The sequence below is a fragment of the Oryza glaberrima genome, chromosome 10 (assembly GCF_000147395.1).
Source record: "Oryza glaberrima chromosome 10, OglaRS2, whole genome shotgun sequence".
NCBI classification, from domain to species: domain Eukaryota; kingdom Viridiplantae; phylum Streptophyta; class Magnoliopsida; order Poales; family Poaceae; genus Oryza; species Oryza glaberrima.
Genome location: NC_068335.1, coordinates 13,213,969 through 13,274,916, shown reverse-complemented (window position 1 = coordinate 13,274,916; position 60,948 = coordinate 13,213,969). Strand labels below are relative to the sequence as shown.

Sequence of the window (60,948 nt, the reverse complement as noted above, 5' to 3'; positions counted from 1 at the left end):
AATTCGTACTTTTTTCCTTTTTAATATCATATATATACTCTCTAGAGCAACACATGACTTCATATGGTCACTATAGGCTAATTTGGAGATTGGGCAAGTTCTTTTTTCTTGTTATTAGTCCCCCTTATGCATGGCTACACACAGCAAAGAACATGTTGCTATTTTCCAGATACGAATTCTTCTTGAATAGTAAAAGAACAAGTACGATTTACCCCCTGAAATATCACGGTCGATCGAATTACCCCCCCCCCCCCAAAACCACAAAACCAGATATTTTACACCCTCAAGTATTTATACCGGATAAATAACCCCCCTGAGCAATGTTCTTAGAGGTTTACACTTGAACTTGTACACATGGCGCCAACGTGGCAATCCAGTCAGCAAAGAAAATAAAAAATTTCTCTAGGCCCACATGTCATACATATCCCTCCTAGTCCCCCTTGCGTGCGCGCTCTCTCTCTCTCTCTCTCTCTCTCTCTCAGGTGGTCGACGACAGAGGTGGACCTCGCTCGGGCAGGCGGCAAGGCAGAGCGAGCTCGAGTGGCCAGCGGTGGAGGTGGAGGCGGAGGCAGAACTCGCTCGGGAAGCCACCGGCGGTAGTGAAGCAAGCTCAGGTGGTCGCGGTGGGGGCGACAAGCTCGAGCGATCGACGGTGGAGGCGGAGGCGGATCGCGTCGTCCGCGCGGCCTCCGCTCCCACCCGCCGCCGTCCTCGGCTCGCCACCGCCAGTGAGTGATGGAGTTGAGGTCGAGGTTGGAGCTTGCAACGGTGAAGCAAAGTTCTTGATCCCTCTCCCCCTTTCTCTCATGCTCACCAGATCCACCGGTGTCCTCTGCATGTTCGCCGCCCTCACTCCCAATCTCCACCGCACAATCCCCACCCCCAATCTCCCATGTGCCATCCTCGTCCTCAGCCTCCTTCTCACTGTTGCCGCCCTCAACCACCATGGCACTGCTTGACTAGTAGCTCGAGTGACCGACGATGGAGGTGGATGCGGAGCGAACTCGACAAGCTGACAGCGGAGACGGTATGAGCTCGGGTGGCCGGCGGTGGAGGCAGAGGTGGAGTGAGCTCGGGAGGCCGCCGCCAGCGGCAGAGCGAGCTCGAGTGGTCACGATGGAGGCAACGAGCTCGAGCGACCAATAGTGGAGGCAGAGGCGGTGACCGGCGGTGGAGGCAGAGGCGGAGCGCGTCGTCCTCGCGGCGTTCGCCCCCGCCCGCCGCCGTCCTTGGCTCCCCTCCGCTGCACCTAGCCGGCTCTGTCCTCGGCTGTTGCCGTCCTCGGCCCCTCTTCGTCGCCACCACCAGTGAGCGATGGAGCTGAGGGGAGGGAGAAGAGAGGGGGGATTTGGGAAAGAGATAGGATAAAGAGAGGTAGAGAGGGTGAAATGACATGTTTGGCCCATTGATTTTTTTTTTAAAAAAAGAAATTGCTGACTGGATTGCCACGTAGGACTAAAACCACTACGGATTGAGCCAGGGGGTTATTTGTTCGATTTACATAGTTCAGGGGTAAAGGATGTCCGGTTTTGCGGTTCTGAGAGATAATTCGATCGACCGTGATAGTTTTTTTTGGGGGTGGGGGGTGGGGTGGGTTAATTCGTACTTTTTCCAATAGTAAAATAATATCTTCTCCAGTTTCTACTTAGCTGCCCTGAGGTGCCACCATCACTACACTCCACAAAATTCAGGTTACCCTAACAATAGCAACTATTTCAGTTCATATTTCCGCACTATTTATTGATCCATGGAACTATTGGTATGCTACAACACATAGAGCCATCGATCACGCAAATGCAGAACCACTGAATTTGTGATCACAAAATGTCGTCCTGAAGAGTAATTGTCAGAACAAGCCCAAAATGTTTGCTGGGTAGGACAGGCAGTTCCAACTTATGAAACTCCTTACGAACTATCTTCTCCTTGTAGTACACGACACCCGGAATCGCCTCTTTTCCGATCATCTCAATGTCGTCGATCTTGAAATCCGACAACTTGCACACGAACCGGTCTGGCCTCTTCTGCTGCTTGAAGTTGGCTGACAGCATGGCATTGGCTTTCGTATCATAGGTCCAACCATTGTCACCTGGCTTCAGCTCCACCCAAGCATCAATCCAGCCGTCAGGTAGAGGGAATGGACCATCTACTTTGTCTTCCCAGTTCATGTCACCGCAGAAGATTGCATTGCGCAATTGTCCAAGAATCTCCAGAGACTGCTTTGCCTGAGCTACTCGCTTCTCGCTGTACTTCAGATCCCACAGAGGAGGTAGAGGGCAGGGGCTCTCTAGGTGACTTGTGCCCACAGCCAAATGGATCTCTCCCGTTTTGACGACCGCTACGCATAGCTCCCTCTTCATTATTGATTTCGAAAATGGGATGGGGTTCGATTCGCTCATCGGTAACTTGCTCATCTGCATTTGTTTGCAATTGAATCAGATTAGTGAAAGAAGTCTAGAAGAAAAAAACTGTTGCAACCGAAATTAGGGACAGTCAGTAATGCTTTTGAACAGAAAAGGTTGAGGCTCTAAGCAGAAAAAGATAATAAATTCATGGTCCCAGATATATAAAACTCCTCTGTTCATAAAAGCCAGGTTGATAACTTGCTCGTGGTTCTTTCTTAGTTTCTTTTGATGAAATGTGTTAGTGTTAGCAATGTGAAAAGTACTTCATTGTTGTGCGCCTTAACAGTAGTAAGCCATGTAACACCAGGTCTAGATGATCATATGGCAGAATAACTCACGTTTTTTCTAAAATGGCAGGATAGTGGTTTCGGTCGCTTGAGATACAACTTCCCCTGCGCCGAGTTCCTATGTGGTAGCACTGGTCCAGTGAAGTGCAAGCTTTTCCTCTGGCTTGCGCTTCGGCGGTACTGTTAGACGGCCGATCAAATGTGCAGCCGTGGGATGGACAGTCACACCATTTGCCCTATGTGTGCGTAGGAACTGGAAACGGCTCACCGTATCTCGGTGGAGTACATCTTCGCGCGACAAGTTTGGCACAAGCTGCTGTCCAAGATTGGCCTGGCCTCATTCTCACCCTGCCAGCAAGCTTCGCTTCAAGATTTGGTGGGAGTCCTCTCGCAGGAGGGTGTAGGACCACAACAGGAAGGGGTTCGATTTTCTCGTTCTCCTTGTTACCTGGCACCTGTGGTTGGAAAGGAACGCTCATGTCTTTGAGGGGGTACTTTCCATGGTGGACACAGTGGTCGATCACATCGTACAGGAAGGGCAACTTTGGATTGCAGCAAAGCCTAGTCCCCAAGGAGCTCTCCTTGGCATATAGACAAAGGCTCTCTCCCTTATTCCCTTGTTGTTTTCCGGACCATGGTTTGAAATTTCAGTAATTTTGGCCCCCACCGGCAAGCACAAATCTCCCCAAAATTTTTGGTTTTTTGTCAAATGTTTATAACTTTGGTCAAATTTTGTTCAAACTCAGTAAAAAAATATGTTAAAAATTCAAACAATTTTGGTCAAAAGAACCTGAAAATCACGAAATTTTCAAATTTTAGGCAACCACCAAAATTGCAAACCCTGTTCCAGAGCCCAGTTGTCTTTCTTAGTTAGCCTAGTGTGCTCTCCCCCGTCTCACCTCTAACCCCCCCCATGACCAGCTTCAGCGGGCTGTAGTTGTAAAAACTCTTTTTTTTCCTTGCTAATATATCAATGCGTAAGGCTTTTTCGCGTTCAGGAAAAAAGAAAGAAAGAAAGAAAGATAAATTGAGGTGGCACTTAGATAACTAATGCACTTTATCTAAAAAGAAGTAAACTAATGCAAAACTTGCAATTGAACTCCTGACAATTCAACTGCGACTATCATATTAACGCTGACCTTGTGAGACGTTTAGACCTGACAATATGGGAAACGATACAAGTGTGAAAGAGCTTGCATGATCATCCATAATTTCTGCTGCCATTGCATATATTATATTCATGATAAAAAATGGATATTGCTGGCTGCTGAAAGTAGAGAGAGAGAGAGAGAGAGAGAGAGAGAGAGAGAGAGAGAGAGAGAGAGAGACCAAAGAGTTCTGTAACTTCCAGAAGCTTCAACACATATGGTACTTGAAGTTTAAGAGAAGCGTTACCTGCATGCAGAAATGTGACTTCCGCATAGCCATCTCATGTGACAACAGGCATTTATATTCTTGCCACCAGTCCGATTTTTCCATAAGCTGATATATGTAAGGTGTAACCTCCTACAGTTCAACATTGATACAAGGCCCATTAAGAAAGAGGAAAGGGATAATGCACAGTTTGAATTCTGTACCTGGAAGCATATGAAGTCTGGGTTGTGAAGTTGAATAAGATCTCCAAGAGCGCCCAGCCTTCTGTGCAGTTCAATATCCTCTCTGATCCAGACATTGTATGTCATGATTTTGAAGGTCTTCTTGTCTAAATTATTCTCAAATTTTTCTGCATGACAAGATTTGTATTTTAGTGTGGCCATAGCGAAGAAGAAGAATAAAAGTACAGCTTTGAAGGAAAAATAAACTTCTAATTATCTAGATAGATAACATAATCACACACATATGTAAAATTAACTACCAGATTTGGTCATATGAGAACTGCTGCAACTCCAAGATATAGATGCAAAATACCCGAGCAATTTGCATATCAACTAGATCTTACACAATTGCTCAAACAATTAATAGGAAGAAGCACCGAAAGAAAAATATTGCATGCTTATGGCAATTTAGTAGAAAACAAATGACAGAATGAACCAGGTGAATAGTATTCTGTATCAAGAGAATATTGAATTCAGATCACATAGAGCAAACAAAGTATTTGTCTCATCATACATCCATCAATACTGCACCCTCCATTAACAAGTAGATGTCGTTTTAGGATGCGTACAGTCAAAGGAAGTCTTAAATCACTAATATATGCAAAAGTATTAAGATTTGGCATGTAAAAATGATATCAATAGATTTGTCACAAAGAAGAATTTAAAAAACAATTGACTTAACATTCGTGTTGAAGACTCTGATGATCTAAAAGACAAGTAAATAACGACTGGAAGGATTGATATAAAACAGAGAAAATGTACTTTCTCTAAGTGTATACACCAAAAAAATTGTGCAGAACACTCCAATCGGTTGGATAGACTGTAAAATGGCCTCCAAAGCATTAAGTAGCCATCTCTCCTTTATTTATATATCTTGTACCCTATAAGTTACAGTTAATTCAACTACTAATATATACCAAAACCAAAATTAAATCATTCCATGTATTCCCGTCCCCTCCACTCCTTCCATGCTGCCTCCTATCCATCTCAATTGTGAGGTGCATTGCACGTGCAAGATCACAAACTTGTAATTAAATTAGCTCATCATATGTACCGCAATTATGCAGCGTGGCCATGCAGAAGAGGTAAAGAATTAATAGCAATTTTGCAGTCGCCATTAACATTACTACCCGTTTCAGATCACATTTATTCTGCTGTTGCAAAGAGGAAATCAGTAGATTCAGAAAGAGTTAGAATCTCTCGTACTCGGGTGTATCGTATCCTCCAATTAAATCTATACAAATTAATCGACCCCAAATCGAAAGCAACAGCAGGGGTAATCGATTCTGGACACAGCGAAGAGGGAAAAAAAAGGCTGCGAATCTTGTGATTCCGGAGATCGATTCGTAGCAACACAAAGCCCTCAAATCAAATGTACCTTTCTTGGCGGCGGCGGCGTCGGAGGGACGCGGCGAACCCGCCCCATCTGCCCCCTCGCCCTCCTCCTCCTCCTCCTCGTCGGCGCACGCCTCGCGCACCCGCTTCTTCCTCGCCCTCGGAGGAGGGGGCGAGGAAGCGGGATCGTCGCCGTCGTTTTCGGCGTCGACCTCCACGGGGCGCGCGGCCTCGCAGGCGGAGCAGACGCCGGAGCCGCTTGGGTTGAGGAGCGTGCACCGGGAGCAGGCCCACGGCGGCGGCGCGCCGCAGGAACCGCAGGGGGACCCCGCGGTGGCGGCGCAGGCGCAGGGATCGCACTCCCACGAGGCCTCCGCCGCTGCCGCTGCCGGCGGCGGCGGCGGCGGCGCCGCCGGGGAGAGGGAGAGCATGGTGGTTGGGGAAAGGAGTGGGGTTTTTTTGGGGGTTTGAGTTGTGGAGAGAGAAGGAAGACGATTGGCTTTCCGAATTTGAATTGGAGCTATTCTGGGCCGTCCGATGAGCCCATCGGATGGCTCCTGATTCTTAGCATCTTTGCGGGTGATTTTGCCATTTTTGGTATAGGGTTGGTAATGGGCCGGGCCGGGCTGGGCTTGGGCAGAGCTGGGCCATGTCTGATCCAAGCACTAGAAATTCCTTGCTCGACGCATGCCGACCTTCTTGAACAGTGGAGGATATTTTAGATGTCTATCATGTTATTAATATTTATTTGTGCTAATTTAGACGATACATGGTTTATAAAAGTATATATGAAAGTATAAATCTTAAGATCATGTCATGAAGAATGTCTAGAACCTCTAAAATATAGGGCCAGCCGTGCAACCAGATTCTATAGAAAAGAAAATGGAGTAAGTTGTTCAGGATGTGAGCGTTTCGCTCCTTCCATGGATTCTAGGCAAGCAAGATCGTCTAAGAATTGAAGCCTCTCTCGGCAAGACACCAATCAATCAATTTCGATTGGCAAGCATTGCCGGTACCAAAGTATTTATAAGTGATATGAGAAATTTTATGGTTTTCAAAATAATATCTCGAGGTACTAAAACTTTACGATACAAATTTTGTTACATATCAAATTTTATATAGAAAGCGTGATGCCTTCCGATCCCTTCCTCAAGAATGAAAAAATTACTCAAATGGTATAGTACTCTTGCTGCTAATAGCTGCTAATAGAGTAATACCTCATTTCCACTGTGCATTGCAGAAGCATCCAATGAGCCATGTCCACTGAATTATGGGGGGAAATAATTGAGATGGAGACAAGGGGCAGAGCATATATCCTTTTGGGTGAAAGCTACATTTCACTTATCTTTTTCCATGGCACTATCGATCGATCGATAGAGAATAGCTAGCAGTGTGTTTCCAGAACTCTACAACATCATCACACGCTATTTTCTTCTGTGCTGATGAAAACGAGTGACTCAAGTATATATGGTTTCAAACAAAAAGAAAGAAAGAAAACGAGTGACTCAAGTCACTGTTACGTTCCCTCCATTAATTTGTCCAGCCAGTTCAATTTTTTTTCCCCCACAAGTTCAGGACAGGAAAAATGACTACAAATTTAGGGATGTGATTCATTTTCCTTATTAAAAATCAATTTTTAAGAAAGAAAAAAAAAACGGCTCCAATCATAGAAGAGGTTACTGTGTCCAATCTACCACCTCGTAAGAACATGGAGAACCCAACTTTTCGGTTCTTATATATTTTTCTTCGATTCTATGACTACAATTTTTTAATATATATATATATATAATAAATTGTTTAGGTGGCCTAAAAATTTTATGACTTGTTACCGCTATCAGAAAATCCCCCGAACATAACCTAAATGTCACTATATATGAAGCTAAAACTCAAGGCTGACGAAACTCACGTGTTTTGATTATTGACTCAGCTTGCGTGGCTCCCTTAACTATAACAAAGCTGAATCTTCCGCGAAACTGGACTACTAGTCTTTGCGTCTAAAAAATAATGTACCCCAAACTTTAGTCCACTCGTTGGTCTTGTCACTAATTAATAATTAATCTCCGAAGGATGAGCATGAATCATATACTATATGTATATCACATTAACAAATTCCTAACCCTTGGGCACCCAGAAAGATGATAAAATTAAGGATAAGACTTTTTGGCCTGCATTAGTCGTCATTTCTTAACTGCTCATGCAACGACTTTGCATAATTTCCCCATAAATGTTGCAGACTAAGGCCCTATTTGATTCAGCTTGGATTATTATAATCTAGATTATTAGAAGTAAACTGAAACAAACAAGTAGATTATTATAATCTATAAGCCAGATTATTATAATCTAATAATCTCTTTTGGAGGAGCTTTTTCTAGATTATTGAGTGGCTAAAGACTCACTACCCTTACATGCCTCTAATAATCTAGAGAAACAAATAACTTACAGCTTATTTTATGTCAGTTTATTACAATCCAGCTTAAACTAATCTGATTTAATAATCTAGATTATAATAATTTTAAACTAAAACAAACAGAGCCTAACACACTACACCGCTAATGCTAATACAGTATGGGCATGTATAATTGTATATGCTTACTCACCGATGAGTCAGATTGAAGTAGCAAGCATATATATGCACATGGTGAGACGTCCTCAAATAATAATAATAATAATAATAATAATAATAATAATAATAATAATAATAAAACCGTTGGTGTGACCTACTACAGGACTTAAAACAACAAATTAAATTTAATTTAACCAGTAACTTTCGGAAATCTTCTATACTCAAGTCTTGTCATCAACTTGTTAATCTTAAGTTGAAATGACCAGTATGCTCCTTCAACTTAGACAATGCATGTGGCTCGAACTAATACAAGTAGGTGATGGTAGTTTGCCCTTACTTTGGCTACGTTTTATGACCACACGGAAAACGTGGTGGTTTATTAATATATAATTAATTATGTATTAACTAAAGATAACTTGAAAAATATGTTAATATGATTTTTTAAAGCAACTTCCGTATAGAAAATTTTTGAAAAAAAATACACCGTGTAGTAGTTTAAAAGCATGCGCGTGAAAAATGAGATGGTGAGTTGGGAAAATGAAGAAAATAACTCAATCTTGTACTTTTTGATTATGTAAAAAAACTATTAGATTTCTTGTCAAAGAATTAACCTCTTAGATCGATCTATTTCCTTGTGTTTAAAATGTAGAGTAAGTTTTAGATGTTTATGATAAAATCTACTAGAAATGTTTTCTATCTAGTCACACAATCACAAGCGTATGTTAGCATTCTAAAATGCCATTTTGAAGCTCAATAACTCATATATAAATAACTTTGTTATTTTTCATTTATACTCTATATCAAAAAAATATAAATGTTATTTGTGGGGGAAGAATAAAATAAATTTTAAAAGCATGTTAGGTTCGATTTTATGGATTTTCAATGGTTTTCATCCGGATCCTCAAACAAACAAGTATATGTGTCTGCAATGCTCCCTCTATTTAAAAATTTAAGAAATATTTCTTTTGTTACCAAGACAAAAATTTTTTAACTCATTTATCATGTGATAAAACTAAGGAAATAGTATATGCGTGTATGCAACCAATAAATATTAATACGACTCCTTACCTTCTGATGAACAATTTAATTTAACACATAAAAACTACAAATATAACCTTAGATTTTGAGAAAAAAATAAAAATAAAAAATTCGAAAAAGGATATTTTTTTTAAAGCCTGATCAATGCTTAACCGTCAGTCCACAGAGCTCCGGACACGTGTCCCAAACAGCGCAGCCACGTCACCACCGACCCAAATATCCCAACACCCAGTTATCGCACCAGTATTGAGCCCTCTCAACATTACTTCCCTCGCTGACATGTGGGCCCTCTATCCAATGAGCCCACCTGTCAGTGACTCAAAGTCAGATGGAAGCAGGTGAGAGGATGCTCTTCCAGCAGATACCACTCACTGTTCGAACGGACGATACTACGGCGAGCATCAGCAGCAGAGCACACAGCAAACAACCCGGAAAGAGAACCCAATTCCAATCCAAGCGTGTCAGACTTATCCAAAAGGGACCCCCAGCTCGCGATCCATCCATCCGCCACCGTATTTAAGCGAGCCATTTCGATCATTCGAGACCCCACCGAAGCAAGAGAGAATTTTGAAGACACGGTGAAAGTTTGAAAGGGGAGGAGCAGCAATGGCGGACATCGCGCTGCTGGTGGTGGAGGAGTTCGAGAAGATGACCAAGAAGTTGAAGCAGCAGAGGCAGCAGCAGGGCCGGATCAGCGAGGAGGTGCCCGCCGGGGATGCGGCGGCGGCTTCGCGGGCGGGGGAGTGGGGTTCTTGGGCGGCGGCGGCGGTGAGGACGAGGGTGGCGGCGCTGAAGGAGCCCGCCGCCGCGCAGGGGCTCGCCGCCGTCGATGGCTTCTTCTCCGCTTGATCTTTCTTTGTTTCTTCTTCTTCTTCTTTTTTTCCTTTGTTGGGAAGTGATTTGGTGAAGCAGGCCATATCCAATTTGGAGGATTTGATTTTGTTTTTTCTTTTCCTCTTTACCAGTATGTGATGTGTACATATATCGACTTTGTGAAGAAATCGCAACTTTTTCTCCAGTAGTTTGTTCACTCTGTTCATCACCATGGCGACTTTTTTATCACTCAGTTCATCAGTCATCAACGTGGTTGATGAGAGAGAGGAGAAAGGAATCTTAGAATTTTATCGAAATTTCACTGAAAAACATCCAAAGTTTTGGCTGTGAACGCGATAAAATTTTCACGTTTATAAACACTACAGACCCTTCAGTTTCATCCCAAATAGTCCCCATCGTCTAGCAAGATGATTTCACACTTTTTTTTTTGAGGGAAAACTAAGTTTCCATTAACCCATCGATGCGGTCAAGTCACCCGCAACCAAGCTTTGTCCAAAGGATTTGCATCTGAGCACCATTGTTCCATTCAATCAATCTATGAGTACATATTTTTATTGCAAGAATTCTAATCCCAGGGAAGAACGACGCCGATGCCAAGAAACTTTTGTTTCGTTTCAGATACGACATGCTAAATCATACAGGAGGACGAGTAGGAAAAGGTGCTCAGAGACATTTCATATGTAATTCTTTATAGCAGAATCTAGAATTTTTTGATTATCGGTTACCCTAATAAACCAAATCCGAAACTAAGATTAAATTTTCAAACTTAGAAGTTGTTTTAAAAAATATTTATTCCTTTTATGGCTTTTAAGTCGTTAAGAATATAAAAGTGTTAACTACAAACTATTTTTTTTCTAATAAACCGTTTTATCTTATTAGTAAATATAGGCGATAAATGAGAGTCTTTATAAAAAGAAAAAAAACCCTGCAAAAAAAGAAAAAAAAAAACACCTAAATTAAACATTCCCCACTCCTCACCCCATCCGACAGTGACCTCTTCTGCATACTTGGCTTGGACCTACATGCCAGGGACACTTGATCTCATACCCCATCCAAGTGAGGAATTTCACATGAAGAGTTTTCAGAATTTCCACAATAAATACGATAAGCTTTCAGAAAAAAGACCCACCACATTGCAAGTCATGGATTTCCCAGCAGTTCTGTTCGGTCGTAGTGTCGAAAGGCTCGCAGAAACTCGAATTCGTTCAACACAATCCTCACTGTCTCACTGAGTAACCTCGTTCCATTTGTTCAATTATACTTAAATCGTCTGAACTTTACACCATTCCTCGTATCAAGTTTCTTCTGTACGGGATTTGCATAAAACGTGCCAAATCGTTTCAGGCAGTTCACCCTGTCTACTGAAATTTGTTCAGATCATCTCAGACAAGATATGCCGGTATCTGCCGTAGTCCGACGTCGTCTTGAAGGTCGGCGTGAACTCGGAGAAGAAGCTCAGCATGGCGGCGAGGTTCTGCGCGCTGTTTATGGCCACAGCTTTCTCCAAGAACAGGACAGGCTGCACAGTTATTACCTGGAACAGTCACCATGTCTAGTTAGTTAAAGAATGGGATGTGACAACGTTTCTTATGCAATGCAAGCTTTCCATGCCTTTGTGTATTGCCATTACAGTAGTTGTGTGCCTATAATATCGGCAGAGATAGTCGATTTTGTAAGTCATTTCCATTATCCTAAAAAAATGTATCACCAGTGCAACCACTTTACTAGTATGAAGTGAGCAACGGAAATTCAGAGAGTAAATAACTTCACTTTTTACGAGTTGCAAACTTGCAATGCATAGGAAATACGAACATGATGATATAGTGATTTTATAAATTTGGAGCAAGATGGGAGAAACGTGTGCGCCAGTTGGCAAAAGAGTACCTTGTATTTTCTAGCGTAGCGAAGAGCCTCCAGGTGGTATCCGTCTTGCAGTAACGCAGTGACGTAGTCATGGTGCAAGCCCCGCTCTCTCAGCATGTCCACGCCCAGCTTCCTTGTCGGAGAGTGTTGTCGACCTAATTCCATGAGTTGCATCGCAAGTTCCTTGGAGGGTTCTAGGATCTGAAGGAATTGGTAAATGAACAAAAATATAAGCATTAATAGCTGGAGTGTAGCTTGTAACATCGGAGTGTGAAATGTTGTTATCTAGAACTGTCTTGCATGGTATATGTTGTGGTCACAACTAATTTTGGGAATAGATGCAAAAAGATTTTGGTGGGAAAGCTTTTGGTAAGCCATCGGTGGCATCAAAACTCAAAAACCTTAGTAATCGAGGTTAGCGGAAATCCGGTGCCCACGCTGAATTTAATCTGTCGCAGGGACCAAAAGGGGGTGTCAGTTAGACAACCATGATTAGTTAGTTCAGGCTTATACTACAAAGTCAGATCTAAGAGTTCTTCCATCAGACAAAGTTCAGGTGTGAACAGATTGAACAAAAGTAAGTAGCAGAAAGAAAGTACATAAGATTGCAATGCAAAGAGCCAAAGACTATCTCTTGAAGACGTACACAAATTTTTAAATGAAATTGCGAACAATAACACCACCTCTTTTCTTTTTGTGTATCTTGCAACGCAAATTGCTAAGAATATTTCCACCACATTTTCAACTTTGTGCATCAGTCATTTGTTAAGTATGTTGACCCTCAGCTTATAGCATTGTTCACAAACAATTTTATGAACGTTATCCTGAACATTTACAATGAGGTGAGAACACCATAGTAACATACTGACCTTGTTGGATACAAACAAGGCTATTTCAGGATAACGGTTGCTGCGGGCCAGCAGTGTTGTCATCATCACAAAAAGGTTAGGAGGAGCCTTCAACCCAGCTCTTGAGACACTGCAAAATGCAAATTAAGCTTTTGTTATTTGTCTTGTATTATCCTTGTGGAAAGAAAGGAAGTGTTGCATAAAAATCTTAAGAGCACCCGCCATAAATGATGCACTAATGTGAATAAAATAAAAGAGGAAGGTCGCTCGTGGCTACAGTTGCCCAATACATGTCTACTGTCATTAAAACAGTCTACTGATCGAATCCTATAAGATGCTAGTGATGACACTGATGTGGTCATTCTTTATAGTGGTGTACTTTTCATGCTATAAAGTATAAACAATGGATCAAGTTACCACGAATAGAAATTTAACTACAGCAAATATTCCACAAAGTTTAATGGTTACTAGCTAGTTATATACGACACTAAATCAACAAGAAATACCTTCGTAGAAACTCCATGATGATAGAAATAAGATACGCAGGATCAGCCATCATTTCGTCTTCAACAAGTACAAACACAGACTCAAACATTTCACTTGGTGAAACTGCCACACTAGCAACATGTGATCCATGCTGCGTTGATGTACCAGAAGCCAATGGTCTGCTATCCTGCCCCAAAACTTGTGGTTTTCTGTCAGGAGCATCAGATGCTCCTGATGCATCGATAATATCATCAGAATCAGATGATGTATTTAACAGTGTCCTATCTACATGTTCTGCCAGGTTAGCAATTCCATGCTCAACTTCTGAATTTGACTGCACAGGTCTATTTCCATCCCCACTTGCTGAATCTGGGTTCACACCGGGCTGAACACCGGGCTGTTGGTTTTGCACAGATGTTCTCCTAACTGCAGGAAGACCACCTCCCATTTTCATCAGACGAGAATAGGAATCAAGAACAACATCCATTGCCTTTGCAACCATAGTAATTGGTCTCCTCTCCAGGATGATAGTCCGGACTATAGCAAGGCTTAGAGTCTTAACCTGAATCATAATAAGAGTTGGTACGGATTCTACAGAAGTAAAGTACCAAAAGATTTGTATAGTAACTGTAATTGGCAAAAACTAAACTATTGTATCATATATGAAAAGCAATAAAAATTACCATGCTAGGGTCAGACTTTCGTCTCTGAAGGAATTCCAGAATCGAAGGAGCATCAGATGTACTAGCGGCAATAGCCTAAAATTCCAGTTATGCATGTCAGGGCAAAAAATTATAAACTAAGAAGGCATCAAGGAATTGTCCATTAGCAATCTCTTACCTCTAGGTCTAAATGAAGTTTCCATAAGAGCCCGTTCTCAACATCACAGACGAGGTCAGGAATGAGAAAGCTCCAACCTTCTCCATAGAGAGTCCCACCATATGCACTAGATTGGCTATCTGGAGGTTGAGCTGATTGCTTATTATTGCTAGGCAGCCCCCTCACAAGCAGCGGGAGTGGTGCAGAAATTGGTGCATAAGAGTCCATAAAAACATCATATAGTATGACAACCTTTGCATCTATTTGGTGAACCATGATTATGTTGTCAACCGCACTAACTGCAATTCTACTTGAATAAGTTGGCAGAGTACCCTGAGATGACAAGTCATGAGTTAGGGGATTAGGATTACTTTGTTGCAGAAAAAGAAGGATGCTAGATGGCCAAAATAGATTAGTTCCTGTTTGATGGCTAGTGCCACTGGAAAATTGGGTGTAAGTTTTGGAAATTCTTGGGACGCTGTTTTCTTATGACTAAGTGACAGGGACTCAGTAAAACTTAATGCAGGCATCAGTTTCAGCAAAACATGGTGTGCTTAAGCATTAACCTCTTCTATCAACTTTTGTGAGAAAAGCATAAACCCAGTTAGAATCCATGTTATTGTATATAACAGTAGCACTACGTTTATTCCCTAAATTTCCTGGAAACTAGGCAGGTCCAATATGTCGAATTGCCAGCAATTCTCCAATTTTCAAGGAAGAGAAGAAAAAAAGACTAAAAACAGCATGGGATGTATAGCATGCAAATTTGATACTTCTATTGCAGGCAGCTTCACAAAAATAGCCTAGAATAATGGTAGTACCGGCAAAATTTGCAGCATTGAATTTCTTTTTTTTTTCAATTCTACATGCATAGCCATCATAATATATCACAAAGAAGATGGGTGCATAGGGAACTTGGCTTATAGTCCAGAGTTCAGACCTGTTGTACAACAGCATCACGGTAGAAACGATACAAGTTCAATGTCATACTAACTCTGTCAAGCTGCAAGCAATAAATCCTACCATAGCTGCAATATTTGAGAAAACATTATAGGATGTTTCAGTGAAAATTTGTCTGAAAAGAAGATAAGGAAGAAAAGGGCATACACTGTTACGGTATGAACATCATCAGCAGCTAGAACAGGTTTGTTGTTTGCTTCACTTTTAGTCATTGTCATCTCAAACTTAGGCAATTTGACAATCCCACCAGCAGAAAACTGACAGAAAAAGAGTAAAATTTAGCAGGCAACTAAATACAAAAACATTTTCTTTGTTTGAATGTTAAATAAATATTGATTAGAACAGATAGTCTTGTTTTTACTCTATATACAAATGTTCAACCCTAGTAAATTATCTATATGTAGAGTAGATGTTTCTGCCAAGATCAAGGAAAATTCTTCAAGAATTGTTGTTAACACACGCACAAAAATCTTTCCTGCAGAAAAATTCAGCCAAGATTCACAATAAGAAAACCCATTTCATGGATAAAATAATATCCCATATATTTATTGGCATATGTACTTTTGCTTTTCTCCAATACTTTATCCAAAATATTTTCAGATATACAGTAGTTAGTAAATAATTAGCATAAATTGCATGAAGAAAGTAAGTTAGATAGAAAGATGGGAAAGAAGTTCAAAAGCAGAAGCTTGCTTTAAAGAAAAGCAGTAGTTCTTCAGTTTGATTATTTGTTTGTATGTTCAATGAGAATATGGAGCTAGGGCTTTCTGCTCTGGTTATAAAAAATAAAAATTTATTCCTTTATAGGGGCAGGTTGTCTAGAATGGGTGCCATTACCTGATATCCAGTAAATAGTGTGCATTGCATTCCTGAAGCAAGAAGAATCAACCTACTTTCATGAGTGTAAAAATACCAGCTCACATTGATCTTCTTTGAGTCTACCAAGTGAAGGGCATTTGATTGAGGTTCATAAGCAAACAGATCCAGGCCACTGCAATAGAAACCCACATTGTAAATGAACTGAAGAACATGACTGCGATCTTTTACACAGAAGTACAGAACTAAAGCAGCAAATACAGTTCAATTTCCTAAAGTTATCAGTCTATTAATAGCCAGCACATAGTACAAGTGACCCTATATGACAAGTTAGTGCTATTGATAATGCAGCAGCAACACATTCCATATCTCTCCATTCCAAAATAGATGACGTTTTAGAATGTGCGTAGTCAAACCTCAAAATATTAAATCATTAATATGTACAAAAATGTTAAGATTTGGTATGTGAAAATGGCATTAATAGATTTATTATGTGAAACACTTTCATGTGGTTATATTTTTTACAAGATATATGATTAGAAAAGGTAAGGATCAAACATGTACAACTGGAGACTGTGTCGATGCCCTAAGCACCAAGTAAAAAATAACAGAGGTAGTACCTTGTTTTTATTATTATGACATCACAAGTGGGGCAGTCTGTCCAAAAAAAGCCAAGTATAGTTTCAGAATCAGCTCTGCACTTTTTATTACAGGTTTGTCCTGTTTCCCTATTTATAAATTCAACCTCATGATTGGATCGTTGTATCCCTATGGCTTTCAGATCCAGGGAATATCGAACTGATAAAACAGGTCCATCATTTACAGGATCAGAGTTCGGAGGTCCAGCTGGAGTAGATGGAACTATCTTCCAGTATAATATCTGTAATGATGGGACATACCTCTTAAGTTAATAATTATATAAAAAGAGAAAAAAAAAAGTCTACTAATTGGATGTTCATATACCCGATCAGCAGTTGGAGCGATAAGGAACTTATTAGCATCATCATAAAACAGCCCACGTATGTCTGGTATGTCACATCGTAGAGGATGTTGTACATAAGCATGAGACAGAGCACCAGGGCTACCCAAACCTCCTTGCATCTGATTGCCTAGCATTATTCATTTACTCAAAACAGATCAGATAGGTTGTTTATTTGATATAGAGCTTCCATTACATGATGGCAGAAAGGGCACTGCTTTCAGCATGCTGTGCACTCGTGCTGTTCTTTTTATAGGGTAGAGTCCAATTTTTGCCATACTCTTGTTGGAGTCCAATTTTCACCCTAAACTCAAAAAACAGTTATTTCCCACCCTCAATTTTCAAAACCAAGCAATTAACACTCCCAAACTTCCCCCACAATGCTTTTCATTGACATGGCTTTCACTAATATAAATTCCTATTAGGTAGACCCAACTGGGTGGCGTCATGTCACCAAAACAGGCATAATACAAGTCTATACTACTGGAAGCCGCTGCCATAGCAATGAATACCACTATAGAATGTGGCCCAGGGTGCTATTTGCCTGGTTTTGAAAGGTGAGAGTTTACAACATCTGGTTTTCGAATTCAGTGTGAAAAATGGACTTCAAGAAAGAGTTCAAGGGCTAAAAGCAGACTTGACCCTTTTTCCAACTATACGATAGTAAAGCACCGCTTATGAAGTTGTGATTACAAAATAAAGATCCATATTCTAACCTGAGAACAGCAATGAAGACACTGAAAGCAACAAATATCAAATTCCGAAAGCTTTAACTCCAGAACTTCAAGCCTTGCGCTTGACCTTTCAGGATACATGAGAGAGAGAGAGAGAGGGTATAAATCACAACATCATTAAAGTTAGGCTAAAATTAATTCGGTTTTGAGACATGAAATAACATATAAAAATTAAAGATGGCAAAGAGTCGTTAAGTTACAAAACAATGCAGATTTATCCATTATGTATGTTTCATAGTATTATGGCCTCCATGTCCACAATGCAGCAACTGCATTGCCAGGACCACAACAGCTGCAACAATTCAGGAGGTGTTTATAGACGCTATCATTTTATTAGGTCTTAGGTGCAATGCATGATAATCTGTCTGTTGAAAGCATAACTCTATTAGATCAATCATTTTCATTAAGTTGTTAGGGACTAGACTCTAAAAGGAAGACAAATTGCATGCGGTTGATGCAAAGGATGAAATGAATATATATCCCATCTAAAGTCGTATTTTCCCTAGTCTCTATCTATCATTCTCCCAGTTCCCTGATCCTTTAATCCATGCATTCAAGCCTCTTTCTCCATCATATTTACTCTGTCATAATCCATTGGATAGAAACAGAATCGAGGAAAACAGGGTCAATTTCTAGATGGGAGGAAGATGCAACTTTGGGGGGCAGACACGGACCTTAGTTTGTTTGGGTAGAAAACTAGAAATAGAATAGAGAGTAGGGACAGATCTCCAGAGGGGAGAGAAAAGATGAGTCTGGAGAAGTGTATTTTATTTCGTTCTTTTGATGGAAAAGTAGCAACCTATCATGAAGCCTAACAACTTCAGTATTGACGCCAATAATTACCAAATAACTGCCCATAGTATATTTTACCAACTAGAGCCCCTATTGCACTACCTCCTGCTGCAACAAAAGCTACAATATATACCGAACTGGACATCTGCGCCGTATACGGATGTAATAGCAACACAAACTCCAGTTACCAACATAAGGACAGTTATTTGGTCCTTTGCATTTAATTAAATTGGTTAAGTATATGGATGTAATAGCATGATTTTATGGGATCACCCTGTTTGCTTAATGACAAAAAAATTACCACAGTCTGCATGCATGATCTGAGTGCTAGAAACTCCTTAGCACACATATTTTGTTCAATCTCAGGGACCTTTTCTGCTATGCACCTTCCATAATCTTTTGCCTGCATTACATAGCAAGAAAAAAAATAGAAACAGAACACTCACGTCATAGAAAAACAAGAGCGGCTCGTAAGAATATAATCATTGATTATCCTATCAGCTTCACCAGGCTAGATGGAGCTAGCATTTTGAAATGTTTTCACAATTAATGCAATTGAATTTTTTTTTAAAAAAAAATAGTGCTGTGGATTGCAAATGATGTTCTGACTTCGTTCACAAAGGTGCAAAATCCTTCGGAATTCTTCCCGCTTTTTAGGTAGGCATTGGGCTACTTGCTGTCACACGCAGGTCTCCAAACAACTACAACCATGACTAAACTGCTCCCTTACACGCAGGTCTTCTAATGAGCAAGAACAAAAGTTCACGACACACTAGTGGCATCAAATTACATATGAAGTGAACTACTCCTAGCTTGCAACTAGGGATGAACTCATGAACGGACACCAATTACAATGAATTGGCATCTGCTACCCCCGTTCCCAATCCAGGTCAAACCAAACCCCCGCATCCACCGCGGGGAAACCGCACAGCTCCACCGGAATCCACCAGCGCAGCAACTAACATCCATGGATTCGATGGGGAAGAGAGAGAGAGAGAGAGAGAGAGAGAGAGAGAGAGAGAGGATGTAATCGCCCTAATCACGGCACAGAGACCGAGAGGCGAGCGAGAGGAGCGGCACCTGGGACGCGCAGGCGGCGAGGATCCGGGTCAGCGGGGAGGATGCAACCGCCGGGTTCCTCTCCTTCATCCAGGCTCCTCCGGCCGGATCACCACGCCACCATACCAGAGGACGCCGCCGGGGACGCTTGCCCTCCTCCGCTCCCGGGCTCGAGCCGCGCCGGCAAGGGGGACGTGGAGGCTCTCGGATCGGCGGCGGTGGGGAGGGGAGCTCGTCGGCGTCGCCACCGGCAGGTCCACGACGAGGAGGAGAGGTTTGGGGAATCGGATGGTTTGGCTGCGGCGAGCCGGCGAGCCGTCTAGTTTAGGGCTCCAATGGGCCGGGCTCGGCGTAAGGTCATCGGCCCAGTACACGGCCCACACAGATATTGGGCCGAATGGACGGATGAGCGGTTGAGAGGCCCAAATAGTTGGGCCAGCCCAAGGTCGGATTTTAAGGGTGTTGGGCGGACTGTGTGGCTGCCGGGCGATTCCACGTTGGATAGAAATAGTGCACGTATAAGACTATTAGCCAGCTATAAACATATTTTTAAAGAGATAAATGATAAGAGAGAAAAGCAGCAGGCCAGCTACAGGACGGACTTCAAAATGTAATGTGTGTATGATAGATAGGACCATATTATATTAATAGTATAATAAGCAACTATTTGTATGAATTGGTTATAGATGATTTGGAGGTAGGATTTGGCTATACTATTAAACCTGCTCTATGGCCTGTTTGTTTCCATTTAAAATTATTGTAATATACATTATTAAGTCATATTACTATAAGCAAGATTATGATAAGCTGACATAGAATAAATTGTTAGCTGTTTGTTTCTCTAGATTATTACTCCCTCCATGCTATAATATAAGGCACAACCAATTTTTTTAGATATTCCATAATATAAGACATGTATGTATGTAGGCAATTAACTATAACCACTTCTCCAATAAATTATTACTTTTTTAAATCATACACTCTCAAGCTCTTTAATTATATTGGATGCATGCATTGTATTTATTAGGGTGATCCACCTACAACATGATAATAATTATTTCTTGATCTATGGGTTAGGGATGGTTATGTCTTATATTTTGGAATTGAGGGAGCAGCTGTTTGTTAGTTGTTAGCTACTCAATAATTAAAAATAATGTCTTAGAGTGGATTTACTAGTAAATCTAACTTATAAATTATAATAATATATTGTAGTAAGTGTTTTACCTTATTAAAATAATCCGAAGTTGAATCAAACGGGTCTAAGGACTGCGCTGCAAAATGTGAAAGACGAGGGGCTTTTTCGCAAAACAACGTCAACTAACCCACACACACCACCCTCAAACCCTAGCCGCCGCCGCCGACTCCCCCTCGCGCCGTCCCCGTCGCCGAGCGCCGCCGCCTCCGTCAAGCCCAAGCCCAGTAGTCCACTCCCAGGCAGCTCTCCCCTCTCGCCGCCATGGCGGATGTGGAGGCCTGCCTCCTCGCCCACCTCAACTCCGGCGGCGAGGTGCCGGACTCCCGCTCCTACGCCTCCTCCCTCCGCGTCACCCACGACGAGCTCGAGGCCGTCATCAAGAGCCTCTCGGCTTTCCGCATTGTCGACACCACGGTACTCCTCCTCCCCTCCCCTCCCCTCGCATCTCCATCTCCGAATTTATCCCCGGGCCTCCCGAACCCTAACGAGCTCTCTGCCCCGCAGGACATCACCAAGGAGACGTGGGTGCTGACCGATGAAGCTAAGGGGTACGTCGCGGGTGGCTCCCCCGAAGCGCAGCTCGTCGCTGCAATCCCACCGGAGGGTGCCTCCAAGGACGTGCTCAGGGTGAGATATATTCTGTTTTTTTTACCTAGGATTTTTTTTTATGTTTAGCTGGATTGACTAGCTTTGGTACAATGCTGACGCTTGTATTCGTGCCCATTTTAGGAGAAATTGGGATCTGTCTTTGACATCGGCATGAAGACGGCTGCGAAGAACAAGTGGATTGGTTTTGAGAAAGGGAATAAGGACTTGGTGTTGAGAAAGGTAATTTAAGCTGAGCTCAATGTGCAGCTCGATTGGGAGATTTGTCCTTCTTCTTATTGTTATTGTTCTTTGGGTGAAATGCGTTCCAATTTTGCCAATTTGTCAGTTCTTTGCCACAGAGGTAGAAATCGGCTGAACCTAACTATTTTGATATGCAGTTGTAGATCCGTGTTTACTCTAGGTCTGTTGGGAATGCATTTTAAGTGTGCTCCTGTTCTTTTATATATCTGTGGGCATGATAACTGACGTTTTGCTCCATATTAAGGTTGACACCATCAAGGATGACTTGCAAGAGCAACTGAAAAGTCTAGAGAGTGGAGAGGTTTGTGTTGCTCGTCACTCTTATGTTTCATCTCACAATTTGCATTTTCATTGGAAACATTCACTGAATTGTGTATTGGCATAATATGAATGGTTTCGATGTTGCTTGTTGCTCATTATCCATCACACAGTTTTCATTATAAATATCACAAACAATTCTTAGGTGCCTAAGATCGTTGACTGGTTTTTATCGGTGCATAGGAGCCCATTTACCTCCACTGTTCCACAAAATATTTTGTGTTAATCTGATACGCATTTTAGTGTGCATCCTTTTAAGAATAAAACTTTTTTATGTAGGTTCTTTCTGACAAGGTGATTGATGATTTGAAAAGAAGAAAGCTTATCACAAAAGAGTAAGTGCCTCTTATTTGAACAAGCACAATCATTTTTTTTTTGTGCTGTATATTGCAATTATTTAACTAATGTTTACATCTCCTTTAATGTCCTACAGGAAATCAATTTGGTATGCCCTAAAGAAAGGACCCCAGTTTGTCGCGAAGAGGAAAAAACTGGCAACTGATGTGACACAAGAGCATCTCAGAAGGTATTTGTGCCACTTCTCAAGATGGTTCCTTAAATTGTGCAGGACATGTTGCTGGTTGATTATATGATCTAACTCTGACATATCATGAACACCCATCTAAATAGAAACCAACCGCTCCAGATTGCCTTTTGGATTACCTGATCATTAGCTGTTAGTCTGTTACTTCATCCTATCAAAGTTTTCTTGCATCAGTATTGAACTATTTCATGTATGATATTGCTGTGAATTGTTTGTCTTTGAATATTCATATGCATATGGAATGTTTTGTATGCTTCGTCTTCACAACTTTTGGAAATTTCATTTCGAATTGTATTTTCTGTCTTGAAGTGGTGATTGGAAGGATCTTGAATTCAAAGACTATAACTTTGGAGCCCAGGGACAACCTATTGCCATTGGTTATGTGCAACCTTTGTTGGAGGTGGTTTTTGTAGCTCCAGCTCTTTGTATAGCATTTCTGATAGCTAAATATAACTTGAAACTAATGGTGTTTGATTCAGGTGCGAGAGGAAATCCAGAACATCTTTCTTCAGATGGGGTACAGTAAAATAGTTTTTCGTTACTTTCACTTAGTATGGGAAAATTAATTAATTCATTGTATCTATGAAACAGGTTCACTGAGATGCCAACTAACAATTACGTTGAGAGCAGGTGTGTTATAATGTTTATGCTCCACAAAATGGGCATAGTACACTCTCTGTACTCTGAAGTGGTCTGGTTGTTCCAGTTGATAATGATGTGTAAATAAAATAATATTAAAAGCGATTGCTATTTCTTTGTTAGCTTCTGGAACTTCGATGCACTGTTCCAGCCCCAACAGCATCCTGCTCGGGATTCACACGATACATTTTTTCTTGAAGGTAAAGGTCCTGTCAGTCTTAAGATCAAAGCTGTATGTACACTATATTAATTGTTCAAGTTCTGCAGCCCCTGCCGCTACAAAACAATTGCCTGAAGATTATCTTGAGAAAGTAAAGGAAGTTCATCAACGTGGTGGTTATGGCTCCAAGGGGTATGCTCTGGTGTATATTGTGCAGCCTAACGAAAAAATTTATAATACAATATAGCCTTTTGCAGATATGGCTATGACTGGAAACAGGATGAAGCAGAGAAAAACCTGCTTCGTACCCACACTACAGCAGTTTCAACAAGGATGCTATACAAGCTAGCACAAGAGGTAAAGTAACTGACTGATGGTCCTTTTTCAGTTTATAGTTCTACATTAAGTTTTATAATCTTAGTTTAATTATACCAGTGATTGTGATATCAATTTGTTTTTATGTTCTCTTGAATGATTCATGAGGTTTATTTTCTTCAATAATTACCATGAACTTTCAGAAACCTTTTGCCCCTAAGAGGTACTACTCCATTGATCGTGTTTTCCGCAATGAAGCTGTGGACCGGACTCATCTTGCGGAATTCCACCAGATTGAAGGTATGTTCTTGTTTCTTGCCTATGTTTTGTTCTGTTGATTGAAATCTGGTCCATATCTTGGATATCATGTGGACACAGTGAGGAAGCTACTTACAGTTCCTTCTTTCAGGTCTCATTTGTGATTATGGTTTGACGCTGGGTGATCTGATTGGTGTATTGGAGGATTTCTTCTCGAGTCTAGGTGCTCAAACTTCAACTGTCATAATAATGATGTATCTTGGTTAAGTTTTTTAAATAATATACAAGAACTTCCTATTCAACAAATTAACCCACGGGTGCACATTCAGTAAGATGACTAAATTAGGCCGTGTCTAAACACTACTAAGAGGGCGGAGCCATATAGTGCATTTGTACACAAGTCTTCGAAAATTTGCTGTTGATTTGCCACCATGGTGATAACTGTTGCTTGAGTGATGCCTTGTTCATGGGTGCTTGTATTGATCTGAATAATGCTACATTTCTGGTGTAAAACCACGCACTAATGCAGACTCTGCTGGTTAATGATAAATGATGCTGTGCTTTATACATGGGAACACAAGAGAACCATTATATTTTTTTGCCTATTGCATCATCTCTATTTAGATTGTGTATTGCCAAGATAAATACTGTATTTCATTATGTATGTTGCCTACTTTTACACAACTCTAGGCATTCAGTCATTCACATGCTATACAATTGAACTTCCTTTATATGCCTATATTCTCTCTTGTCATTTCTAAATTCAGCAGTCCTTTTTAAATTGGAAATTTTGTCTGCCTTTTAGGCATGTCAAAGCTGCGTTTCAAGCCTGCCTACAATCCATACACCGAGCCGAGCATGGAAATTTTCAGGTGACAGCTTTGATTGCTGGCTTCATGATTCTTCTAGTTCATGAATGAACTTTTTTTCACAATGTGTTTATAAACCATTCTTGTGTTTCTTTTTTCAGTTACCATGAAGGTTTGAAGAAATGGGTGGAAGTTGGTAACTCTGGCATGTTCAGACCTGAAATGTTACTTCCCATGGGACTGCCAGAGGGTGTTAATGTTATTGCATGGGGTCTTTCACTAGAAAGGTATAATTGAGATAAGCTCGAAGTGAGGTTTTTCTTATTTACATTTACCTGTTAATTTTGGCCTATTGTCAAAATCCTCTCTTTGGAATTCTTGTTTTTGTCATAAACAGTAGCAATAAAACAAATCTTATACTAATTGAAGTGTATGCAATCCTTATTTTTGGCTGGACTAACAATTTTAAGAAATTTGTTCTGACTATACTGTTTTGACTAGGCCAACAATGATTCTTTACGGCATCGACAACATTCGAGACCTCTTTGGACCAAAGGTATTGTGCTACTAATATGCAGAGCTTTCTCCCGTTAACATGATCTTTTGTTCTCATTTTCTGATTTGTTTTTTTCCAGGTTGATTTCAACCTCATCAAGAGCAACCCTCTCTGCCGCTTGGGACTGCAGTAAAACCTTGCAAAAGTTGGTTGGAAGTGATTAAGTAACAAGATTTGTTTAGTTGATCAGTGGTTGAACGTGAAGAGATCATTTCTGGCTTACCTTGAAACACCAATACATGTGCATTTAGCAGAGGTTTTTGTATTACAGTTTTGAGTGATATGAGACTACCAGCCAATTTTTGTGTGTGTCCATATTCGAATACTTTGATCCATTTTAATTGAGCACATCCAATGTATGAAGTGGTCATCTGCCGCTGCGGTTGCTTGAATCAAAATATGGACCATTGTTTTCTTTTCTTTGACAAACTTGGCGCTCCAAAAACTGTTGTTGAGAAGTGTCATCAAACAGGATGTAATAGTTATGATACTGATCTAAGATTAATAATATCTGCTGAAGCTGATGCCTTTCACACCTCACCTCCTTCATCAGTAGCATATAATTAATACTGCAAAACAGATTATTATATGTCGCCGCCGATCGATCGAGGAGATCTCTTTGTCGTACGTAGTACGCGTATATAACTCGGAATAGTCATACTTAGAGGTTGCTGTCGAGGCGATGACCATGAGCTACGCGAGCTTTTATGTCATCCGTGCAATGCATTATTGGTGTGAGGGCGACCTCGATCGATGGCACTTTCAACTATTTTTTTTCTTTCTAAAACCTCTTTTTATTCATTATCTAGAAAAACCTTTTTTTATTAAAATAGAAACTGATGAAACTTTATCTCAAACTGTAGCGTATGAAACCATAACGCTATTACTTGGGCTCTATTTGTACATGTACTATATAAACATATGCTGATGCTACCTAGGTACTTCATCCGTACTCGTAAAAGAAGTTGTTTAGGACAATATTTAAGTGAAACCTTAGAAATATAAATTATAAATAACTCTCAAGTTGTTGAGTTTGAAAATATAAAAAATATATGAATAGCTTTGTCTTGAAAAATACTTTCATAAAAGTATACATATATCACTTTTCAATAAATATTTTTTATAGCAACAAAAAGTTAAAGTTGTGTTTCAGAGACCGCGTCGCTGTCCAAAACGACTTTCTTTAAGAGTACGGAGGGAGTATATGAGATCAATTCAATGCTATATATTACTTTCTCTGTATTTTAATGTAGGATGCCGTTGATTTTTTGACCATTCGTCTTTCAAAAAACTTTATGTTATTTTCACTTATTTTACTGTGATTTGATTTATCAACAAATGTTCTTTAAGCATAACATAAATATTTTTATATTTGCACAAAAGAATAAATAAAACGAATGGTCAAACGTTGGTCGAAAAGTTAATAATGTCATACATTAAAATACGGAGGGAGAGTATATGCTAACAGGGATAATTTTGTGAAAATCTTATTTGTCCAATATATCATGCCACCATTTGGGATATATGTATATGATACGATCTATTTCTATGTGTAGTATGAAAACAGTGGATCCATCGGTCTCAAGAGAGTCATGGCCACAAGCTCATGCACACATTGCACATGTTTATAACACGTGGACACCGTACACTGTATAATATTAGCCAGTAGCTAGCTTAGCAACCGCCAAATATGCATCGGACCCACTCTAGCTAGACAATGTCATTGATCATAAGAGGTCTCAGGTTAAAGCACCATACATCACTCGTTCAATTGGATCATCACCTCCATGCATGTTCTCTGGATATCATGAGATACTTCCTCTCAGCCGGCCCCTCAATTGGTTTGTGAGGCATATATCTTCCTCGGCTTCGGCGATCATAGATGAAACCATATATGGCGTCAAGATCACCTTTTTCGTGTTGCCTTTCATTTTCGGGCAGAGAGGGACATGTTGGCACAATATACACCCCACTGTTTTCATTTCCCGGCATGATCGAGTCACGCTCGCCGTCATCTTCGTCTCCTCATTGTGCACCTCACCGTCATCATTGATTAGGGCATGAGCAACGGGGAACACACCGTCATGCCAAAAAGGTGCGCCATACAAAATGAATTTGGTGCTTGAAATTTGTATTGTGTGCCGTCTCATCGTTATCAGGGCATGAGCAATGGGGAACACACCGTCATGCCAAACATGTGCGCCATATAGGATGAGATATTCTAAAGATTTTGTTCCTACAAATTGCAAACCACTCAATATTGTTTTTCTTATTTTAGCCCCTACTTATTATCATAACAACAAAAAAAACTTACACGTGTACACTTAACTATTACCCAGGCCAACCTGTCAGCCTCTCCCTTCCCCTCTTTGTTTTCCTCTTCATCCCCCCACTCTCTCTCTCTCTCTCTCTACAGCGAGGCGTCGAGCTCTCCAGTGCTGAACGACAATCCCCTTCAACTATCGTCGGACTTGTCATTCCACCACAGTATAGATTGTCTCGGAGCGGCGTAGATTAGGTGAGCTCAGAGGCAGGACGTGTGGATGGGACTTGAAGCTCGGCAGGAGTACGGATTGGGCGCAGATAGGGCTAGCAGCGGCGTGGATCGGTCACGGATCCAGCCGATGATGGTGACAAGCACGACGGGAAGCACCTCGAGGCGATGACAACCACAATGGCCGACGAGTTCCTGGTTCATCCTTTCTAGCAGTCAAGTGTCATTCCTCTATGGAGGTTCGAGGGTCATCGTTGGGTGAAGGGGGGGGGGGGGGGGGCACATGTGAAGACATGGAGGAGAATCTCCTAACTAGCAGTTGGGACTGAATTCCACCTAGTTGGACAGATGTGTAATTATATTGTTATATTTTGTGTTGTAACAATGTACTCCATCCGCTCAAAAATATATACCGTATTTTGTTTCATTAGACAAAGTTTTGACAAAATATTTTGTATATGCATGCACATATATAGCAAGAAATATTTTGAAAATATATCAGAGGAACAGAATTAATCAAACACTACTACATAATCGATTTTCACAAGCGGTCAAAATCGGTTTTCACAGGCGGCTAGGCAGTTTGGCTGCACCGAGGTGTTGTTGATGCGAAATTCGTTGTTCACACGAAGGCCTAGGATATTTGCTTAGCTCTAGTGTAGATCCTATCAATCGGGTTCAGAGCGTGCCAGTTAGTTTGATCCTGCAACTAACAAGATAGATAGATCTTATATAAGATCAAGGAGCCGATCGGCCAATAGGCCGATGTAATGTAGCGAGGCCAGCTGATGTCCATATGGTCTTGATCAATCGGCTATAGATCCAATGTATATTGAAATAATCAGATGAACAATTAGATTTATGCTATCATTAGTTAGAACTAAACTATGCATAATCATCAACAAACCGTTCTTTACTAAAGACAATCTTGATAGATCGGACCGAACTGAGATAATATACGATTAAAGATGATAAAAATAGATTTAACTAAAGATTATAAAATTTTTAATATGAGCTAATGTTACTTAGAAGATGCAATGAGATAATATAATGTGAACCAACCAGCCAAACCTGATATAATGTGATAAATGTAAGTCCGATTGTTGAAGCATATATCGGTTGGAGATACGATGTAAGTAAATTAGAATGTATATCAGCTAACCAACCGATATATATGATAACTGAAGCTCACAATAATGATAACTCATCAGCTATAACTCCGATGAACGTTGCATAAAAACCTATCGGCTTACTAGAGTTAAAATTTTTAGCAACAATATAATAGATCGGACCTAACCGAGATATTATAAGATCGAAGATAATAAGAAAAAACAAATTAGCTGATAGATCTAAACAAATGTGATGGATATTATAAATCTATCTAAAACATCAATATGATTAAGTCCTAACTAAGCCGATTCGACTCTAAACAGTGATGCAATTAAAGATAGAACCAATATATATATATATATATATATATATATATATATATATATATATGATAAGAAACACTTGCATCAACTTGAATAGAATATCGAACCAAACCGAGAAAGTTATAGCCACGCCGATACAAGCGAAGTTGACGAGACTTAATTTCTTGCCGGAGATCGAAACCAATACAACCCTACTCAAAACTAAGAACTCACCGGAATAAAAGGTAGCGATGCGTCGAAAGTAATTGTATTGGTATACATATTTATATACTCGGGTTTACACAAGTCTATATCAAACACATGATTAAATTTCTTAACAAGGAAAGGAAAATAACTAATCATGTCTATTTAAGAGATATACTAACAAAATGAAACTGTCTTACCATGGTCTCCATGATTCCTCTTTGAATTCAGCCTTATCCATATGAATTTCCATCTACCAATAGGTTTCTTTCCTTAACCAAATTCACTAAACAACCATACCAAATTTTGGCGTTAATAGGTGTCTATAAAAATAAACATACGAATAGCGCAACTGCTTGCGACAAGTGGGTGCTTAAGCCATTCGTCTGCAAAAATATTTTTGGTTAAAAAAAAAACTCCAAAACCCAAAAATCTAGAAACCCTAGATCCAAAAATCCAAAAACCCTAGAATCTGCCACCACCATCATGCTCGGATTCACTGCTGACATCATCAAGCCGAAGACGCCACCGTAGTCGCGTCAGATCTACCGTCGTCGTCGTCGCTCGAAGCTGTTAGGCCGCCGTCATCATCGTCATCGCTCGAAGTCGCCGGATCCATGTGCAAGGGAGGCAAAAAGGCGGGATCCACGCAGGAGGGGAAGCAGCTACCGGATCCGCCCCTCCAGTCATTGCCATCACTGCTCCTGCTGGTGCCTGAGACCGCCGCTGCTCCTGTCGTCACACGAGACTGCCGCCAACCACCGTCACCAGTTGTGGAAGGTAGGAGAGGGAGTGGGTGGGAGAGAGAGGCATGACAGGAGTGGAGGGGAGAAGTGGAAGAGAGAGAGAGGATGTGGAGGAAAAAAGAGTGGGAGAGGGGGGGGGGCATTTTCGTAGACGCACTTCGCGGTAGAAAGAAACTTCTGACTACGAAAACTCATTTTCGTATGCGTGTCTCCTATAAGGTCCACTTGCGAAAACATACTATTTTCGTATGCGAGCCTCTTAAAACGCCCGCATGCGAAAATAAGTTTTCGCAAGTAGGCCTTGACCCATCATAGGAAATTGATTATTTTCCCTAAAAAATGATTATTGTATGCGGGCGTCGTTACGGTCTGCTTGGAGCTTCTAGGGGTCTCGTTCGCAAGAATCAATTCCGTAGTAGTGAAACAAATGTTGTGAGAGAATTAAATGGTTTATATATCTTTAGTTGCATGATGAAGAAAATGTGTAAGTTTAGTGGAGTAAAGTGGACTTTTTATATAAATTTCTGATAAATGGCTTAGCCTTGGGCCACACGATCGCTACGAGTCGTACGTACGTATGAAAGATGTAGCTAGGTTGAAGGGGAAATGTTTTGGTTTTTACGAAAGATGTTTATATTTCACATTTTCCACGTGTAGGATAGATATATGGAACAACTTGTACCATTCGAAGTTTAAATTCTATATGTCGTGGTCGCTCGCTATAATTAAGCACTAAACCATGATCTCGGGTGTTATTAAGTTAATTAACTATTATCATGGTATCAGTAGGAGGATCACCTTAATTGCTACTCCTAATAAGTATGATTAGTTGGTGGCTATATTACATATATAGAATTGTTGGTACCATATGACTTATTAGGTATTCTCCCTCCGTTTCGAAATAAATTTATGTTTTTACTTCTCCCGTTTATCCCCAAAATAAGTTTATTTTTAAGGAATTAATCATTGTATTGGAATTTGTGATAGTAAGGAATATATGAAAGTAAATAAAGTGAATAATAATTGTATTGATATTTGATAAAGCGGGGAGTAGTTTTCTTTTATTGGTATGTGTAGAATAGGCTTATTTTAGGACGGAGAGAATATATTCTTACTATTTAAGTAACTAGGAAGGTAGCCCGCGCATACGCACGGGCATGCTTTTTTTTCATTTTGAAAACATGTCTCACAAAATAAGTATAAATTAAAATAATTGAATGTTCATTGTTTATTTGTTTTTCTTTAAAAATCTTGAGAAACTTTAATTGCTCATAAATATATAGTTTTTTACCATCATGCTATTTTTTTAATTGATCAAATATGCATATCTTAGATAGTGCTTCTTGTACGTAAATTACGTAGTCAATACGAGTCTTAAAATAAAAATTAAGTAGGAAATTTCTAATCATACTGTTATAAGAAATGCTATTGATTTTCCATCGACACCTTAGAAGCATTTACATGCAAGTCGTGTGTTTGCCAACAATCAATAGAACTTGATAGTTGCTTTTGGTGTTCCTTTTGGTATACAGCAAATTGGCTACATATTTTACAACTTATTATATCCTTTACTGAGATACGCCTGTTTTTATTTCTCTATATGCTGGATAGTCTCATTGTTTATTAATGGATGTCTTGGGTGCATATGACACTATATGTATTTCAAATGAAAAAAACCTTCTCAGGTCTAAATTGATTTCGCAATGCGGGAGATAGCTTATTGTTTCGTGCAGAGTATGTGAGACTCCACGTAGCTTAGCAGGAACATAATTTCATGGCCAAAAATAACTCCGCATGTGTGATTATTATGTAGTGTGGTATGATTGTTGTCATGATTTAAATATTAGGATTTTACATTATGTAAACAATACTTTGTGATTTTATTTTAGCTAACATGCTTGGGATTTTAGTGATTATATTTATATTGCATAATCCTATATATGAAGCCTACAATGCTTACCCTATTTTATCTTTTTTGTTTGAAAGAATTAGCCATTTATACAATCATGGTACTTTAAATACTAAATAGTTTTTAACTTTTAAGTTTCTAAAATAATTGGTAGATAAAGTTTTTAAGCTCGTCCATCTGTCATACACACTATACTCCCAAGCTAATTTGCCCTATCACATTGACGTTCTCCCGATTAATGTCGATGGGGGCAAAATTGTGACTGATCAGGAGTCTTAATTTTTTTTCAGTTCTAGAAAGAAAAATGAATCTCGATTTTTCAGATTATGATCCATTGTCTTCTACTCTGTGTACGAAGGAAGCTATAACCGATCTCATTTCCTTTATGTTGCATGGCCTACACCATTAATTTATATATATTTAATGGATAAAATTAATAGGTCCACCGATTTGAATAGAACTGATGATAAGAAATTTTTTTAGATATATAGGGTTTTTTCTATTTTTTTAGATATCACGTGACGATTTAGAAGCGTTTGTAGAATGTCAATGTGACAGCTTGATACCGTTTCTATGAAATTTAATTGAATTATAGTATTTCTTTTTTAGTTTCAGAGAGAAAAAAGAATCTCAACTTTTTTAGACTACTATCCAATGTTTTCTTCCATACGTGTATGAACGTAGCTATAAAACCGATCTCTTTTCGATCGATGTACATGGCCCACACCATTATTTCTATAGATCTAATGGTTAAAATTAATTTGTCCACCTATTTAAATAAAAATTAGTAATAAAATATTTTTCTTTTTTTTAGAATTTGTAGGATTTTCTCTAACTTATTAGAGCGTCACGTGACGATTTATTAGCGTTTGTAGGATGTTCATGTGACGGCTTGAGAACGTGCTCATCTCTTGTGCTTTCTAACTAATATTGCATAAAAATATGAATAAGAAATAAGAAAGAGAACAGAGAAAAGAGAAAGAGAAAGAGAGGAGGCGTAGGGGCTGTCCACACAGATAAGTACGTACGTACCAACGATTCGACGTACAGACCTGGTAGGGATTGGAGGATTATATATATATATATATATATATATATATATATATATATATATATATATATATATATATATATATATATATATATATATATATATATATTGATCTAGGCCGTATTTAGTTGGTGTGTCAAAATTTATTTAACTATACAGACATATATTTGACGTATTAAACGTAGACTAACAATATAACAAATTACAGATTCTGCCTGTAAACTGCGAGACGAATTTATTAAGCTTAATTAATTCGTCATTAGCAAATGTTTACTATAGCATCACATTGTCAAATCATGGTGTAATTAGGCTCAAAAGATTCGTCTCGCAATTTACATACAAATTGTGCAATTGGTTTTTTTCGTCCACATTTAATACTTCATGCATGTATTCAAACATTCGATGTGATGGAATTATTGAAAGTTTGAAGAGAACTAAACACTGCCCTAATGGTTAAAAATATTGGGTCCACCAGATTGAATGAAAATCAATGGTTAGATGTTTTTTTCTCAGAATTTTTAATAATTTCTTTAATTTATCATAGTGCCACGTGGCATCTTCGGAGCGTTTACAGGGTACACGTGGCATTATCATGGTGGTATGTTTGTTTAGCTATATTTTTTTAAAATAATGTCAAATAATTAACCTCACTCATTTTCAAAAGAGAGTATTATATCTATATCATAAAAATTTAAGTAGTAATGATCAACACCATAACAAACTATGTCTAAAAAACTATTTTGATCACTTTCATTTTCTCTTTATCCTTCCCTAAAGGGCATCAAACATGGAGCATATGGCTAAGTTAAGTTGACCCCAGTGGAGGCCATCATCGCTAATAGTTATGTCATCATATGAATTAACATGTTGGATCTGTTCTATTCTATTTGGACCATACGGGGATTATTTAGACCAAATAGGGCTAACATAATTAAAGTATCACTCCTATTTACCACCATATATAAGTTCTATGTTAAAAATAGTGGAAGTACGCTTATTGTTCTTCCTCTTTGAGATTATAAATATTTTAAAATACCGCTTCTACCAATTAATATGATAAAACAATTAAACTTGTATATGAATACTCCTCTAACGATCGGGTGAAGCTGACTATAGCCGCTAAAGAGTTTTCTCTAATGCCTTATTTATAGGTCCCGTGATATAGTCGTGCTTCTTAAGATGAGCGTGAACCATAGTTTTATCGGTAAGTAGTCCAGTTAAACTTTATTGTCAATGGTGTATTAAAAATTTGTGGTATTTTTCTAACTAATAAAGTATGATAATAGGAGAATAAATGTGTGCAAAAATATGAAGAAATTGAGGGAAGAAGGGGTGGAAGTACGTACGTACTATCCTCAAAAGAAAATGTACAGGCCCATGCGGACCCGGTTTGGGGGTTAGACAATTCTTTTAGATAAATCTAATGGTGGTAAATGATGGGTCCACCTAATTTAATAAAATCAATGGCTAGAGATTTATTCTAAATTTCTCTAAATTGTAGCGCCACTTGGCGATTTAGGAGCGTTTGTAGAATGCCACGTGGCGGCTTAGGAGCGTTTGTAGGAAGTTTAATGGACTTTTAGTATATAATCGATAGATAGTTAAATGAATCAGGTTCGGTTGGTGAGTTCCAATTAATTGTTAAATAAGAAAAGATAATTTCTTCTTCGTACATTTTATTTTCATTCTCGTCGGTTTTTAGACGTCTTCAGACCAAGCAATTCTTTAGCTAGGTTTGGTTCGACTCCTACAATGTTGTGTTCGAACGAACCTACGTCCTCATTCTGTTTTCTTATCATTTTTTTGTTTGATTTGTTCATCCAACTGGAGATCATATGGCCTTAATATGATCTCCTTCAGGCCTTCAGTTGTTCATACAACACAATACCAAATGACAAACCAAATTAAATCATATTAATTAATCTCCTTCAGACACATGACTGGTTTCTCAGAATATTGTCCCATGTACCCAACACGTGATGTTCTCTCAGACTGAATCATGTATTTTGTCGATCGGTTTCAAATTATTTTAGGCTTATTTTAAATCAAATGTATCTACTTTTAGTCATTAAATTTTAAAAATCGGTATATAGTTTAATAACATGTGAATTATATGTTATAGAAGTATTTCTAAAAGTGAATCAAAATATAAATTTTATGATACTACACTATATAAGTTAGTAGAATTAATAGTCAAATATTAAAGTGTTTGAGACTTAGGACAAACTTAGGAAAATTAAAGTAATGTAAACGCTGGACACGTACGTCTCAACTGTCTGTCATTTTCTCGTGGGCTGGTCGGTCGGCGGGATCGTGATCTACTTAATTGGTTCTTTCTTGGTAAGAAGTAATTCACTTTTGCTAATCAGTTCTCGTTAATTAAATCGTGCCCTCTTTTCAGCCACGGAACCACGAAAGTTTAGACATCGACACGATCTTTAAATGGCAACTTTGGCCCAACGATATGTATTGTGGTAGTTGTAGGATCGAATCACAACAACTAAGCCAATCAGAGAGGGGGTGAATTGTTAGTATACCCAAAAACCGAAAACTTTTAGCGGAAATAAAAGTTACCCTTAAATTCGACGGATTGCGGTTTGACCAAAGTTGTATTGTCGGTCTGACCGTCTGAAGAACGTCGGTCTGACCGAGATCAAACTCTGGTTGAACCGCTGATATCACCTGCTGCCGCCTGCCTGTCACCGCCGTGTCCCCACCGATCTGACCACCGCGATGCCGCCAGTCTGACCGCCGGTGCGCCGCCGGTCTGACCGCCGGTGCGCCGCCGGTTAGACCGCCGAAACCCGGTGAAATACAAATCGAAGAACTCTTAAAGTGGATGACAACTTTATTGATTATCTCTGTGTTTACAAAGTGCACCAACAACACTTCTTACAAAAATTTCGACTAAACTCGAAACCCTAACTCAACTATCAACTCAATTGCTCTCAAAAGTGATACCGGAAAGCTTCACGCTCCCCCTCTATTTATACCCAAGGTAGACAGCCTAAAGCCACGAACCAAACTCATACTAGAAGCCCTAAACACCTTAGGAAACCCTCTAGTACAAGAAACAAACTTTACATAACCAATCATACCAAATTTGGACTCCTTCCAAATTCGACTCCGCATCCCATACGCACATAATACCTACATCGTATGCCATATGGAATCTTCACCAACCACGTGTATTGAACTCTAGCCTTAGTATCCTGCATGATCTCTGACTACCACGGACGTCGTCTCTTATCCCCAAGCCAACTCCCGGTCCATCACCGCAAATACTCTCCCGAGGCATCAAGTTACCTACACATGAAATAAACAAAGAAACCATATTCCGAGACCAAGCTATCTCCAACTTGAATCATTGTTAGCAAACAATAGTATTACATACGCATAGTATCCATCTAGAAGCCATAATCATGAAACAATCACGGATATCCAAACAAACAACCCGAAACCGAAACCGACACAGAGTCGGCCGGTTAGACCGCGGGCTGCGCCGGTCTGACCGCGCGATACACGCCGGTCTGACCGGCAACCCATGCCCGGTCTGACCGGTCACATAAAATAACAACACCTCTTACTCACCTGTAAATCCAATCATCTCCAAAACCACTTCGTAAATAAATTCCAAATATCAAAACCAATAATCTCCGATGCCAATTGTTCATCACAAAATAATAATTAAAAACACCTTTGATTTTACAGTAGTACCACGGACCATTGTCTGATCCATCATCTTCAGTTTTGTATATGGTGCTGCTGTATAAAGGTCGATCCAATTGTCTGATCTAGGTTTTATATGTTTCTATGGTACTACCGTATTCCACGAACCCATGAATTTTGTATAGGGTACCGTCGTGTTTGGGTCGGTCCAATTGTCTAATCCATGTTTTATACGTGTCTAACTCGGATGATGGACAAAAATAAAGGTGAGTACGGAATCATCTTCAATTTTATATATGGTATTGCCGTATCTGGGTCAGTCCAATTGTGTGATCCATCATCTTCAATTTTGTATATGGTACTGCTGTATCTAGGTCAGTCCAATTGTCTGATCTGGGTTTTATACGTGTCTATGGTACTGCCGTATTCCACGAACCCATGAATTTTGTATATGATACTGTCGTGTCTAGGTCAGTCCAATTGTCTGATCCGAGTTTTATATGTGTCTAACTCGGATGACGGACAAAAATAAAGGTGAGTATGGAATCATTATCAGATTCGATATCTTGCACCCCTCCCAGGGGGTCCCTTTTATACCGTGGACCACCTTGGTTTCCGAGTAAGACTCGAAGACATCGGATCTCGTATGATATAATAGAAACTCTATCCACACCAAGTAGGACTTAGTTAATCATCCGAACCGTAGGGATATTTTCCGTAATTATTCATGAAGAATTCCTACAACGCATACGGAAACAAACCGTGCACGTGAAGGTATACCATACCAGTATATTCCATAAGTCGTGCGATAGGATGTATGCTTTATCCGTAATAATGACAATATTTTAGATGTTAATTTTATTTATAAATTTGATTAAATTTAACTAAATTTGATTAGAAAAAAGTCAAACGCTTATAATTAATACGAAACTGAGGGAGTAATTAAAAACCGGAGGAAGCGTGTATGATTCTTTCAGTGCATGTGTTCCCAATTAGTGGTGCTGATTGAATTATGGCTCGTCGTAGCAAATTTTGGCGCTATATAAAGCTCCCGAACCCGCGCGTCTTGCTCAAGTACAAAATCCACACAAAAAATTTGAGCTGTCTCTCACTCTCGCCCAAGCTACGTGACCTTGCCATGGGTAGCTTGCCACTCGACGCGCTCCAGCCACTGGACCCGGACACCTTCGCCGCCGACTCCTCCGCCGTCGTCGACTTCCTCGCCGGCTACTACCGCGACGTCGACAAGTACCCCGTCCGCGCCGCCGACCTCGAGCCTGGCCGCCTCCGCAGGCTCCTCCCGGAGGCCGCGCCGGAGTTCGGGGAGCCGGCGGAGCGGATCCTCGCCGACGTGCGCCGCGACGTGCTCCCGGGGCTCACGCACTGGCAGAGCCCCAGCTTCTTCGCCTACTTCCCGATGAACGCCAGCGCCGCCGGGTTCGCCGGCGAGATGCTCTCCGTGGGGCTCAACGTCGTGCCGTTCATGTGGGTTGCGTCGCCGGCTGCCGTGGAGCTGGAGGCCGTCGTGGTGGACTGGATGGCTAGGCTGGTGGGCTTGCCTGATCGCTTCCTCTTCTCCGGCTCCGGCGGCGGCGGCGGCGGCGGTGGCGGTGGTGTTCTGCAGGGGAGCACCTGCGAGGCCGTGGTGTGCACGCTCGCCGCCGCGCGGGACCGCGCGCTGGGGAGGATTGGGCACGAGGGCATCGTGAAGCTGGTGGTGTACGCCTCCGACCAGACGCACGCCACGTTCCAGAAGGGCGCGCGGCTGGTCGGCATCTCGCCGGCGAACTTCCGCGTCGTCCCGACGGCGGCGGCGTCGGGGTACGCGCTGACGGGCGCCGCCGTGCGCGCCGCGGTGGAGGGCGACGTGGCGCGCGGGCTGGTCCCGCTGTACCTGTGCGCCACTGTGGGCACCACGGGGATCGGCGCCGTCGACCCCGTCCGCGAGCTCGGCGAGGTGGCGCGCCGCCACGGCATGTGGCTCCACGTCGACGCCGCGTACGCCGGCAGCGCGGCGATCTGCCCGGAGTACCAGGGCTACCTCGACGGCGCCGAGCTCGCCGACTCGGTGAGCATGAACCCGCACAAGTGGTTCCTCACCAACATGGACTGCTGCTGCCTCTGGGTGGCGAGCCCCGCCGCGCTCACCGCCGCGCTGTCCACCGACCCGGAGTACCTCAAGAACGCCGGCGGCGGGAAGCCCCAGGCCGCCGCCGGCGCCGGCGCCATCGACTACAAGGACTGGCAGATCTCGCTGTCGCGGCGGTTCCGCGCCATGAAGCTCTGGTTCGTGCTGCGGCGGTACGGCGCTGCGGGCATGCGCGCGCACATCCGGCGCCACGTCGCCATGGCCGAGTGGTTCGAGCGCGCGGTGAGCGCCGACGAGCGGTTCGAGGTGGTGGCGAAGAGGAGGTTCTCCCTCGTGTGCTTCCGCCTCCGCGGCGGCGGCGACGCGATGAACCGCGAGCTCCTGGCGGCGGTGAACGCGAGCGGGCGGGTGTTCATGACGCACTTCGTGGTGGAGGGCAAGTTCGTGATCCGGCTCGCCGTCGGCGGCGCCATGACGGAGATGAGGCATGTCGGCGACGCGTGGGAGCTGGTGCAGCGCACGGCGGAGCAGCTGCTGCAGCGCCGGTAGCTTGGGAAACTATTTTCAAAATTTTTTAAAAAAACTTGGCATAATAACATGTCGTTTCACAAACAAAATTTAAATTCAACTTACACAACTAGAAACAAAAATAACAAATTTGACTGTAATTCTGTAAATATAGTGTGTACTATCAGTCAAAATTTGTTATTTTCGTTTCTAATATATATGATAAATTTTAATTTATATGTTTGTAAAATGAAATATTTTATATTGATATATCGTATTTATTGTTTTTAAATTGTTTTGATAACTTTCAGGGGGACACGTAAAAACGAGGATGAAAATCCACTTCCCTGGTAGCTTAGCTAGCACGTGTGCACTACTGTCCAGTGTCTGGTTGGTTTTGTGGGTCATGCACTAGTGGTGCAAAACTGCAAAGTATTATTACCTCCGTCCTAAAATACTTATCATTCTAGGTTGTGTAGCATATGCTAAGATTAGAAGAAAAAACTACAATACTCTTAATAAAATATTATATAGTTAGAAGTAGAATGGTGGTTGGAGGTATGATGGGAAGAAATTTAAATTGGAAGTGGTTGATGAGACAAGTACTATTTGCAAGTGACAATTATTTTGGGACAAATTTTGAATGCCAAAAAGACAAGTATTATGCGAAGGAGGAAGTAGTAGTAGTAATAACTGAAGTAATTAATCTGGCTTCTTAATTATTTGGGTACTGTACAATTTTCAGGTTCGCTAAAAATATGGTGCCAAGTTGTTTACCTAATTTCATTTATTTTTTTTCTTACTCTATGTGATTGCCCTCTCTCCTATATATGTAAGTATATTTGTATCTCTCTGATCTCCTCTTTTAAGTGGACAATTAATTACTTCTAGTTCATGTAAACTAATTACTTTTAGTGCTAATTGCATACACACATTGTGTATTATAAAAATATTACATTGAAACTTACAATATAATTATAGTGCATGTTTTGAAATTTGTCGTGTAAAATCGATTTGAATGTAAGTCCTTTGGTTAAAAATGTGATGTCATAAATATAGGTCCCTGTTTTTTCATGCGGTCCTTAAAAAAAATTAAAGAGATGATTATTGGATTATATATTGAAAGAAATTTTTGAGAAAATGTTGGAAATTTTTTATAGTTATTGAAAGAAACTGAAAGAAACATTTTTGAAAAAACATAAATATTTGTGAAAAAATGGGAACTTTTCTGAGATATCACAAAGTAACCATATTCTACTTTTCTGAGATCGATAGTAAGTTATTGGAGTTAATTTGCTGCACACCTGCTGCTTATGTCATGTGACTCATGCCAACTTATCTGAGAGCAAGTTTTATAGTGAAGGTGAATGCCACCTCTAATTTAAAACCATGCATGTCATCTAAAAATTAATTAAGAGATAACAAGTACAATATATCATATGCAATACACAAACTCAAATATTAGTTCACTCTCACACCATCTTCATTTTTCTTGGAGATTGTGTGGATGTTGCCCTACATGAGTTCACATCCTATACCATAATTATACTATCATTATAGGTACTGACATGTTAGGCAATAAGACATATGATAGGACCCATATATTAGTGATTGTATTGGTAGTGTCATTATTATGGTATAGGCCGGATCCTCATCGATCCCCCTTGCACGAGGGGTGGATCATTCTCTCTTAACTTCTATCTTCCACCTCATCACCTCATACCATGTGGTTTATATTACTTGATTTGCTGTGATAATTCTTTGAGAAGCGACGACGGTGACATAATTTCAAAGAACCCATAATCCTAGGAGGACCGTCGCTGGAAGCCTGGAACGGCCATATATATATATGGTTGGCACGACATTGCAAATTAAAGGCACATGGAAAGCATGCAAAATATTATAATGTATCAGCAGTACATTGTGGTACAAGCTACTAGGTTTTAAAGCCTGTTTAATCACAGTTGTTTAGCTATACTTATGTATTCTTCTACTAGTATAGTGAGCATAGCATGTGGGCTTTTAATTTATACGGACTAGCAGGTTGCCCACTAGTACGTACAGTGAGGATAATTGGATCGAGCAAGTGAGGCATGTGTTAGCACAATCGTGCAATCATGTGGATAACTGGAAAACTATTTTGATTCACTTGAGGGATGTCCTTTTGTACGTTTTAAAACTGTTCAAACGGTTATGAAATTCTAAAAAACTTTGACAACACTCATCCAACACATTTATAGAGCTTACATCCAAACTGATCAACTTATACATCGAGATAACAAAATGTCAAATTCAACGTATGAATAATTGTGTAATGTTTATACCTGAATTTATTTTTTCCCTAATATATAGGTCGAATTTAATCTAGCTTGATTTTTGGTGGACCAATAAATTTTAATAGAAGTACATTTTTTTCCCAGAATTTTTCACAACTAAATATTTGCATTGAACTTGAAAGAAAAAGGTAAATGAGAGGATATCCACTTGAGAAATTAAAATTCATTCCGTGAATAACTATAAAAAGTGATTTTTATAAGCCTTGGGATTTTATTTCTACATGCGGAAAAAAAGAATATGCTTGTAATAATGGGAAAGAGCTCACGTGGTCCGAAGCCTAAATTTTGATACGATGCATGCAACAGTCCCCTATTACTCAAACTTAAAAAAATCAAATTTGATTTTCTTTTATATGTAGTAACAACTGTAAATACTTAGAAGTATTTACAGAAGATGACATTATGCCGGCATCATGCGCTGTGTAAAATGACATAAGATTCCATAGTTAACTACAGAAGGTGATGTCTCATTTATTCATTGATAATAATACTAATATAAATACTTATTTGTCGAAATAATTTGGAGATACAAAACTGCAATACAGCAATAATAATTAAATACTCCCGCTGTCTCATAATATAAGTGACTTTGGGTGGATGTGACACATGCTAGAATGAATTTGGATAGACGATTTGTCTAAATTCATTGTACTAGGATGTGTCGCATCCACCCAGAATCTCTTATATTATAGGATGGAGGGAGTGCTAAACATCACAAACCTGCAAATTAATTATCCAGTACCACACGCACATATCTGAAATTTCGACGCGACACTGCTGATCGATCCCCTGTCACTACCCAACCTCCAAATTAAAATCAAATTTGGAACTAATAATAAATTTATTAATTGATCGTCGATCAGATCGATCAGGAGGTGGCGTTGAAGCTGAGGAGCTTCCACGTCTTGGACTCGGACCCGGGGATGCCCCAGACGGTGGCGACGTAGCTGCCGGCGGCGCCGGCGCCGTTGGTCGCCGTGAGCACCATCCAGTAGTCGTCGGCGCCGCCGCCGGCGGGCTTGGACCAGCACTGCGACGTGCTGACGTAGTACAGGGACACCCCCCTGGCGAGCTTATACACCGTTACCGCGAACTTCCCCACCTGCTTGATGAAGTCGCTGCTCACGTCCTCCGCCGTCGTGTACCCCGCCGGCGGCGTCGCCGTCGCCGCCACCACCGCCGGTGCCACCAGCAGCGCCGTGACGGCGGCGAGGGTGACGACCATGGCGGCAAGCCCTGATGATGACTGCTTCATGATCGATCGATAAGTATAAATGTATAATTATGTGTACACAGTAATTAGCACAGATCGATTTGTGCTTGCTAGCTCTAGCTAGTTAGGATTAACAACGGTGTAAGCTGTTGTTAATGGCTAATTAACTCGAGCTAGCTAGCTATGATCTCAACTGTGGGGTGGTAGGGCATGAGACACATCCTCTATGTATATATAGCCGGCTAGCTAGCTGCTGCTGGCGATCAGCAGCTGAAGCATCTACTCCATCTGTTTCATAAAAAAAAAACCAACCTTATATATTAGACGTGACATATTTTAATACAACGAATTTAAATATATTTTTATCCATATTTACTATACTAGGATGTGTCACATCCAATTCTAAATTCGTTTTGTATGGGAGGTCTAGCTACTCCAGCTAGCATCTAGGGTTTGCCAAAAGTAGGAAGCTTCCATGGATGCATCTCTCGACGCGCGCGAGCATCTGGTTGATGCATCATGCATGGCCAAGGATCGAGGTGGACGACGTAATATAGGAGTACGTAGTACGCGCGTGCGTGGAGATTGGTGAGCTCGATCTCGTCTCTCCGCGCTCGGCCACGTGTACGGACAGCTGGGAGAGCGAGGTTAGTTAATCCGCCGCGCTCGCGAAGTTCGTAGGTTTTGCTGCGGCGGGAGGCCTACACGCGCGCGGAATAACGATGATGGAGCGCGAATATTGATGCATGCGAACGTAGTAGCACTCCGGCGGTCAACTGGCCAGTACACGTGTAGGGCGGCGCGGCGCGACGTACGCTTGCTGCGGCGGAGCTAGCTGTCGCGCGCAGGTGAGGTGGCTGGCGGCCATGTCGGCTCGATCAGGTTTGGTTTTTTTTTTTTTTCCCGAATTCCGATTAGGGCATGTAAAAAGGTAGAGTTAGATATGAGCTCTACATTATCTAGAGACTAGCATCCTGCAACAGTTAGAAACGATATGGTCTCTAATTATTAATGTATCCAAATACTTTTTCTTACTCTTCTTTCCTTTTTTTCACTATAATGCAACAAAATTTGCTCTAATAAATGCTAAGAGTTGACTCTGAGCCATTGTCATGCATAAAAACCACACTTCTTTCTCTTTCTTCCATGTCATCAAATTTATTTGCATGACAATAGAGAGAGACCACTAATAAAAACCATTGTACATGCCCTTAGCTTCATCAGGTGTGTAAAAGCTTTGATCAGGTCGAATTCCGATGGATGGTGAAACTGTCATCTCATGTAGTTCTATTGCTCCCCATATATATGTTATTTATAATCTATATATTCGTGTGATAGAAGTCAACCTTAATTTGCAAGTGGCAACATATATACTCCCTCCGTTTTTTAATAGATGACGCCGTTGACTTTTTCTTACATGTTTGACCATTCGTCTTATTCAAAAATTTTATGTAAATGTATAAGATATAAATCACACTCAAAGTACTATGAGTGATAAAACAACTCATAACAAAATAAATTATAATTATGTAAATTTTTTTGAATCAGACAAATGGTCAAACACGTGAGAAAAAGTCAACGGCGTCATCTATTAAAAAACGGAGGTAGAATATAGGACTAGCTAGTTTATTCGGCTTATAGGAAGAGGTAAAGAAATGCTTGACTTACTGTTGAGCAACTCACTCGCACTGTCGCACACACTATATATATATTTAAGTTCAACAAATGGTTTTGGGTACTCTTGGTTTGTGATGTGATCATAGCTGCTATAGATAGAACCGTTGCTCACATCATAGCAAAATCGTGAGACAAGCCGCATAAGTTCTGGAATCCAATTCGGCTATCTACAGCCGTGTTTACTTCAAACGGCCACCAAATGTGCATACGATCTTTGTTTCCGGTCTATGGGTACTTGATGAAAAGCTCTCAGATTCCTCTTTCCAACGGATCCAGTCTCATCACCAAATTCCATGTTAGTCATCCGCAATTAAAAAAACAAGGTGTTGTGCTACCTATCATAAGCCTTTGGGCTTGTAACTTCGTTTGGGACCACGGCCCAACTGGACCGATGTGGGGTGTGCCCCAACCTGGTGGAGCATGACCCTGAGACCCCTTGGTCATCCTCCCACCTCCTTAAATAGCTAGGTACCCCTTTAGGGTTTCTAGGGTTTTGTTTAGATTAAAGCTTAGCCATCGCAACTTGCTTGTAGCGCGCGTGTCGGTTAGATCCACTAGTACAGATCCTCTCATCTGTGACGGCCCATCACATGCCTGGACAACGTGGGCCGTCAGAACGAAGTCATCTCAATCAGGCCTAAATTTTTGCCGTTGTAGATGTACTCGTCGGGGTGCATATTCCTATAGCCCGTCACCGATGACACTCATCTGTGACGGGCTCGAAGTTAGGCCCGATTGAGATGACCTCCACTATCTCAATCGGGCCCAAATACTGAGCCCGTCTGTTGACAGAAAACACGAGGCCTGGGAGATCTGCTTAACTCTAGTGCAGGTCCAAAGCTCGCCTTCGGATGTATGAGCGTGCCAGTTGATTTGATCCTACAATCAACAAGAAATAGAACAAAGAAACCGCAATTAATCCTATAAATGATAGCCGATCGGCTAGGTGCCGATGACATATCATTTATTTCAAGCCGGTGTCATGTGTACATCGATCGACAAATATCAATAAGCAAACCAGAACTAAATCTACTCGATCGGCTGTAGATATTAATGATATATAATCCTTATATCGATATATACTTAAATCAAATGATTAGGATAGATCGGTCGCCTTGCCGAGACAGTATAAATCACTTAGATCGAAATATATATTAATAGTAGGATTATATACATTCATAGCATAGCCGATCAGGTAGATCTAGCATGTATCGGCTAATACTCCGATACTACTCTATACTAAGATTTTAAAGCAAGTAGAATATACTAAACATAAGCTTAATATACTTAGATGCGACAAGATCTTAACATAAAGGGCAGATTTAACATGTCAATCAAGCATATAGAATAAAAGTAGTTAAATCAGATAAGATCGGCTGAAACTCCGATACTATCCTAATCAGCAAGCAGAAAGCAGGCTAGAGATTGCAATTCTAAGCACGACTTAATAGATCAAACTCAACTGATGCAGCATTAAGTATGAAAAGAAAAACAATATCTAGACAATCAAGCCGCTGGAAGTTTCATAGAGTGGTAGATATATCACATAGTCTAAGTTAACATCATTATCTAACCTAATCGGCTGCCTTCCATTAACAGATGTTAGCCGATTATAGATTAGATGAAGATATTATCAGAGATTATGTGAGATATATGATAACTCGACAAATTATATAGACAAGATTAGAGTGTCATAAAGATGGAAGCACTAATCTTGAGAACATAAGTCGTCATGACAAGTTTTACCTCTTGTTGAAGATCGAAACCGATGCAGCTCAACCCGAGAGCACGAACTCGTCGAAATAAAAGTAAAGCATAAAGGGTGGCGATGCGCCGAGATTGTATTGGATGTGTTGTTCTTTTTTACATAGGGCTCGAGTCTATTTATACCCAAGAATTACAAGATACTCCATAATAGACACAACTATTATCTCTAACAAACTCTAAGATACCATAAGTCTTTACGGCAGACTTTTGTCCAAACATATCTCTAAAGAAATTACATAGAATATCCTAATTAATAGATACAATTGCCTTCTCAGGACTCTATCCATGCGTGGCAATCATCTTGAAGCACATCAACTTAAACCCGATGACGTACACCGAATCATATTATCGAAATCGGCTGTATCAGCTAATCGGCTGTATCGGCTAGCCCCGTCCGACTCGAACTCTGTCGACCTGACCTTAGCCGATTTGGACTGTAGCCGATTCTTACTCTGTTTCCGCAACGATCTTCATCTTGGATTCCACTTTGATCTGATCTTCATCTCGGATGCCAATAATGATAGAATTTACGAAATTTGGTCGTTAACATCGTCACAGATGAGTGTCATAGGTGACGGGCTCCAAAGAAGGCCCGATTGAGATGGCCTTAATGCCCGTCACCGATGACTCTTATAGGTGTCGGGCTTCTATGCCCGTTAGAGATTAGTGTGCGCCCGTTAGAGATGATATTTTTTTGGCCCGATTGAGATATACTTTGCACACTATATATACTCCAGCAGTCCGTTGTCTGTAGTTTATCCCACTGTTCACTATTTTGGTGGGAGGTTGAAGGGGGCGAATTTTTGTAATTTTTTTGCAAACAAAAACAGGAAAATCATAAAAGTAAGTAAAAGGGCACTAAACATTTCCTATTAATTTAGTAGTACTTATGTTATGAGATGTTAACTAATATTTTGTTCATTGTTCAGCGATGGATCGAAGTTGGATGTACACGACTGGCTTGAGGCGTCAGTACAAGGAGTATAGAGATGGCGTATTAAGTTTTATGAAAGCCGCAGAGGAGGATAGGATAAGAAGAAACGACAAGTACATGTGTTGTCCATGTAGCGATTGCAGGAATGAGATTTTGTGGGAAGATGAAAAGGAAGTACACGCTCACTTGATACGCTGGGGATTCATGGAGAGATACACATGTTGGGTGATGCATGGAGAGCAAGATCTGAGTACTGATGGTGTAGCTGCAGACGGAAGTGGTGCAGACAATCATGAAGAAGGAGATGAAGAAGAGCATGACATGTTTGTCCCATCTCCATTGGGCGGTGAAATGGTTGATGTGGACCCTGATATGCTACAAGACATGTTACGTGATGTTGATGACCCAGCTATGAACGAGAGAGATTCCATGAAGTTCAACAGGTTTGTTAGTGACTCGGAGACTCCTCTATACGCAGGATGCAAGCCAAAGCACACCAAATTATCAGCAACATTAGACCTAATGAAGTTGAAGGCTAGTAGTGGATGGTCAGACAAGAGTTTTACAGAACTTTTGGGAATACTGAAGGACATGCTTCCTCAGGAGAACACATTTCCCGAGACGACATATGAAGCAGAACAGGTTCTGTGTCCCCTAGGGTTAGAGGTCTGGAGAATTCACGCGTGTCCAAACGATTGCATATTGTACCACAAGCAATACGCGGACTTAGATGCTTGTCCTGTCTGCAAGGCTTCTCGATACAAGCGAAAGAAGAGCGCGGGCGAGGGAAAGAAGTCAAAGCGGGGTGGTCCGGCGAAGGTTGTGTGGTATCCACCAATCATTGATCGTTTCAAGAGAATATTTGCCAACCCCAATGAAGCAAAGTTAGTACGTTGGCATGCCACAGAGAGAAGGAATGACGGTTTGCTAAGACACCCTGCGGATTCGATTCAATGGAGGAATATCGATCGAAAGCACAAAGACTTTGCTGCCGACCCCAGAAACATGAGGATATATGTTTGTGTACGGATGGCATGAATCCTTTCGGACACATGAGCAGTTCTCACAGCACTTGGCCAGTTCTCATTGCGAACTTTAACCTCCCGCCATGGTTGTGCTTCAAAAGGAAATATATTATGTTGTGCTTGTTAATCCAAGGTCCGAGACAACCCGGCAATGACATCGATGTGTTCTTGGAGCCTGTTATCGATGACCTTGAGATTCTGTGGAAAGAGGGTGTGGAAACTTGGGATGCATATGGTCAGGAGAACTTCACACTACGAGTTCTATTGTTCTGCACCATTAATGATTATCCCGCGCTGGGTAATCTTTCTGGACAAACCGTGAAAGGAAAGAAGGCATGCTCTGACTGTATGGAACATACACGCAGTAGGTGGCTGAAGAAATCAAGAAAGATGGTTTACATGGGTCATAGGAGATGGCTCCCCCTACGGCACGCCTTTAGAAGAAAGAAGAAAATTTTCAATGGTAAGAAAGAACTTGGGTCTGCCCCTGCGGATTTGTCCGGAGATTAGGTACACAACATGGTAAAGGACATTACTAATGAGTTTGGGAAGAAAAGAAAACGTAGCAAGGAGGACAAGAAGAGGATGTGGAAGAAAAAATCCATATTTTGGCGGCTACCTTATTGGGAAGATCTTGAAGTCCATCATTGCATTGATCTGATGCACGTAGAGAAGAATGTGTGCGATAGCTTGCTGGGGCTATTGTTGAGTATGCCTGGCAAGACAAAGGACGGGTTGAATGCGCGTCTCGATCTACAGGAGATGAATATTCGCAGTGAACTTCAGCCTGTTACAGATGAGAAGACGGGAAGAGTGTATCTCCCACCAGCTTGCCACACATTGTCGAAGGATGAGAAGATCGCAATGCTATCATGTCTGGCAGATATTAAAGTTCCTTTGGGCTATTGTGCGAGAATAAGTAAGTACGTTAAATTGGAGGATCTTAATTCACTAGTAGAGATCAGCTCATCTATGACGATCTACTTTTGTCATGGAAGATGCGATAATCGTCATAAAGTAACATCTATGACGAACTTATGACGAAATAGGATTCGTCATAGAACTCGCGTCACAGAAGTTTCTCTATGACGAAACGGTAGATTTCATCATAGAAATGCTTCTATCCATGACGAAGGTGCTCGTCAGAGAATTGCTTGCCAGCTGGCTAGTGACACGCGTCGTTCAAGCCACGTGGCTGCCATGCGTGGAATCCACGTTGGATGTGACATGGCAAATGACGTGTACTCCATGTTAGAGCCACGTGGCAGTCGCATTTAACCCTACGTGTTGGCATTTCGTATGTCCACATGTCACTGCACGCTAACGCCACGTGGCCAAAGGTGGCGGCAACACGTGTTCTCATTTTGACGCGCCACGTGTCTGTATCTGACTTATGACACGTGTCTTTACCTGATACAGCCACGTGTTAATCTGTTTCGATGACACATGTCAAACAGTTAGGCATAAAGGCCCACTCATTTGTTCTGGCCCAGTCCACTATCAGGTCTAGAAAATTTTTAGCATTCACCCATTTGGAGCAACAATTAGAACTTCACAGTACATTACAAATAGGCCCAACACAGCATTGAACACATATCCAACTTTACATAGCACCATATTACAAATAAGTTCACAGAACCTAGTACACATATGTTCACATTTAAGTCCACAAAAGTTTACCACAAGATGATAATTAAGTCCACCATAGCACCAAACATCATTTTACATAACCAAGTCACCAGATGACAGTAAGCTCATAGAACCATCAACACAACTAAAATAAGTATATGGAGTTCATCACAGTGCATAAGATAATAAAGGAGACTAGAACAGCTTTTAAGTTACTCTGGGATAGGCTCAAGATATGTCGAAGGAGCAGATTGTTCTCTTCCTGCTGCTGCTTGAACTCTGCTAACTCCTTTCAAGTCTTTGCTAGTGCTTCATTTTGGTCATCCTAGGGCTGGGGCGCACCATCGGCTTGCCGCCTAGGCATAATTATTGTGAAAAAGGAGTTGATAATTAGGAAAGGCAGTAGATCTTGCGTAACAGCACTAATTAAGAAAGTAGAGGGTCACATACAAGCGTACTGCAGGACTATTACGTATAGGCATTTTGATACTTAATGGTAAAGAATCAAACAAGCTAAAGAGGGAGCTCTACCTACGTAATAGCACGCTAGCAGAAATGAAATATATGATCACAATCACAATGCACAGGATCTAGGACCTCAGGTTTTCTATATCAATTATAGTTTACAAATAGAAAACGTAGTAAGAAATATACGATAGATACACCCGTAAGCACAGGATCATTGCAATTTGGGACGGTAGATACAGACACATACAAAATTTGTATGTTCTATGGAATAACAGGGAGATAAATAACAAATATGAATGACATCCAAACCAATTAGTTATAGGCAGCAGAAGATCGCTACATGCTAATTGCATGGCTATTACTGAGAAGCTAGCTCAATGCAGATCCCTATCACAAAGTCCATGTACAACAAAGTGTTCTTTTAACATTTTAGGTTAAATACAATATGGTGCCATATTTGTTTACGACGCAATGGCTTTACTTTCTGAACAGCTGAATGAACCATGCATGCCTCATAGGAGTAATTATTCAGTCGATGTGGCAGACAAGGAAAATTTTCATATCTGACCAATCATAGTTGTTCAAGTACTAATGAACTACAAAGTAGTATCTGTTACATGGATTATGGTTATATCCCCATACTTCAACATGTGCATCTGTAGATTATCCCCATACTTCATACTGATTTCATTAAATTGATGGACTTACCAGTGTCAATTATGCCTCCACCGCCCTGCAACTTGTCCATGTCCCTCTCCAGGTTGACGGGGCCGCCGCCTCGAGCTCCCGTGCCACTGCATCGGCCCGGTCAAGATCCTCCTGTCTCTCCGCCGAACACCGCACTCTGCATCCCAAAAATTAAGCCACGGAATTCAAACACACGACACCGACCAAGCAGCCATGATGAGGCTTCAGATCACTGACCAGAAGCTTGACTTTGAGCGCATCCACGGCGTTGTCGTTGGCGCCGGTGCCCGCCGCGTAATCTATGCTCGACGGCGGCGTGGCCGTGGCAAAGATGGACAGCAGCCGCGCCTTCCTGACACCACCCGCTCAATGCGAGCGTGCCCGATTGGCCGATGGGCGAGGTCCCCGATGGGCCACTTGCCGAGCGTCTCCGAGTACGTGAACCGCAGCGTCTCCGCGAGCGTACCCACCGCCTCGATCCACGTCGCCGGCGGCTGCTCCGGGCGCCGCGCCGCACGCCCTCTCCGCCGCTTCCCGGAGCCGACTCCTCCCCCTCCCGCGCCACCGCCGATACGCCACCGGCCCACCGCCTCCATGGATCAGATCCACCAGGCTGGGGACATAGGATGCCCGTGTGTTGGTGGTGCGGGAGTACCACGCCATTAGAGGAGGGGAGATGCCGCCGCCGCCGGTACGGGGAACGCGGAGGGGAAGAAATGAGAGAGGATGAGGGTTAGGGTTTGCAACCCTATTTATACTTCTTTGGCACAACGATAGCCATTCGATCAAGAATCAATGGCCAGATATTTATGGGCCGAGTACAGGGCCGATTTCAGGGTTTAGGCCTACTAATATATGTGGTATTTTTTTTTAATTTCAATTTATGAGAACTTTAAATTTAATTTTAGAATGATTTTTATGTTTCAAATGCAAAAACCATAAACAACAAAATTGTAGAACTCATCGAGATCTACATCTATTGTATTGGTCTTTTTTACAAATAAGTTCATTTGAACAATTCAAATTTTGAATTTTCAAAATTTGACAACTTCAAACAAAAATTAGGGTTAACAAATGATTTCAAATGGAAAAGTCACCAAAACTAAAGTTGTAGAACTCATCAAGATGCAAAATTTTTATTTTGATCATTTCTTCATCTCACTCTATTTGAACAATTTGAAATTTGAAATTCAAACTTTGAGAACTTCAAATAGAATTTTTTTTCAGTGAACGACTTCAACTGAAAAAGTCATCAACAACAAAATTATATAATCCATCTAGATCTACAATTTTTATTTTGGTCATTTGTTCATCCGACAAAGTGATAGTAACATTGTTCACAAATTTTACACATCTCTTATATGGTTTCATAGATTATAAGAGAGTTGTGTAAATTTTAAGAACAACGTTACTATTACTTTGTCGAATGAACAAATGACCAAAATAAAGTTTGTAGATCTCGATTAGTTCTACAACTTTTGTGTTCATGATATTTTCAGTTGAAATCATTTACTACTTCAAAATATCGTTTGAAGTTGCCACTTTTTAAAATTTAAATCTTCAATTGATAAAACAAAGTCACATGAAAGTATGATAAAAATAATAGTTGTAATAACACAACAAATGGATAGATCATGAATTTAGAAAATTTTAGAAAAAAGAATAATCAAATTTGAAGTTAGTATGAGGGAGAAAGACCACCTACAAGTTTTAGCCAAAGATTAAAAAGAAAAACCACACTTTACAATGAACATCACGAGCATTCGATGCCCATTACCTGCTAATATTTTTATTGATAAAGCCAAGTGCATATTCATTGATAGAACACTCGAGTGGCTCAGTGGTTGGTACGCCGTGATATTGTTCTTGTGGTCATGGGTTCGAATCCCCCCGAAGAGCAGCATTTTTGTTTCCTTTTTACCGCGTCGTGCTCTGTTGTTGGGCCCAGTAAATTTTTTTTTACCGCGCCGTGGGGCCCAGTAACAATTTTTTTGCCACGCCGTGCTCTGTTGTGGGGCCCAGTAATCTTTTTTTTACCACGCCGTGGGGCCTGTAACATTTTTTTGCGCCGTGGGGCCAGTAACAATTTTTTTACCGCGACGTGCTCTATTATGGGGCCTAGTAACAATTTGAATAGCCACATCTATTCGGTGGAACCAATAGGTATTAATAAATGAATGGTGTGCATTATTTGTGACGAAATCTTCTATTGTTCTTTGACGTTATTTTTAATTTCGTCATAGAGTTTTGCTACTTACCTCCACCACGACTGACCCATGACGAAATAAGAATTTTCGTCATAGATATGCTTTATTCAATGACGAAATTATACAGCGTCATGAGGAAAACGTCATAGATGGGCGATTTCCTACTAGTGTAAGCTGGTTGGAATGAAGTCTCACGATTGCCACGTGCTAATCACACAGATCTTGCCAGTTGCTATAAGAGGCATTCTACCACCACAAGTCCGTCACACGATCCAACGGCTTTGTGCCTTCTTCAATGCAATCGGTCAGAAGATTATAGATCCAGAAGACCTAGATGGGTTGTAGGCCGATATTGTCAGTACCCTGTGTCACTTGGATATTTTCCACTAGCTTTCTTCGATATCATGGTTCATCTCACTGTTCACCTAGTGAAGCAAACAAAAATATGTGGGCCAGCTTTTATGAGAGAAATGTGGCCATTCGAGAGGTACACGGGAATTCTGAAGTCCTACGTTCGGAACAGAGCAAAACCAGAGGGGAGCATCATTGAAGGTTACACGACCGAGGAAGCCATTGAGTTTTATATCGATTACATGGCCGAGACTGATCCTATCGGAGTTCCTACGTCTCGCCACGAAGGAAGGTTGGCAGGTGTCGGCACAACTGCCAGAAAAAAAATTGTTCCCGATCAAGCTTCCTACATGCAGGCTCATTTCGCAGTGCTGCAACATATGGCTGAAGTAACCCCATACTTTGAGGAGCATTTAGCGAAGGTCCGACAGGACAATATTGGTCGATCAGATATTTGGATCAACAGAGAACATGGTGCTCGCTTCAACGAATGTTTCAAGGATCATGTAGCACGGTCGACCGATGGACCAAGTGAGATATTACAAAGGTTGGCAAGGGGTCCATCTTGGGATGTTGACACATGGCAAGGGTACGATATCAATGGATACACATTTTACACCGTCACACAAGATGAGAAAAGCACAGTGCAAAACAGTGGAGTCCGTAATAGATGCATATCAGGATCAGGCTGGATCGAGCACATACTATGGCCGCATAGAGCAGATATGGGAGCTGAACTATCTGAACTTCAAAGTCCCTTTGTTTCGTTGCAGTTGGGTGAATATCCGCACAGGTGTCAAGGTCGACGAGGAAGGCTTCACATTAGTGGACCTGGCCAAGGTTGGATACGCAGACGAACCATTCGTACTAGCGAAGCAGGTCGAACAAATTTTCTACATAAAAGACCCCGCAAACAAGAAGATGCACATTGTTAGGGATGGCAAGCGAAAAATTGTGGGGGTGGACAACGTCGTAGATGAAGAAGAATACAACAAGAATCTTCATGTCAGATCTCAGATCGACCTTGACGATGATCCCGAAGACGAAGTGGCTTACGTTCGTTCAGACCATTCGGAAGGCATATCACCGTGAATGATGTATTTAATTTGTATTGGAGCCTTAATGAATGAATTGCATATGTTTCATGCCATTCCAGTTAAAACTCTTTGAAGAAATGGATTTGTTAATTATGTGGTTTTAAAAAATTACACTTGTTATTTTAAACTATATGTGAGATAGCCAATTGTTAATTATATGAATTTAAAAAAAGTAATATGAATTTTAAACTATATGTGAGAAAGGCAATTGTCAATTATATGAATTTAAAAAATTAATAGGAATTTTAAACTATGTAAATAAGACATTTGTTAATTATATGTGATAAATCAAATGTAATAGCAATTTTAAATCGGGTAGAAGATAATTATAAATGATTTTTATAACTTAAAGATATTTTAATAAGTCATCTGTGACGGGCTTTAGTACTATGCCCGATAGAGATTATTCCATCTCTATCGGGCTTAGTTCTAATGCCCGTCACGGATAGGTATCATCCGTATCAGGCAGAGTACTAACGCCCGTCACGGATGAGTGTCATCCGCATCGAGCATAGTAGTCTGCCCGATAGAGATGAGGATTGACTAGGGTTTACTTAGTCAATCCTCATCCACGGGTCCTTATCCACCCCGACGCCACCTCTCACTCTCTCACATTCTCACTCTCTCAGATCCACCGCCTCCTCCGTGCCCAAGACTGCCGCCGCCGCCGGCCTCCTCTCCAAGTCCGTGTCCTCCACGCCCAAGACCGCCACTGCCGGCTTCCTCTCCGCCTAGTCCTCAAGACCGACGCCGCGGCCGTTTCACCGACCGCCGCCGCCTCCTCGTCCTCAACGCTGTCGCCTCCTCCTCCCTCGAAGATCCGGCCTCACCGACCACGGCCGCCTCACATCCTCCTCTCCAGATCTACGCCCGGCGGCCGTCGACCTCGTCCTAGCCGCCGCATCGACCTCCTCCACGCCGCTACCTCCTCCGGGGCCGCTCAAGATCCGGCCTCCCCGACGGCCACCGCCTCCCTCCACGCCGTCCCCGAGCCCGGCGCCTCCCTCCACGCCGTCCCCGAGCCCGACGCCGCCCAAGACCACCGTCCCCGAGCCCGGCGCCTCCCTCCACGCCGTCCCCGAGCCCGGTGCCGCCCAAGACCGCCGTCCCCGAGCCCACGTCAACCTCCTCACCGAGCCCGCCACCGTGCAAGGTAGGTACTCCTCACCGATGATGATGCATAATGTGATGATTTGCTGTGTACATGTTATATGTGATGATTCGATGATAATGTTTAAATTCGATAATGTGATAGTGCGATTATTTGTTGATTCAATGTTTAGATGCTAATGTCTACATATGATGACTTGTGCTAGTGATGAATTTTTGTGTTAGCTAGTGATGACTTGTGCATTTTTATATGTGTTAGCTAGTGATGAATTTTTATATGGCTGTGATGACTTGTGCATTTGTATATGTGTTACCTAGTGGTGAATTTTTATATGGCTGTGATGACTTGTGCATTTCTATATGTGTTAGCTACTGATAAATTTTTATATGGCTGTGATGGATGAATTTGTGAATTTGGGGGAGAATGGGATGTGATGAAAATTGTTTAGATGTGGGTTGTGATGATGAAATATTGTGGGCTATGATGGATGAATGGCCAGTGATGATTGCTCAAGAACATACCATTTTTGGGATATTTTGGGTCCAATGGGATGGATGAATTGATGTGGGCTGTGATGGTTGAATTATTTTGGGGGAAATGTGAGTTTTGGTATGTTTTTTATGCCTGTTTTTCTATGGCTATTTTTTTACTGCATAAGGACAGACCCTCTACAGTTGTTCTTATATAGTTGTTTGCAAAATTTTTGGGATATTTTGGGTCCAATGGGATGGATGAATTGATGTGGGCTGTGATGGTTGAATTATTTTGGAGGAAATGTGAGTTTTGGTATGTTTTTTATGGTTGTTTTGTATGTACACTTGTTCATTTTATTTGGGGGGTAGTGGCAGTATGGGATGTTTTGCAAAATGGATGCATTTTTGGGCCGGCCTCACTCTTGTTCTTGTTTAGGTTTAAATGTGGGTTTTTAATGCATAAGAACAGACCATATACACTTGTGATTTTTGGGTTTTTTCAATAAGAACAAACCATCTACACTTGTTCATTTTATTTGGGGGGGGGGGAGTGGCAGTATGGGATCATTTTATATGGCTGTTTTTTTTTTGCATAAGGACAGACCCTCTAGACTTGTTCTTATATGGTTCTTTGCAAAATTTTTGGGATATTTTTGGTCCAATGGGATGGATGAATTGACGTGGGTTGTGATGGTTGAAGTATTATGGCTGTTTCTTTTTTGCATAAGGACAGACCCTCTACACTTGTTCTTAATTTCTTTTGGGGGTGGGGGCAGTTGCAAATGATGATAGTTGAAGCATAATTTCTGAGCAAAACTGAGGCCAAACTTATTATATGTCATGACTTGTGTTTTTTAGGTACAAAAATAATATATATTCCCTCCGTCCCAAAAAAAAGGCAAACCGTGGGTTTTCGTGTCCAACTTTGACTGTCCGTCTTATGTGAAATTTTTTTATAATTCGTATTTTCATTGTTGTTAGATGATAAAACATGATTAATATTTTATGCGTGACTTGTCTTTTTAATTTTTTTCATAATTTTTTCAAATAAGACGGACGGTCAAACGTTGGGCACGGAAACCAGGGTTTGTCTTTTTTTGGGACGGAGGGAGAATGTGACTTGTGTAGAATGGGCTGTTTTGGGTCATTTTGAGGGAAATGGGATGGATATGCATAGAAATCAGTTATTAAATGAAGTTACTGAAATTATGGCATTTAGGAGAATACGAAGTGTCCTGGTTGCCAAATCTGGTTTGGTTGGGTTACTGCCTGCACGGTACCGACCAAGACAAATTGGTAAACAGAACATTTCGTTCAAATACAACATCTCTAGAAATCTAGGAGTTTGCTGATGATAACGTTAGGGATCTTGGATAGGAAGGGTTTTGGTTGCCTGTGTGTTCTATCTGCATCCGCCTCGTCAGCAGATATGTAGCATCCATATTCCTTAGGGCCAGAGCAGACGGGATCTCGACCTCGACATCCATATCCCACTAGAACTTGCTACCGTTGCCACTATCTTATGTTAGTGACATTGATAGCAAGTTCGAGTGGGATACTGATGTCGAGGTCGAGTTCCCGGCTGCTCCGGCCCTATTGAGCATGGATGCTATGGTTCCGTCGACGAGGCGAACGCAGGTAGGAGATAGAGGTATATCAAACCATAAGAGAATGTGTGTAGATGCAATTTTGTGTTTAAAAAGTACTTTCTCCCCGTACAACAGTGACATAGGACATGTTGCAGCAAGGCGAACTGATGTCGACGACCACTACTAGGACTACATCGAGCCGGAATCCTAGGACCCAGAATAAGATTCCTAAGGAAGTCTACACCATAACAGAGGTGGACGATGTTGGATATCCGACGGCTCCGACGAAAGCTGTCAAAAAGTTCCCTACGATATGCGGAGTCCTAGGGAGGCGGAACTTCACTATTCTGAAGGACCACATCGATCTGGTCCCTCAAGAAGAAAAAGAAGAGGCCTGGAGGCAGTTCAAGGAAAGCTTCTGATACCTTACAGAGACCGAGGTAGGACTGAAGCGGCAGGCTATTCGCAAGATGGGGAATTGTTGGAAAAATTTCAAGACAACGCTGGTCACGGAGTACGTCCTCAACCCCGCCCAGCCAGAACCATTTGGGAAATACCCATTCATCACCCAACCCATGTGGGATGAGTTCCATGCTGCCAAATCAACGAAAGAGTCTCGGGAAAAAAGCCAGACCTACCGTGATCTGCAGGCAAGGAACCTTCACCCACACCGGCTTGGTACCGGAGGCTACGCGGGGAAACAGGCAGAATGGGACAAGGAGGATGAAACTGCAGTGGAATCTAACACCTCGCAAGTGCTTGCTGATATCCCGGTCCAGCGGGCAAGGAACTGGGCAAGGGCAAGGGTGAAGAAGAATAGAGATAGAACTCTTTCATTCCCAAATCCCGAAGATCAAGCGGTGTACTAGAAAATCGTAAGTTGAACACATAGAATTAGTTTCATTATGTTGTATCTTGTTCTTCGTCTAACGCGTCCTAACTGTACCCCAGGTCGAATTGAATGCTGAGAGAAAGGCCTCCCAAGAGGTCTGCTCACAAAAACGCGAGGATGACATCCTCACGAAAGCGTTGGGAAACGAAGAACAGCGTGGACAAACAAGGGGCATTGGCTCCAATGTTCCATGATAGTTTGGGTTTCCCCAATACGCGTGGCAGTACAAGAAGCACAAGCTTTCCAAGGCGCAGAAAGCTGCATGCATTAAGACCCCACTTCGGGAGGAGCTTAAAGAAGAGCTTAGAGAAGAGCTTACTGCCGAGCTGTTAGGTATGGAGGCTCGGATGGAGGCACGCATCAGGGATAGGTCGACCGATGCCACTCCCGGTCCCGTAGTACAAGTGAGCCCCACGCAGAGGCATAGCAGCTGCGCATCAACTGAGGCTCCGGCAGAACAGCCTGAAGGCCCCGCCGCGGTGGACCACATAACGGTAAAAACAACTTAATAACGCATATATTATATTAGCACCACAATACATTGCAACATATACTAAGGACACTAATGAATCAATCGCAGGAACCCACATCGTGTACCCTAGTCGTTAGGGTGACACCAGGATTTGCAATTCCTGCCGCAGAGGGTCAAGCATTCAAGCCTACCCCGGAGACCCAAGTGCATGGGGCGCAGCTGCAAACCGGTAATGCCAAAGTTCAGGTGGACTTAGTGAAGCCCGATTGGGTTGACTACACTATCCCACACCCACCTAATGACGAGATTCTGACCCTTGGGGCTGCACGTGGGACCTTTATTCAATGGCCCAAGCACAGCATTGAGATCAATATAACTCCAAGGCCAGCGCCAAGTTCTCGTCCGCCACCGACGCGTCCCCATCAAACTGTTGTATCTTTCCCTCTTGCCGTTGAACAAAGAGATGAAGATCTCCAATTACAGTATGATACTGATTATGGGGACGATGGTATGGAGGTTGACAGCAGGCCGCACCTCCCTCCTCCTGCCAAAAGGAGCAAGAGGGCAAAATCTTCTCCACCCAAGCTTGACACACGTAGAAAAGCTACTGGAACGGGGAGAGGAAAAATAAAGGTGCCATTAGCCCCAAAGAAGCTTGATCTTGGCAAGGCGCCAGTAGCTCCTCCAAAGCCTCCAGCAGAATTCACATTGGGCATGCCATTGGTCGGAGATGATGCCTTATTCAAGATGGGCCCTGCATGCAAGGAGTTGCACGGGTACTACATGGAGAAGTCCAATGCAAGGAGGAAGAATAGAGAGACCTCCATGTTGGGCCAGCACGATGGTCAGCCGTTCCTCGGGCCTACTGCCTTCATCGCCGTAGACTTCAAAGATCTATGGGACCTCTACAGGGTGCGAGCGATCGACACCAACCTCCTTAAGTGCTACTCCTTGTAAGTATTTCTTGGTACGCGATATGGTAGTGACTGTCCATAAATTACGCTTACCCTGACTCTTGTCTTGTTCGTAGGTTAACCTGGAAGCATGTCCATTGTAAAGCACCCCATGTTGCCTTACTCGATCCAGCTGTCGTCAACGAGACAACGCTGAAAAACGATCGAGCAAACATGGTGGCATATATCAAGGACTGCTTATTTGCCCGTCAAGACAAGGACTTCATTATGTGCGCCTACAATCAACAGTAAGCGTGTACCGTACTTATACTCAAATACTCAACGCGTACAACTGTAGTATGTAACTGGCAATTTAATAATTTCGCAGGCGACATTGGATTCTTCTGGTAATAACGCCGAAGTGGAGTTTGGTACACTACCTTAACTCCAATATCAAGCCAGAAATATACGATTGGTCGGCCATCGAATCTGCCTTGAACGAGGCTTGGGACCAATACATGGCAAGAGACGGGAGGCATAAGGATAGGCATCCCAAACTCGGTTATAAGAAAGACTTCCCAATACGTCAACAAGTTGGCGACCAGTGTGGGTTCCATGTCTACCATAACATGAGGAGCTTCGCAGAAAAGGTGACATTGCTCGACCCTGAGGTGTGTAATTCAATTGTTTATACACACATAGGACGACAAATTTACAAGTATGTAGACTAACTTGGCGCCGAACATGCAGGAATTTATTTCAAGGATTCCGGAAATCAACTTCGAAATCATTAGAGAGGAGATAGCACAATTCATACTAGATGATATCTTGTCACCGAAAGGGATGTTTAGAGTGAAGTCCTAGGTAGCTCGTCTCGTAATGGCAGAACATTCGCAATGCATATGCGACAAACATTTGATTTTTGTAAATATTCTTTGTAATACAATTATATTCTTTAGAGTAAAGTCCTAGGTGGCTCGTCTCTGTATATAC

General features: G+C 41.5%; 4 protein-coding genes across 6 annotated transcripts; 2 read left to right on the top strand and 2 right to left on the bottom strand.

The window, feature by feature from the left end:
* Window positions 1-1,597: 1,597 nt before the first annotated feature.
* On the bottom strand, window positions 1,598-6,067 carry LOC127786104 (uncharacterized). Its single transcript, XM_052313432.1, has 4 exons — window positions 5,663-6,067; window positions 4,267-4,412; window positions 4,085-4,195; window positions 1,598-2,411 (listed from the first exon to the last, which is right to left on the bottom strand). Exons 1-4 carry the CDS (start codon window positions 6,048-6,050, stop codon window positions 1,818-1,820), a joined length of 1,239 nt encoding a protein of 412 aa, XP_052169392.1. The 5' UTR covers window positions 6,051-6,067; the 3' UTR covers window positions 1,598-1,817.
* A 5,212-nt stretch (window positions 6,068-11,279) lies between these two features.
* On the bottom strand, window positions 11,280-19,693 carry LOC127786377 (uncharacterized). Of its 3 annotated transcripts, XM_052313771.1 has the most exons (15): window positions 19,432-19,693; window positions 18,653-18,754; window positions 17,542-17,626; window positions 16,810-16,955; window positions 16,467-16,726; window positions 15,868-16,021; window positions 15,178-15,287; window positions 15,011-15,098; window positions 14,092-14,403; window positions 13,935-14,009; window positions 13,272-13,813; window positions 12,787-12,895; window positions 12,319-12,366; window positions 11,939-12,118; window positions 11,280-11,588 (listed from the first exon to the last, which is right to left on the bottom strand). In XM_052313771.1, the coding sequence occupies exons 4-15, from the start codon at window positions 16,945-16,947 to the stop codon at window positions 11,427-11,429; spliced, it is 2,178 nt and encodes a 725-aa protein (XP_052169731.1). In that variant the 5' UTR covers window positions 16,948-16,955; window positions 17,542-17,626; window positions 18,653-18,754; window positions 19,432-19,693; the 3' UTR covers window positions 11,280-11,426. The 3 variants fall into 3 exon arrangements, with proteins under 3 accessions (XP_052169731.1, XP_052169732.1, XP_052169733.1); XM_052313772.1 differs by lacking the exon at window positions 18,653-18,754; XM_052313773.1 differs by lacking the exons at window positions 12,319-12,366; window positions 17,542-17,626; window positions 18,653-18,754; window positions 19,432-19,693 and having other exon boundaries at window positions 16,810-16,962.
* A 1,020-nt stretch (window positions 19,694-20,713) lies between these two features.
* LOC127753412 (phenylalanine--tRNA ligase alpha subunit, cytoplasmic) lies at window positions 20,714-25,588 on the top strand. Its single transcript, XM_052278901.1, has 18 exons — window positions 20,714-21,019; window positions 21,110-21,232; window positions 21,335-21,433; window positions 21,699-21,755; window positions 22,052-22,107; window positions 22,206-22,298; window positions 22,626-22,716; window positions 22,796-22,833; window positions 22,908-22,946; window positions 23,079-23,155; window positions 23,223-23,307; window positions 23,373-23,472; window positions 23,634-23,730; window positions 23,840-23,911; window positions 24,494-24,560; window positions 24,659-24,784; window positions 24,999-25,053; window positions 25,133-25,588. The coding sequence occupies exons 1-18, from the start codon at window positions 20,867-20,869 to the stop codon at window positions 25,184-25,186; spliced, it is 1,482 nt and encodes a 493-aa protein (XP_052134861.1). The 5' UTR covers window positions 20,714-20,866; the 3' UTR covers window positions 25,187-25,588.
* Window positions 25,589-37,633: 12,045 nt separating this feature from the next.
* LOC127753017 (tyrosine decarboxylase 1-like) lies at window positions 37,634-39,946 on the top strand. The gene has a single exon (XM_052278469.1). The coding sequence runs from the start codon at window positions 37,677-37,679 to the stop codon at window positions 39,174-39,176; it is 1,500 nt and encodes a 499-aa protein (XP_052134429.1). The 5' UTR covers window positions 37,634-37,676; the 3' UTR covers window positions 39,177-39,946.
* The last annotated feature ends 21,002 nt before the right edge of the window (window positions 39,947-60,948 follow it).

Bases quoted from the DNA above. Each gene is read 5' to 3' on its own strand.
- LOC127753017 (XM_052278469.1), top strand. From the start codon at position 37,677: ATGGGTAGCTTGCCACTCGACGCGCTCCAGCCACTGGACCCGGACACC.
- LOC127786377 (XM_052313771.1), bottom strand. From the start codon at position 16,947: ATGCAAGGAGGTTTGGGTAGCCCTGGTGCTCTGTCTCATGCTTATGTA. The intron at 12,367-12,786 runs GTCAGTATGTTA...TCCCTGCGACAG, and splicing joins CCTTGTTTGTATCCAACAAG to ATTAAATTCAGCGTGGGCAC. The intron at 12,119-12,318 runs GTTTTTGAGTTT...CAATTCCTTCAG, and splicing joins CGCTAACCTCGATTACTAAG to ATCCTAGAACCCTCCAAGGA.
- LOC127753412 (XM_052278901.1), top strand. From the start codon at position 20,867: ATGGCGGATGTGGAGGCCTGCCTCCTCGCCCACCTCAACTCCGGCGGC. The intron at 23,731-23,839 runs GTATGTTCTTGT...TCCTTCTTTCAG, and splicing joins GGAATTCCACCAGATTGAAG to GTCTCATTTGTGATTATGGT. The intron at 23,912-24,493 runs GTGCTCAAACTT...TCTGCCTTTTAG, and splicing joins GGATTTCTTCTCGAGTCTAG to GCATGTCAAAGCTGCGTTTC.
- LOC127786104 (XM_052313432.1), bottom strand. From the start codon at position 6,050: ATGCTCTCCCTCTCCCCGGCGGCGCCGCCGCCGCCGCCGCCGGCAGCG. The intron at 4,413-5,662 runs GTACATTTGATT...CTTGTCATGCAG, and splicing joins CGCCGCCGCCGCCAAGAAAG to AAAAATTTGAGAATAATTTA. The intron at 4,196-4,266 runs GTACAGAATTCA...GTTGAACTGTAG, and splicing joins CAGACTTCATATGCTTCCAG to GAGGTTACACCTTACATATA.